The sequence below is a fragment of the Diceros bicornis genome, chromosome 17, assembly GCF_020826845.1.
Source record: "Diceros bicornis minor isolate mBicDic1 chromosome 17, mDicBic1.mat.cur, whole genome shotgun sequence".
NCBI classification, from domain to species: domain Eukaryota; kingdom Metazoa; phylum Chordata; class Mammalia; order Perissodactyla; family Rhinocerotidae; genus Diceros; species Diceros bicornis.
In genome coordinates, this window is record NC_080756.1 from 12,118,752 (window position 1) to 12,179,699 (window position 60,948).

The 60,948-nt window shown below is 41.2% G+C and overlaps 3 protein-coding genes and 1 pseudogene across 4 annotated transcripts; 3 read left to right on the forward strand and 1 right to left on the reverse strand.

Annotated features, from left to right (window-relative positions):
• Positions 1–15,768: 15,768 nt before the first annotated feature.
• PRIM1 (DNA primase subunit 1) lies at positions 15,769–34,727 on the forward strand. The gene is made up of 13 exons (XM_058557878.1): positions 15,769–15,917; positions 16,573–16,730; positions 20,906–21,012; positions 21,084–21,157; positions 21,925–22,061; positions 22,731–22,789; positions 23,508–23,617; positions 24,397–24,488; positions 24,659–24,800; positions 26,382–26,451; positions 26,887–26,978; positions 31,974–32,072; positions 33,592–34,727. Exons 1-13 carry the CDS (start codon positions 15,815–15,817, stop codon positions 33,609–33,611), a joined length of 1,263 nt encoding a protein of 420 aa, XP_058413861.1. The 5' UTR covers positions 15,769–15,814; the 3' UTR covers positions 33,612–34,727.
• Positions 34,728–36,540: 1,813 nt separating this feature from the next.
• NACA (nascent polypeptide associated complex subunit alpha) lies at positions 36,541–48,347 on the forward strand. Of its 2 annotated transcripts, XM_058557881.1 has the most exons (8): positions 36,542–36,644; positions 37,500–37,571; positions 46,185–46,270; positions 46,454–46,531; positions 47,026–47,172; positions 47,560–47,688; positions 47,906–48,028; positions 48,221–48,347. In XM_058557881.1, the coding sequence occupies exons 2-8, from the start codon at positions 37,502–37,504 to the stop codon at positions 48,233–48,235; spliced, it is 648 nt and encodes a 215-aa protein (XP_058413864.1). In that variant the 5' UTR covers positions 36,542–36,644; positions 37,500–37,501; the 3' UTR covers positions 48,236–48,347. The 2 variants fall into 2 exon arrangements, with proteins under 2 accessions (XP_058413863.1, XP_058413864.1); XM_058557880.1 differs by lacking the exon at positions 48,221–48,347 and having other exon boundaries at positions 36,541–36,644; positions 47,906–48,070.
• LOC131415800 (nascent polypeptide-associated complex subunit alpha, muscle-specific form-like) lies at positions 37,578–45,103 on the forward strand. Its single transcript, XM_058557613.1, has one exon. The coding sequence runs from the start codon at positions 40,133–40,135 to the stop codon at positions 45,101–45,103; it is 4,971 nt and encodes a 1,656-aa protein (XP_058413596.1). The 5' UTR covers positions 37,578–40,132.
• Positions 48,348–59,395: 11,048 nt separating the features above from the next.
• Positions 59,396–60,648, reverse strand: LOC131415634 (cytohesin-2-like; annotated as a pseudogene).
• Positions 60,649–60,948: the final 300 nt, after the last annotated feature.

The following is a 60,948-nucleotide window of genomic DNA, read 5'->3' on the forward strand; positions in this document are numbered from 1 at the left end:
CTTAACCTGTGGAATCTGATGCTATCTCCAGGTAGATAGTGTCAGAATTGAGTTGAATTGTAGGACATCCAGCTGGTGTCTGAAGAACTGGTTTGGATGTGTGGGGGAAACACTGGAATTGGTATCAGAATCCTTCAGCACCCTTTCACAACTCTCTCTTTTGGCTCCTATGAATATAAAATCACTCTCTCCTAGCTCTCCTTCTGCTTCTATTCCCAGTCTTCTCATTGTCCTTTGCTGGTGTAGGGGAAGAGGGAGAATCTCCCTCTGCCCTTTCCCTTAAGGTTCTTCTGGCTGGCCAAATAATCAACAAGACAGGTTAGCAGGAGAAAATAATACCAAGTTTAATAACATGTATACATGGGAGAAGCTCAGAAATGAGCAACTCCTCCCTCTGTCTAAGCTGCTTGCTTAAGTATTGCAGCTAAAGGCGAAGGAACGTGTTGGGGGTGGGTAGTGGCCTGGGACTTCAGAGGGCAGAAGGACAATTCTTTTCAGGGTCATCTATTGATCCTTTGGTCAGGGAGAGATAGAGTTTTTTTGATAAAAGGGGCTTGGTGCCCCTCCCATTGTAACATCTATTTTACATTATCTTTATAGCCATCATGATAGAAGATCTGTTCCAGGAATGAGCCACCATGTCAGATTCTTTAGGCAGTTAGTGGGGGAGGTCAAATGTCCTTATTGTCTTCAGCTCGAAATAATCTGCAAACCAGAGTGGTGCTTCCTGGGGCAGCTTGCCCTGAGCACCATCAGTTCCCTCCTCTGAAACTTCCCTAGAAGTTTCACATATTAAAAGCTGAGCTGGTGACTGTGGAGAGAGAAATCGTGTTAGTATCCGAGTGATAAGAAGTTGGCAAAGAGAGAAAAGAACATAGATTAGAATGAGGATGAACAGGCAGAAAAGAACAAATCGGAGCACATTTCCCCACACTCCATTAAACCGGTCCCCCAATCCTGGAAATAAGTCAATCCAATAAAATGTGTGAGCTTCGTTTATCTGATGAAAAATGTCAATCTTCTCTTTTAATAGATTTAAGCTAGATATTACTTGACCTGTTTGATTCACATAAAAGCAACATTTTTCTCCAATGATTGCATATGCTCCTCCTTGCTGGGCAGTGAGCACATCCAGAGCACGTCGATTTTGGAGCACCACAGATGCTAGGCTGTTAATCTCTGACTGGAGTATGTTCAAGGTTTGCATGGTGGTGTTGAACTCTTGCTCCATTACCATAGAGAGATTTAATATTGCCTTTTCCAACTCATAATCTCCAAAGCTGGGGAATAGGACTCTCAAGGCTGAAAAGAACTTGGAGTTGTGATACACAAATGGATTTTCCACGATTTCTCGACTGGCACGTTTATGTGGCACAATCTTATGAACAAACGAACCCAAGTTTGTAATTTGGCTAGCATTTAAGGTGGAGTGTTTGGTGACAGAAGGAGCCAGGTATCCAAGTCCGCATCATCCTGACCAATTAGGTGGGAATCCTTTATAGACTTTGTTGCCGCATAAAATGAAAAGACCAGTGTAGTTTAAAGACAAGGTTAGAATTGAGTCTGTAGTTCCCAGGATCTGGACTATTTCATGATCTGTGCCACATGCACTGTTACTACCTAAACATCTCCATTTCCCATGAGCTCCTGTCAGTCTGCGAGAACAGAATAGATTGCGGAATAGCTGGTACAGGAGGCCTGCAGTCTGATTTTGGCAACTATAAAGCCTGGTCTTGTCACCTGACCAGGTGAGTCCAGATTTTTGATCCACCCATATATAGTCTGTGGCGTTGGGCAGCCTAACCATGCGGATAGCTGCGATACCCCAAGTTGCACACGGGTGGCTCGTAGGCCATCCAGAGCACTTGGTGATTTGGCAAATGTTTGTGCCAGAGGGAGTAGTGATAGAGTCACTTACAATTCCCTTGAGAGTTCTGAAGATGCCACCTGCGGAATCAAACCACAGAGTTTGACTGCAATATTGTCTCGGTATGTCACCCAGGAAAGGTCCAGCGCCATGTTTACTTTCAATGCAGAGGGAAAAACTTTCACCTATTGCTTGTACTTGGGCAAGGGACAGTCCTTGACCTTCTAAGTAGTCTTTCTGGGGCCCAAGTGACTCACCAGGAGAAGAAGCAGAGTGAAGTTTCCCTTGTTGCGGATACCATACTCTGTTATTCATCCATTTTCCGTACTTAGTCTACCAGGTGTTCATATCAGCAGGAACAAAGACTAGTTCAGGTTCTTTTGCACTATCTAGCTGTTGACATAACCAACAGTCAGATTGATTAGTTAGCGTGGCTAGGGCTTGGTAAACTGGCATAAGGGGGTGTTTGGTCTGTGCCCGACCTGTTGAAAAGGAGAGGGTTAGTAAAAGCAAGACACAGATCGGAAAAGAGCCCATAGCGGAGACTTAGAGAGGGGAAGAGGGACAGATAGAGACCAGCACTCTCCAGTCAGCTTTCTAATAAATGATTAAAAATATATATACATATATATCCACTAATAGTTTGTGTGTGTGAGTGTGTATATATATAGGTAGTTTTGAAGCAATGGGGAGGAAATGGGTCAAAGTAGGTTTTCTCGATCCGTGATCTTGGGAAAAGCTGTCTACTTCGTGATGTCGGCTGCTTCTGGGGCCTGGGTTTTGGCCCTCGAAATCCTTAGTTTAAGGTCACCTGTGGGGATTATCTCCCAGTTGTCTTGAGAGCGATGTTCTGGGTCTATTTTGGCGTGGCTCGCATGGATCCAGGAAGATTTTTCCTTTATTTTGATGGCAGTGCAGGTCGTCAGTAAGACTTCATAAGGTCCTTCCCAGCGAGGTGACAGTGCGTGTTTTCTTCTAAAGACCTTGATGTACACCCGGTCTCCTGGTTGAAAGGGATGACAAGGCTTGTCAGAAGGTGGTGGCCATGCCTCTTTTACCTGTTGACGATATGCTTCAAGTATACTAGTTAATTTTTGTATATAACAAGTCATAGCATCAAATTGTTCACTTAAGTTCCCATAATATTCATTTAATCCAGGAATTGAAGGTTTAGAGACACCAGTAGGCATCGGACGTCCAAAAACTATTTCAAAAGGAGTCAGTCCATGCCTTCTATTTGGAGTATTTTGAATCTTCATAAGGGCCAAGGGCAGAGCCTCTGGCCATTTAAGTCCAGTTTCTTGACAGACTTTTCCTAGAGTTCTTTTTATATCTAGATTTTTACGTTCCACTTGCCCTAATGACTGAGGGTGATATGGGGTATGAAATTTTAATGAATATCCCAGAGTTTTTGCAAGCAAGTGGTTTATCTCTGCTGTAAAATGAGTTCCTTGGTCTGATTCAATCCATAAAGGAATGCCAAAGCGAGGAATAACTTCAGTTATTAATTTCTTTACCACTGTTGTGGCATCTGCATGTCTGGTCGGATAGCATGCAGTCCATCCACTAAACATGCAGACAATAACCAAACAGTGAGAGTAACCTAAAGCTGAAGGCAAGTCTATAAAATCCATTTGGAGTGCCGCAAAAGGCAGCGTGGGCCTGGGAGGACTTCCTGGATCACACTGATTTCTCCCAGAGACTTGGTAAGATTTGCAAGTTGTGCACTGGGAGGTGATTTGGTCAGAAATTTTATGGGTGCCAGGGCAAAACCAATTGTCTTTTAGTTCCTTAACTATCCCCCGTTTGCACATATGTCCCATTTGGTGGGAGATAAGTGCAAGCCAAAAAGTCAAAAGAAAAGGAGCTACTGGAAGTCCATTTGGTCCAATGCATAATCCATCTGATAATTGTTTGGCACCCTTTTGTATCCAATTGTCTTTTTCAGATTGTGGGGCATTTGCCTGATAGTTAATAACATCAGTCAGGGATAAAGGCAGGTTTAAGAATTGGGTGGAAAACGGATAAGGGGGTCCATAGTGAGCTGCATGTTTAGCAGCTCTGTCAGCCCTGTCATTCCCTAAAGATATGACATCAGTCTCCTTAGTATGGGCTGAACAATGAACAATGGCAATTTTTTTTTTTTTTTTTTTTTGTGAGGAGATCAGCCCTGAGCTAACATCCGCCAATCCTCCTCTTTCTTTGCTGAGGAAGACGGCCCTGGGCTAACATCGGTGCCTATCTTCCTCCACTTTATATGGGACGCCGCCACAGCATGGCTTACCAAGCAGTGCGTCGGTGCGCGCCCGGGATCCGAACCAGCGAACCCCGGGCCGCCGCAGCGGAGCGCGCGCACTTAACCGCTTGCGCCACCGGGCCGGCCCCATCAATGGCAATTTTTGAAGGAAGGTGAATAGCTTGTAATAAGGCTGCAATTAAGTGTCCATTAGCAATAGGAGTTCCTGCAGAAGAATCCACGGGATTTCCAAATTGTGCCAACAGCATGGCAGACTCCAAAAGCATATTTGTGTAAACGAAAGAAAAACAAGGTTAATGGTTAGAGCAAATTGTAAACCAGTTTTTGAGTTCAGAGGACAGCCAGTGAAGAAGAATTTTAGATGTCAGCGTCAAAGTATCTTTTGCAGTTTAAAATGTCTCTGATGGTGTCGTCAGGTCATCTCTTAAGTTTATATCAAGTCCATCAGCTTCAGTTTGTAAGTCTTCAGGAAAAAGGGCAGGTTTAGTTTTCCGTGATTTCAAATGAAAATGATGGAAAAAAATCAAAAACGTTAGCTTGGGTATCTGTAGCCAGATGTTTCAGGAGACTAGAAGAAATCAGGATCCAGTCTAGTCAACAGATATAAAACAAAAACCTCAAAAAACAATTAACAAAACTAGGATCTAATATCCGCAAATGTATACTATAGTTTTTACTGAAATATAATTTTTCTCTCTAAAATCACCCTCATTTTTATTAAGATAGCAAAATTAAAACTAGTTTGCAAAATAAGTCTAGTTCCAATAGAGTTGGCTCAATTATTTACATAAGTACAGCAAGAATAGCAGTTGATCACATAGGCTCTTTTAAATCTGCTTTGCTGGAACTTTTTATAAGGAATCTCAGATTGAACTTCAAAGGCCTCTCGAGGCCAGGAAAGCCAAGCCAAGGATTTTGTCATCAGACTTTGCCTGTAATACCTACAGATTTGGGTGAATTCCTCTCTTCCGAGGTTCCCCAAAATATTTCGAGGTTCCTTGTACCTGCCAGATAAGTGACATTCTTTACTTATCCTGGTAAGTGCTGCTTGGAACATAAGGTACCAGGTCAATATTTCCACGTGGCTTTATTCCATAAAGTCCAATCTTCATTCCTCAAAAGCTGTATGGTTATATCGCAAATATGATGTTCCAGTCACAACCTTGGTAATATAACCAGTGTTTCCAATTGTGTCCTGTTATAAGGAGAACAGATTCTTACCGAACTTATGCAAATAACTATATTGCCATGAAAACAACAATACTCACTTACTAAGAGTTTCTAAATTCAAGGGATCAGGTAGAGAGAAAAAGATAAATATTTCAATTTTACTTACAACAGTATCATTTACCAAATTGCTATAAGTCATAGCTAGCTCAGGAGAAAAGAGAAAAAGTTTTCCTTGAATCTGAAAAAACAAAACATTAAAAATTCAGCAGTACTTCAAATGAAAAATCATAAAAATTATAATCATCCTTATCAGTTCATTCAGTCCTGTGTAATCCATTCTCGATCCCAGTCTTTTTGTTAGCAGCTTCATGAAGTCAGTTTCTCCATCAGATTTCTGTAATTTCTTACCAAGTTCAGTTTTATGATCAGAAAGTTTATCAGAAGCCTGTACTTCAGTGTAAATGTCAGAGTCCTTTCTATGAATTTTTCTGAAGATGAAACATTTTGTAAAAGCATTAGAGCAAAGAAATGTCTGTAAACAACAAGACCTCAAAATGGCAATTGACAGAGAAATTTGGTTAATTTTGTGACAAACAACACTTTAAAATAATAATAACCAGAATTATGACTGATAACCAGGACAGATCAGAATTTCAGTAATGTTATACAATTTAAAAACACCTATATCAATAACATTTGCCCACATAATAGCACCTAAGCAGGCTTATCATCACTGGTCTGACAATGCTTTCCATGTAATTGAACATATTGAATAAGCCTAATAAGTTTAGTATCTTTCCCCTTATAGGAAGAGAGCAAATTTCTTTGAGAAGTTCCAGGGCCCTTTGAGAATTCTCAAAGAAATAAAAGTTAAAAAAAAGACTTTAAGATATGAATTTTGGGGGATCTTGTCAAAAATATAAACAGTCAAAGCAAACATAGCATTAACAGTCCAAAAAGCCTTAATAGAGAGACCTCAGTCTTTTGAACGTAGGAAATTATTTTAACAGGTTTTTTTTTTTTTTTTCTGTCTTTTAGGTAGACTTATTCAAAGGTAAAGAAAAATCTTTTGTAACCTCTTTATCAAGTTCAAGCAAATTATCCTTTTAAGAGACAGAAGACCAAATTTTAATTTTGCACCAGCTTATTTCTGCTATTAAAACTCATTTACTTAATTAAATTCATTTCAATCTTAGCCAACTTGACCATGCAGAAAACTCCTTTTCCAGAATTCCTCTTCCACAAACCTTCTATAACTTTTCTTTTTACATTCAGAATTTGTCCCATGCCTTTCTTTTCCCTCCTAGTACTTGAGGACAAATTTATCTTTCTTAACCAAACAAAATATTTCCGTTCTTTGTACCTTTATACATCTTACTTTCCTTGTACACAGACATATTTTTCTTAATTTTTTTAGTAGCTTCAATCACATATATTAATTAGAAATTTTAACCCTTAGAAACCTTAATTTGTAAGTAAAAACTAAGTAAACAATTATAAACTTTCTTTTACATTAGTATCTTGTGGCTTGGAAAATTTATAAACACTTCATAACTTCTAGAAACACATTACTTTATAGTACAATCTTTTAATAAAACACATGTTTACCAATAGACCCAAAACACCTTTTAGTTTTCCTGTAATGAAAAGCCAAAAGTAGACAAATGTACATTTAGCAATCAATGTCTAATATCTTATCTTATTTGGAAATGATGATACTCAGAGAATTTTTATCACAAAACTTAGCAAAACTCTCAAGTTTTAAGTCACCAAAAAGAGTTTGGAAGCTGTAACCACCATAACACATAATTATTGTTTAAAGTTCATCCAACATTCATCTTTTTCACAACTATTTAGTTATTTATTCCCAATAATTATTTAGATTGCCTACAAGACTTCATAAGACTTGAGATAAAATTAGCCATCATTTAAATTACTATTTTTGTTAACCAGTTCTGTAATAGAAATAACATCAGTTTTTTTCCTACAAAATTTCATGTAAATTTCGTCACCTCTTATACCTTTAAACATAATTATCATTAAGATTTTTATCAATAGGTCTTGGTCTTCTAATTTTGGACAAGAGAAGCATTCCCAGTCAGACATTTTAAAACATACTCAGGCAAAGTTGATGTAACCTCTTTGTATAAAATTAGCTCAAACATTCCAACCTTTATAATCTTATCAACACTTACACTTTTACATGTTCTCAATTCAACTGTAACCTGAGTCAAGGTCTTAAGACTAGTCAAATTTTTCCCTTCCTTTTTCTGGCCTTAATTCTTAGGTACCAATTAAGCAATTACGTGAGAGCTCTCAAAACATTTTTTTTTCCCCAATTTAGAAGTTTTTCCAATTCAAAGGATCCGTCGTCTGGCCATTGACGAGTAGGATCTTCATTTGTATATTTATTCCAATAGTGACTCGAACCAATAAGCCTTTTTAAGGAAAGACCCGGAGGTAACTTTCCACGCTTAGAATAAATCTTCACCATGGACTCAAGAGGCGTCCCTGGTGAGGGCGCAGATGATGTAGCCCCCATGATCCACAGAATTCACTCCCAAAGATATTCAGAGAAAGTAAAGACCTTCGTTGCACAGGCGGTAAGGATGGTGTAGTGAAAACGGTGTCTCCGGTCTCCCACAATAGTGTGGGATGCCTCCAGTCACAGACCCGCTAATCTGTGACAGGCAGGCGATACTGGAATGGGATTTTTCCAGCACTAACAAGCAACGAAGGTAAAGACGACAAAAGCCCTTATGGACTGGGTCTTTTATGACAAACTCCCCTGAGAGCTTGGCACAGCCGGACAAAGAGACAGTTTGGAAGCCCAGTCTACTCGACTGGCCACCAAGGTGCACCCCGGTAAATGCACCTTCCGTATGGTGGAGACCAAGGAGAATATTCTCACTGGTCACAAAGCCAAGTTTTCTCAGGACACAGAACAAGACAGAAGGAAAAACCTCATCCGGTTTTTTTGTTTTGTTTTTTTTTTTTCTGTGCACAATGACAGATTTAGCCACGCCTTAGGTCTCTTGGAGCCAGAATAATACCTGGGGGGGAGGTGCCGCAGGGTTGGGGACTGTGTGCTTTTACAGAGTACCTCGTCGTTGCACGGACATTTTCTTGCAGTTGGCGGGGGACCTGTGTCATCTACCCCGTTCCGTGACCCAACCTATCCTGTCACGGGAGTCTTCTGAAAGTGGCAAGCGCCCTAATGGCTCTTAACTGCTCAACCCGCGCCCACTTAAATTTGCGGCCTTTTTGGCTTCCAAGATGCCCTTGGCAATGACCTTCACTTCATGTGCATAATAACCCACAGCAAAGTTTGTAGACGCCGGTCTGGTGAGACCCGCAAACTCACCAGTCTGTGGGGCCGGCCCGGACAGCAGGCTTATAGGGCCTATGCCTGCGTCCTACCCTATGGTATTTCCTTCTTATGACAAAAGACAGACAAAAGAGAAAAACAGAGACTATCTCTGGGAGGAAAAGGGATCAAGATCAAAAACCAAGAGTACTCTACCAAATTTAAATCAAGAGTCACTAAAAGCCCAAGAAACTAGTTTCCCAAATATTTTCTCCTGCCAATCTAAATTTAGAAAGAGAAAAAATTCTCACCACTTCCTTCCACCGGACTCCGCAGATAGAGATTCCGGGAGGCTGATGTGGTAAGAAGTCTTACCTTTTGCCGGCTTTCGTCAGGCATTCCCGTATCTCATCATCTGCAGTAGTCCAGGGAGAAGGCAGGTCTTCCAGCCAGAAAAGGCAACTTGCCAGCCAGTGTGGCTCCTGGCGACTACGCCAAAACTGTAGGGGAAGAGGAAGAATCTCCCTCTGCCCTTTCCCTTAAGGTTCTTCTGGCTGGCCAAATAATCAACAAGACAGGTTAGCAGGAGAAAATAATACCAAGTTTAATAACATGTATACATGGGAGAAGCTCAGAAATGAGCAACTCCTCCCTCTGTCTAAGCTGCTTGCTTAAGTATTGCAGCTAAAGGCGAAGGAACGTGTTGGGGGTGGGTAGTGGCCTGGGACTTCAGAGGGCAGAAGGACAATTCTTTTCAGGGTCATCTATTGATCATTTGGTCAGGGAGAGATAGAGTTTTTTTGATAAAAGGGGCTTGGTGCCCCTCCCATTGTAACATCTATTTTACATTATCTTTATAGCCATCATGATAGAAGATCTGTTCCAGAAATGAGCCACCATGTCAGATTCTTTAGGCAGTTAGTGGGGGAGGTCAAATGTCCTTATTGTCTTCAGCTCGAAATAATCTGCAAACCAGAGTGGTGCTTCCTGGGGCAGCTTGCCCTGAGCACCATCACTGGCTTCTCTTCCTCTACCCAATTTTTAGTCAATATGCTTAAGAGTTCTACCCTGGTCCTTCTCTTCTCACTGTACACACCTTTCTTGTTTGGCGACTTCAGTAATCACCAGCTTCAACCCTGATCCAAGTGCTAACGACTTGCAAACCTCGGCCTTCAGGTCCAAATCTCTCCTGAGATCTAGCTTCTCGTATCCAACCGCCTGCTGGACGTCTTCCACCTGAGTTCAACCATTCATTCCATAAACATAGAGTCCCTACTATGTGCCAGGTCCTATACTAGTCACTGGAGATAGGAGAGGTGAGTACAGTAAAGCAGACATGATATTTGAAATCTCAGAACTTACAGTCTTAGTAGGGAAAATAGATATTACATACATATTCTCAGAAATAAATATATAATCACACACTGTGATGAGGGCTATGAAAGAAAAGCATAGGGTACTTAGGGGGTATCACAGCAGTAATTCAAACTCAACTTTTCAAAACTGAAATAAGGATGATTCACTGCAATCTAATCCTCCTCCTTATTTTCATGCTATTTCCCATCCTTACATGTATTCAACAAATCCTCAACAAATTTAATGAGTGTCTGTAACAGTGAGCCAGCCAGGAGCAGTTCAACTGACCCCATCTCTTATCAACAGAGTGATTAAGAACTGCCTTTCAGAAAATCTGCAGTCACAAAGCCAGGGCATGCGCAAAAGAAGAAATCACAACCTGAAACAACCTCGGAACCCAAGATCCTTCCCGTGGAACTCAAGGACCAGGACACGACCAGAACTTGAAAGTCAGACTCTTATCAGAAGCAAGGGGTCCCTCATTCAGGAAGATCTGGTGTTAAAATTCCTTCCCTGCCCCATCAAAAATGTTTAGAACCCCATCATAAATGTTACAAATGTCATAAACGTTTAAAACCTTACCATAAATGCTTGAAGCCCACCAATCAAAACCTGTTCCACCAGCGTTTCCACGTGCCAGCCTGTTCTCCCTAACCTCTTAAATTTTGCCCCAACACTTGAATCAGGGAGACAGATCTGAAGGCACATGCCCTCTGTCTGCCTGAGATCAATCTTACAGAATAAAAGCTGATTTCTCCCCCAAAGGCTAATGCCATAATTAACTGGCTTGTTTATGTGCATTGGGCAGAGAACTCCAATTTTGTGCGGTAATACGTCCACTAGGTGCCCGATAAGCCCCTTCCATCCAGTTGCCCAAGCTTGATACCTGGGACATCATCCTAGACCACTTCCTCATCCCTCATATCCAATCAATATTAACTCTACCTCCTTAAGTCAGTGATGGCCACCCAAACCCCTCCATCTCCACTTGACGGCCTTAGTTCAGGCTACCAGTATTTGTCACCTGGATTTCAGCAAGTTTCCTGGGATTGCTCTGCCTCTGGTTGCTCTCTCCCCTCCTATTTGTCCTCCACAGGGCTCCAAAGTTTATTTCTAAAACACAACTTTATGTTTCTCCCTGCTTAAAAGCTTTCCAAGGCTCTCCATTGTCTTCAGACAAATCCAAATTCCTGTGGAGGAACAAGGTTTGATGTTGTGATTTGACTTGATCTGCCATCTTTTATTTCAAGCAGTCTACAAGGAGAAAGCTAGATCCAAAGAGTATGTAGTTTTATGACCAACAAGAGAACGTATACAATATGTATATTGGTAGGTTACTTATCAAAAATCTGGTGGGTTAACTTACAGCTTAAGTGAAAAAATTCAATTTCACATATTAAATCCATTATATAAATTAAAGAACAAACACAATGTCCTATAACACGTTTTATCTGCTTTGTGGTTATCATTTGCTTTGTAGTTAAAAAAAAATTCCTGTGAGATTAAATTAAAACTTTGGCATTAAACAAATATGAGGGTGCTCTTTATTACTTTACAGTAGTTTATGATAACAGGAGACAGAATTACACAATTTAAATTAAACTTAAATATGACCTTGGCCCCACCTAGGTAGTCTCCCTTTATTTATTGCTCTTGTGTCAACAAAAAATATATATTTTCTAATATTCTCTTTCTTATCTTATTGAGGAGGAAAATAACTAGCACAGGAGTACTTCAAATTTGCAACTTACTTGTTTCAATAAGATTATTTACTCCCAAGGCTTCTCATCAAATACTGATATGATCAGTATTTTAACCAAAGCCGAATAAAAATGGAAGATAAATAATTTTTATGTGCATACTCTTTAGCTTGGCATGCAATGCTCTGGCCATGGCTTGCCTCTTAGCCCCATCTCTCACTATGCCTTCCCTTTGTTACCACCCATGGGGGAATTGTCTGCCTGCTGCAAGACATGCCAATAGTCAAGAGGCAAGGAGGCAGGAGAGAAAGGACTTTTTATTACCGCTTGCTAGCAAAGGGGAAGATGGCCAACTAATCTCCAAAAGAACCATCTTAAGGGGGCACAAAATCTTACAGCAGTTATATAGGCCAGTGGGTTATAGGGGAGGGGCTTAGGAATGTTGACCCTCTGGTGTTACAGACTGGGAGTCGCCACACCAGATCTTTCAGTTTTCATTGATGATGGCTATCAGCACAGACTCTGCCCAGAGGGTCATCACATTCCTAAGGAACAAAAAAGAACAAAGTTATCAACTTATAGCACCAGTAGGGGCCGTAAAATCTACAGAGCATGTCTGGGTTAGCTAATCAGAGGTCATTCAAAGTTACAATAGGGTTTCTTTTCTACAACGGCTTCCCTCATGTCAACCGTCTGTTGAGCCGGTATCACCTTGAAGTCTGACCTCTGTCCATAGGGAACTATTGGCAGTTTCCTGCAAGTGCCGTGCCGTTCACACTTTGTGCTTGTCTCCCTGTACCAATCTTATCATTAATTTTTATGCCTGTCATTAATTTTTTCTCCCCAGAGCCTAGCTAAATGCCCAACACAAATGTTCACTAGCTATTTGTGGAATAAATGAATGAGTTAAAGAATTACCAAATGAACCACATCTTCACCAAATATATCATCCTTTTACATGCTAAAAACACCCAGAATAACAGTAGGAAGGGAAGGGAAGTCCACGAGGTAGGTGTCCAAGCCTGCAAAGATCTTGGGGAGAGAGACCTAAGCTGACTGATAAGATTATCCAAAGAGAATGACAGTAGACATAAATACTAAATGTAAAGAGGCTGGTAGATAGTGTAAGGCTTGAAGGACACAGGGGTTTTGCACCTCTGTGGATGAAATCACGAGGGAAAACCAACTGAAAGGCAATACTGCCTCCCAATGGCACCTGGGATAAAAGCCGCTAACTAGAGCACTTTTACAGAATTATAGCTTCCCCAGAATGAGTGTTCCTGGGCTATGAACTGTGCCAGGCACCTCTTACTCTATCTCATTTAACCCTCACAACAACCCACTGTACAGACATAGCATGTAGCATAGGGGTTAAATGCACAGACTCGAGCCAGGCTGTCTGGCTCTCCCATGTACTAGCTGTGTGACCTTGGACCAATTACTTAAATTCCCTGCATATTTCCTCACCTGTAAAATAGGGATAATATTAGTACCTACCACAAAGAGCTCTTGATGAGGAATAAATTCTTAAAATGGTACTTGACAGCATAGCTAATGCTATATAAATATTAGCTATTATTATTCCCTTTTTCCTGATAAGAAACTAACGTTAAATAAATCGAGCATACATTAGGAACTCAATAAATACAATTTCCTTTGCTTTCTTTCCTTATGTCTTAGCTCTGTAAGGTGTTGCCCTCCTTAGTGGTCCTGAAATTTAAATAGGGGACTCCTGAATAGCCCAAAAAAGTCAGTTCTTAAAGACAGCAATGAGGAAGCTGAGAAACCTCCATTAAAAAGTTCAGGGGGATGTGGTTCCAGAAAACAGCACTCTACAGGGAACTCTTGTTACCATTATTAGAGTGAAGACCTTCCTAGCAATGAAATTCACCCTGCCCAAAACCGGATGCATAGGGATTGGGAAAATCAACTAAGATTTGTGCAGGAAGCCAGATCTAGGAATATTCAAATAAATATGATCTGTCCAAAGCCCATTTTTGACCACTTTGCCCATAGGCTGAGGGACCATGATCATTTTCAAGATTAGGCTAATAATAACTTACTAGAGACTCTATTCCCTCCTTGCTCTCTTACTATTATTGTAAAAATAAAACTCATGAAAATGATCATTTTCAAGTGGCACATATGATACTGATGTGATTATCAGAGTGCCCACCCCAGTCCCCATTTGCAATGAGATGATCGGCAGACCTGCATATCAATAGGAAACACACTCCTTTCATACTTGCAAAGCTCGCCATGATTCTACAAGCTTCCTCCAATTCAGATTTTAGTATTCCTGGGTGTTCTATTTGAGAGACTGAATATACAAACAATGGCCAGACCATATATGAAAACAGAACTCTGACCCACAATCTGCAGAAGCCCACCCGGGAAACTGTGACTGAACACAAACAGGTTTGTTCACCTGCTGCACAAGAGGGCCAACAACTGGAACACCAGGCTTGCGTCAAGGAAAGAAGTTTACTATGGAAAGGCAGCCAGACAAGGAGATGGGAGTTAGAACTCAGATCCACCTCCTTGAAGGGAAAAAGGTAGAGGTTTTTATCACAGTTTTAGGGGGAGGAGGAGCATGTGCTGGGGTTTTGGGGCGGGGGGGGGGGAGGGGGGAGCATGCGGCCCTGCTGATTGGCACCTTCCCACCAGCCTGCATTTGGCCTTGAAGACTGAATTTCTTTTCCCTTGACTGACCGGACTTTTCTGGTTAGTTTTCATCTTCAGCCTGTGTTTGGTCTTGTGAGGCTGAATCTTGATGTCTGGACCTTAAATTTCTGGAAAAGACAGCTGACTCATATACTAAGGAGGGACAGAAAGACCCGGTTAAACAACAGTTGATTATGCTGAGTATGCACAGCTGCAGTTAGCAAAGCTTATCTCAAAGGTTTTGCTCTAAGATTTTAACTTCTTCGTTCTCAGTTTCAAAACCAACCCCCTTAGCTATAATAAACAGCCCAGGAAGCCAGCCTGCTGTAAGTCAGACTTGTAGGAAGTCAGACTGCTGTCTCTAGTGATAGTCCATGAAGCCAAACAATAACCCCTGTAACAATAGGCCCAAAATGGCCAGAACTGGATTAACAACTGACAGCTTCCCTAATTTTTGTCCCCACTTGCAACTTAGAACCAACTAGAGAAAGCCAAATATGCTTTCTAACCAACCACATAGGATGCCCGGCTCCTAGTTAGCCCCCCTGCAGCTTCCCCACGTAAACAGCCTTGAATCAGGGCACACCTGAAACCTTCTCTTGTTTCCGCTATAAAGCTTTCCCACTCCTCTGCTTGCCCTTGAGTCTCTGCCAAAACGCAGGTGACAGTGGCTGACTCCCTTGCTATACAGCAAGCCCTGAACAAATAGCCTTTGCTTTTCTCATTTGTTTGGTCTTCGTTTATTTCCACATATGAGACCTAATAATTTTATGAAAAACTAATTTCCAAACCCTCTTGAAAAGATACTGGTTTACATATTTTAAATGTGTTATTTCTAAAACATCCATAGGGGCCAGCCCAGTAGCGCAGCGGTTAAGTTCACGCACTGGGCTTCCTCGGCCTTGGGTTCACAGGTTCGGATCCCGGGTGTGGACCTACTCACTGCTCATCAAGCCATGCTCGCTCCGGCAGCGTCCCATGTAGAAGAGCTACAACTCTACAACTATGATACACAACTACATACTGGGGCCTTGGGGGGAAAAAATTAAAAAAAAAAAAAAAGGGAAGATTGGCAACAGATGTTAGCACAGGGCCAAGCTTCCTCAAAAAAATAAAATAAAAAATAAAACATTCATAAAGTAAAAATAAAACATTCATAAAGTTAGCAGAAAACGTCTTTTTTACTTCACCTTAATAACCTAAGTCAATACGCTCAAGGACTCACCTTTCCGCAGAATATCTTCTTCTTGCAGTGGCTGAAGCCTCCTTCTGCCCACCTGAGCAGTGGACCTAGCACTATCTGAGCAGGTGGGCGGAGACCCGCGGCACCGCCTCCAGCGCCCGGGCCAACCTCCAAGTGGGAACTACAATTCCCAGCTGCCTCTGCAGACGCGGGTCGCGGCCACGACGCGCCTGCGCAGTGGCGGAGGCTCAGGCTATACGGTTCCCGCCAATTCTTGCTGTAATCTTGCCTGGGTTGAGTTCCGCGCTCCATGGAGACGTTTGACCCCGCCGAGCTGCCCGAGCTGCTTAAGCTTTATTACCGGAGGCTCTTTCCCTACGCCCAGTACTATCGCTGGCTCAACTATGGCGGAGGTGATGGAGGCGGGGAGCGGGGTGGGTAGAGGGTCGGGAGGAGAGGGGGAGGAGGTTCCGGACCGGTACCTGGGAATGACAATATGAAGTGCCTGCTGTGCGCCAGGCAGTGTGCCGGGTACCTTCGGGAGTTATCTCGAGCCCTCCCTACCACCTCTGAGGTGTGAATAGGCCGAGAGAGGCTGTGATGACCAGCTTACGGCCACACAGTGAAAAGCACAGCCGCTGCTCCTCCCACTACGTGGTCGGACTCACGTTCGGCGCCCCATTTACCTGCCGCGGGCCTGAGCCGGGGGGTCAGTGGGGCGTGAGCGTGATGATCTGCATCAGGGACTGGGGCATCTCCCGGGAGAGGAGAGGTACTTAACTCTTCGCAGTTGAATTTATTAGTGCCCACCGAGGAGAGAGAGGTGGCATTACATATTTAAAATATTTCTGCATCTTTTTCCTCATTTTTACTTCTCCCTATCAGATGCGGGATGGTAAGCCCCTTCAAATTAGGGACTAGGTCTTGTCTTTTTTTTTTTTTTTGCATGTTTAGCGCAGTGCTGGGCACAGGGAGCTCATTAAAAATATCTTCTCATTGGTTAATGTTATAATGCTCTGAGCTGAATAAAGTACCAAATTAACTTTAAAATATACATTTATTTTGCAGTGGTAAAGAATTACTTTCAACACCGTGAATTTTCATTCACATTGAAAGATGATATTTACATTCGCTACCAGTCCTTCAACAACCAGAGTGATCTGGAAAAGGAGATGCAGAAAATGAATCCATACAAGATTGATATAGGCGCAGTATATTCCCACAGAGTAAGAAATCGGTTTTTTATATATCTTGTTTTGTTTTTTAAACCAAGAATGGATTGGTGCCCCCAGCGTTTTGAGATAAAATTTTTAGAGTTTATTCTAGTTGAAGAGCTACGCTTTATTTAACTGTTTTTGCAAGTGGATTGTAATATTTTTTGTTCTGTGATAATCTACATTACTGACTGGAAATCATTTGGAAGTGAATTGGTTGTATTCTCACTAGGACAAAAAAATTGAGTATCTGGCAAAAGACTAAATGAGGAAGTCAGCATGGTTTAAGGGAGGGAATTAAAAGAGAATTACATTCTCTCCCAGCATTGGAGTTACACTTGATTCCTCTCTTTCTCTCACACTCCTGTATCTGTTCCATTAGAAAATCTCTTTCGCTCTACCATAATAATATCTAGAATCCTACCAGTGCTACTACTATCATCTCTCATCTGAATTACTCTAAAAACTTCCTAACAATTTGCTCCTGTAAACTTGAGAGTCTATTCTCAACACAGCAGCCAGAGTGATCCTTTTAAAACAGGTCAGATTCTGTAATTTCCTCTGCTCAAGACCATTCTCCGAAGTGGCTCCCCTTTTCACTCAGAGTAAAAGCCCCTCTCTCTCCCTCACTCATTCCACCTCTGCCACACTGGCCCTTGCTCAAGCAGTTTCCATTGCCTAGAATCCATTTCCCCAGATATCTTCTTGGTTCATTCCCTCACCTCCTTCAAGTCCTTACTCACTGAGGCCCGCTGCAACCTGCCACCCCTCCTACCCGCTGCCACTGATATATTCTGAGTGCCTAGAATAGTGCCTGGGAGAGTACACTGTAAATATTTGTTGAATGAAGGAACATACCAAAGTTGTCCTTCTTCCTTTCCTTAAAAATACACATGTCGGGGGGAAATATACACATGGGATAATAGCTTTTGTATGGGGCTTTTTCATACGTTGTATATCTTGTTTTTCATATCAATCCTTACTATTCTTTTTACAAAGGAGAAAACAAGCCTGGAGAACTTAAATAATTTGCCCTAGGTCACACAATTTCTAAATGATACAGCTGGGACCTGAACCCAGGTTTTCTAACTCTAAATCCTAGAGGAAGAGGAGAAGCGATAAGAAAAGGCAGGCAGGAAAAATATTTTGAAGAAGTTTACTCTTCTTTACAGGTGGAGATTAAAACTGAAGTCTCTATAGAAGGGTCAGGGTGTCTGTCACTCTATTCCATCTCCCTAACACTGAAGGAGGAAAAGTATTTTTTTATTGGGCCGAGACAGGCATCTGTAGACCTTTTTTTTTTTTTTTTAAAAACAGATGTCTCCTACTACTCCTCCTATTTTCTGCTCCCCAGAGGCAACCACTTTCTTTTAGCTGAATAAAGTATTCACCTCCTTGTTTCTAAATAACATGTTTATATTTCTTCCGTTTTTCCATTTCAAGCATTATCTGTTGACTTTCCACTCTGGCAGATAAGGATTTAGCTTTCTTTCACCTCACTTGCTACCCTCACCACACATACAACCTTCTCGTTCCCACGTGCTCCTATATGTTTGTTAGATTAAAAATTAGGGTCAGGGGCCGGCCCAGTGGTGCAAGCGGTTAAGTGCACGCACTCTGCTGCAGCGACCCAGGATTTGCCAGTTCGGATCCCGGGCATGCACTGATGCACTGCTTGTTGAGCCATGCTGTGGCAGCTTCCCATATAAAGTGGAGGAAGATGGGCAGGGATGTTAGCCCAGGGCCAGTCTTCCTCAGCAAAAAAGAGGAGGATTGGTGACAGATGTTAGCTCAGGGCTGGTCCTCCTCACAAAAAAAAAAAAAAATTAGGGTTAGATCACTAATTCAACTCCAAACTCTTTGCAAATTGTTTAAAACTCCCAATGTATTCAGACCTATCAGGTAGTTTGTCAATTTCATCCTAAAGAAATTTCTCCTGCAGCCTTCTGACCTCTAACCTATATTGATTGCTCTCTAAGCCTGATGGATAAATATCATCTTGTAATCACTCTGGTTTCCTTTCACCTCTCTCCTATGTTGGATCCCCTGTTGTCCAGATCCTATCTTCTCTTTTTGGTTTACTCCCTTGTTTTGGTGGAGCACATCCTCCAGGAGCTTCCTGAGGAAAGGTGACTGGAAGACAATCCTTGACTTCTGTATCTGGAAAATGTCTTCATTCTACCTTTATGCTTAACTAATGGTTGAGTTTGTAAATCAATTTCCCTCAGAATTTTGAAGACATTGCTACATTATCTTCTAGTTTCCAATGTTGCTGTTAAGAAGATTAATGCCATTCTGATTCTTGTTCCACTGTATTGGACCTGGAAGCTCTTCAGATTTTCTGTCTTTCCCCTCTGTCCCTAATGTTTTAAAATTTCACAATGATGTGCATTAGTGTGTATCTTTTTTCATATGTTGTGCTAGATATGGGTCCTTATGAGCATGAATTTGTATCCTTCAATTCTGGGAAATTTTTTTTTTTTTTAATATAATTTTTCCTACCTATTTTCTCTGGTCTCTAGAAATCCTAAAATCAGATGTTATACATCTTGGACTGGCCCTCTAATTCTATTTTTTTTCCCTCTTATTTTCTATTCCTTTGTCCTTTTGCTCTACTTTCTGGGGAATTTCCTTAGAGATTTTCATTTCTGGTGTTATATTTTAATTTCCGAGAACTCTTTTTAGAGTCCCTGTGCTTTTTTCATTGATATGTCTTATATCTGAGGATATCAGTGATAGGTTTTTAAGTTTTCTTTTGTTGCACAGTCTGTTTTCTCTAATTTTTTTTTTCCTGTTTTTTCCCCTCTCTTTCATATTAGAGGCTTTCCTCATATGTCTGGTAATCTCTTGCTTGTTGCTTATATTTAGGAATAGAGTATTAAAAAGCTGATTGGAAGCTCTGTACACATGACTGAGATTTCTTTACTACAGGGTGATCTGGCTGGGCTGTTTTATTGAGGAGAAGCTCTGATGTCAGTTTCTCTGGATCTTTGCTAGAATGAAAACTCCACTAGCATAGAGATCTTTGTTTTGTTCACTGGTCTATTCCTAGAGCGTGTAACAGTGTCTGACACAGCTGGTCAGATTCTTCAGAGAGGAGTCTTCTGGTCTCCTGCCTGGGGTGGCAGTGGAAAGGTACAGAAGTTGGGGGAGAGGTCTGGGTCTCAACATTCCCCATGTAAACGTCTATAATCCCCTGAATATCAGTACAATACAACCTTCTTCAACTGTGCCTGTTGCCCCCACCCCCAGCCCAGACACCCTCTGTTTTATGTTCTCCAGACAATAATTCAGGTGTCTTTGCCAGGGAAATGGAAGTGCAGTCACCTAGCTCTGCAGAGTAAGTGTAGGAATCTGGGGAACTAACTACTTCATAAATAGATTTTTAACCACTCCTCCAGTTTTTAATCTCAGCTTACCGTCACACACACTCACTCTCTCCAGAGATACCCATTGTCACCTATTCCTGGGCCTTTTGGGGTTTTTGAGGTGTAAATTGGGTTGTTTCTTATCTTTCCTTACTGAAAGCTCAAGATTCAGCTTTTATGGGTCTCCTTATAAAAACCGTGGTGGTAGTGTCTCCTCGCTGGTTCTTTTTTAAAAGGCTTACGCCTTTCTTGAAAAAAAAAAAAAAACCTTTACTAGCATTTTTGTGCAGGTTTGGAAGGAGCAAAATAAGTATCTGTATTCAGTCCACCTTCTTTACCTGGTAGTCCATAGCCTCAAAGGAGGCTACAGGCTCAGTTCAAATTAATTGGGGAGACTTTTTTGAATTATTGAAAAATTTAAAATATATTTTCGTTACTCACATGTCCAGTAACAATTAAAGGTCCTTAAAACACCTTGCAATAGGGCATTAATTATTTGTATGTACTTTTCCTTATCAGAAACTGAAAAAAGCTTTATTATGATTTCTATTGACCAACAAATATTTAATTATACAATGTTGTATGTCAGTTATGACTCAGTAGAACTGGAAAAAAATATTTATGGTAATATGTATTTATCAAACCCTGTTTTAAGTAGATGAAAGTTACATCAATTCTGGTGGATATATAGGATCCAAATTAATGAACTTTAACTTGAATTATTTGGTTTCTTCACTTCTCTTTGGCCACTTTTTCCATGTGGGTAGAAAATAGCATATAGGGAAACTCTTATAGAAACTGATGTTTTGTACTTTGTAGCCCAATCAACACAATACAGTGAAGCTGGGAGCTTTCCAGGCTCAGGAAAAAGAACTGGTGTTTGACATTGACATGACAGACTACGACGATGTGAGGAGATGTTGTAGGTGAGCACCACATGCCTGGCTGGTAGGGTGGGTGATAGTACTGACAGTGAGTAATGATGATTCTGCTCCAGTTCTGCAGACATATGTTCTAAGTGCTGGACCCTCATGACCATGGCCATACGCATCATCGACCGAGCATTAAAGGGCAAGTATTGGCAGTGTCTGAGTGGGGTCAAATGCAAGAATCTGTTTTCCTGTGAATATTAGTCCATCAATACCATTTTATAATCAAATCTCATAAATGTCCAACATGATTCCATGCAGCATATGATAGGAAAATAAAAGATTAGAATAAAGTTGTAATTGAAACTCTAATAAAGCTGTTGATCAAACCAGTGAGCTTTTTCCCAGTGCAGTCATCTATTGAGCAACTCTGTGTGTGGGTACTATCCTAGATGAGAGAAATATGAAAGATAACAATTCTTACTTCAAGTAGGTTATGCAGTCTAAGGAGACAAATAAGATTGAAGATTACATTTGTGTTATGCACAGGGTGCTATGGGGATATAGAACAGCAGGGTGTATACAGGAATAGGAAGAGATTGGATCAGAAAAGGCTTCCTAGAAGAGATCATGATAAGGATGAAAATGATAATAATAATAGCTAACTCTTACACAGGGGGCTTATTATGTGCCAGGCACTATTCTACACACTACATTTATTGACTCTTTAAATATCCCTAGACTGGTTCTTTAAGGATAAATGGCAGTTGGTCAGGGAGAGAAATGGAAATGCTGGGGCATGAAGAAATTCTTGGCGGAGAGATCAGGATAGGTACAGGAAACTACAAATAATTTAATATAGTTAAGGTGCTACCTGTGGATAAGAGGTAAAAAATGAAGCTGAGGAAGTAAGCAAGCACCAGGATTTTATAGATTTGTTTTAAAACCTATTATTTCTCCCCTCCTCAGAGGACTTTGGATTTAAGCATCGACTCTGGGTATATTCTGGAAGGAGAGGTGTTCATTGTTGGGTCTGTGATGAATCAGTTAGAAAATTATCCTCCGCAGTACGTTCTGGGATAGTTGAGTATTTGAGTCTTGTAAAGGTAAGATCTTCTTAATGATAATTTACATCTCTTTGTTTGCTAGATATTACCAAGCCTGGTATGTTTAGTAACAAAATTAAACTATCTTTTATAGCATCCACATTCCAGAGTAGATGATCTTACCAGTAGATCAATTAAAATCATAGTAGCTAAATTTTTTAACATATTTCATATTTTGCTGTAAGTATCCTCCTTTTGTAGCAAAAGGAAGATTAGTTTACTTTCTCGTTCAATTATGTCAGGTAAAGTTAACCCAGAAAGTTACAGGTATTGAGACTATATAAAATAGCATCCAAGCTTCTATACTTTGACAGAATCAGTAACTTTAGAATGCGTTAAAGAAGTTTTTTTTTTTTTTTTTTGTGAGGAGATCAGCCCTGTGCTAACATCTGCCAATCCTCCTCTTTTTTTGCTGAGGAAGACTGGCCCTGGGCTAGCATCCGCGCCCATCTTCCTCCACTTTATATGGGACGCCGCCACAGCATGGCTTGCCAAGCGGTGCGTCGGTGCACGCCGGGGATCCAAACCGGCGACCCCCGGGCCGCTGCAGTGGAGCACGCTCACTTAACCACTTGCGCCACCTGGCAGGCCCCTAAAGAAATTTTTAAATTATTTCCATTTATGTTCCATAACATACATGAAATTCTTTTTTGATGGTTTATTTTTCAGGGTGGTCAAGATGTTAAAAAGAAAGTTCACCTAAGTGAAAATGTTCATCCTTTTGTCAGGTCTGTTGGAAAAGACTCCACGCAGTTTAAGTTGTGTCTGATTTACCTTTACATGCTTTCAGAATTACCTTGTTATCAATTTTCTCTGCTGGGGTAGCATTTTACAAAAATAATAGCTAGAGTTAATTGAGTGTCTATTTTATGCTGCAGTATTCATAATAGGTACTTTACAAATGTTCTCATTGGTCTTCACAACAACTAAATGAGAACCATGCTGGTATCTCCACTTACAGATGAGGAAAGTGAGATTTGGAGAGATCTCTCCAAATGGCAAAGATTGAATGAAACAGTAGATGTGAAGTCTCTTTGCAAATTGCTAAGCACTATATAATTGTTGAGATAGTAAAGCGAGCAATTCAGAGTAGAATCTGTAGGCTGCATCCCTTATTCTACTGATGCATTATTACGTTGTCCTGCTTTGGTTGCTTTCTACCCTTGTTACATATTTATGATGATATTAACCTTCTAAGTTGTGGAGTTTAAGAAGTAAACATTTCTTGAATGTCTGTTCTAAGCCAGGTACTATGTTAGGTTCTTTCCCCTTAGAGTGTCTCATTTAACTCTCATAATGCTGTGAAGGGGTATTATTCCCATTTTACCTAGTTAAGTTCTAGAAATTCAGTGAAAATAAGCTCTAGCCTCCCAAATGGCAACAAAAGCTATGTGACATATGTGTTGCTAATACTGTTGGGACTTATTGTTATTGTTATTCCTACAGGAAATCTATAAACATAATAAAAAAATACTTCGAAGGATATGCCTTGGTGGGTCAAGATATTCTTGAAAATAAAGAAAACTGGGATAAGATTTTAGCCCTTGTTCCTGAAAATATCCTTTCTGAAGACCATTTCTATGTGAACTACTTATATTGATCTATGATATTATAAGTGTGTTCTGCTTGCATATTCTCATATACTTATTCTTATAAGTTTAATGTTTTTTATGTAAAACATCTCCTGTATTTCTGCATTTTTGTATTTCCAGTCTGGAATACAATAAGAAATGAGGCCATTTCATAAATAAATTTCCACATTTTGGAAGTTGATCCTCCTAGAATTAATGGCTATTTAAAGAATGATAAATCATTTCATCAAAATATGTGCAGACCAGGGAAAGGTTTTACATTAAAGTGTATAGTTATTTTGGCATTCTTTCTGTCATATCACTACTATATTTTTACAGGGGAATTTTTTAAGGATATGTATTTAAATTTAATATTTGCATTTTAGAAAACAATAATTACTTTCTATATAAACTTTAGATATCCTTGTGGTAATACATACTGAAAATAAGTTGTTCACTGATGTGCCCTAAATGAGCGTGTTCCTGGGGCCAGCCCTGTGGCATAGTGGTCAAGTTCATGCATTCTGCTTCAGCAGCCCAGGGTTCACCGGTTCGGATCCCGGGCGCAGACCTACTCACTGCTCAGCAAGCCATGCTGAGGCGGCGTTCCACATAGAAGAGTTCCAACTCTACAACTATGATATACAACTATGTACTGGGGTTTTGGGGAGGAAAAGAAAAAGGGGAAGATTGGCAAGAGATGTCAGAGCAGGGCCAATCTCCCTCGAAAAAAAAAAAGAGCATGTTCCTTAATGGCCCATCACCAATTCATGGTGAACTTCAACAAAGCTTCCAAAAGCATCACAATTCACTTCAGCGTTGGGAGGAATTGAAGAAAGCCAGCAGCAGATGTCAGGTATATTCCATTGAAATCTGTATTACACATATAATGATGCAATTCTTAACTAAATTCTATTTGTTTTGCTGAGTAAGTTAAAGATGGTTGAAGATCATTTTTTAAATACTTTTAAAGAAATCCTCAAAAGTTCCTACTGATCCTCATGCTGAACTTGCATCTGCTTTTAGAATAACATCAAAAATGACAAATGTGGACCCTGGCTTGAGTGGGAGATCATGCTCCAGTACTGTTTTCCACGGCTGGATATCAATGTTAGCAAAGGAATCAATCATTTACTGAAGAGCCCTTTCAGTGTTCATCCAAAAACAGGTACTATGTAAAGACAGGAAGGAAAACTAAAAAATGAAAGTTATTTTTTGTTTTAGCAAGCATGTCACTGGGGTGAATACATATGATGGCTGACATATTAAAGGCTGAAGAATGTTTCTGTCAGCTAATACCTAAATTAACTTATTTTTTAATTGTTGATTAGTAGCTACCGGATGACTTTCCACCATGTAAATAATTCTTGGTTGGGTTTCTGAGGTTCAGTGTTAGAATTAGAGTTGGAGAGAAACTTAGAAATCATAGGACAACAGCTCTCATTGTACAGAAGAGAAAACAGTGGCCTAGGAGGTTAAAGTGACTCGTCCACAGTCTTAAAACAAATTGTGAACAGAGTTCAGTTCTTAAAACTCAAAGTTCTGTGCTTTTCCACTATGCTGCCTCCCTCAGTTCTTTTTCAATAGTTTTAGCTTTCCACTTTCACATTTCTCTTACATAAGATTTGATGGACTGAAACTGACTTTAAAATAAATATAAAAGTGGCTATATTGGCATAAACTTTGCTCCATCCAACCAAGAGACATAATAAAGAAGTATATAGTTGTCCTTTGTAGTGTCAACAGTCCAACTCTGCCACTCATTGTGGGATTTTAAGCAAACTACTCTCTGTGCCTTGGTTTTCTCATCTGTAAAATGGAGATAATAATAATACCTACTTCAATGGGTTATTGTGAAGATCTGAAATGTAAAGTGCTTAGAAAAGTGTCACACATTCAGTTCTTCCAAATTGCGTAGTTTCCTTTAATAATCTACAATGACTCCATAGCCTGTACATTTATATAGCCCCTTTTCAGACCTGTCAACTATGTGTTTTTAGCTTCTTTTGGTAATAAGCTTAATATTTCTTAATATTTATTTTAAGCTTAATTCTAAAGCTTCAGTGGGTATCCTCTTATTCTGATATTCAAGGTTTGAGTAAATAATTATGTTCATTCATAAGTATATACATTTTGATTATTTCCTTTTCCCATTAAGTAGCTGTAGTCTTTTTACTCTGTCTACAAACAGCAACTCCCAGTTCCCTTAATTATTTTACTTATAATCTTTATAGTCATTATCTCATTTTTGAGATGTGATGAATTTTATGTAGTATCCCAGGTGTGGATATTGTAAAAGGGTAGTATGATGTTGTCTATTTTATTTCCAAAATGCTTTCTAAAGATGCACAACATACAGGTGTCTGTTTTGATCTCAGCAAATAAGCCAAGATAATTAAACTATTTCCATCAATTTTATTCCATTTTCAGAACTCACTAAATTTGAGATTGTTCTGTACTTAAATACAGGATGATATTAGGAAGATGGGGATAGAAATAAAAGTAAAGAGCAACTAGATAATAGTTCAAGTCTTTCACGCCTATTTTTTGATTTTTTTTAAGAGAAATAAAAGGCACAGCTAATGTGAAAGTATTTTTAATTTATATTTCTAAATATTGTTTTTAACAGATAAGTATAACCCTTTTTCTAAGCCTTAGATTAAAATTTTAGCCAAAAATAACTTGTAGGAGACAGCCTATAATGATTTATATTCCACAATCATCAGTTTATAGCTTTTGGTTCTTGCAGGTCGCATTTCTGTGCCTATTGATTTACGGAAAGTGGATCAGTTTGATCCATTTGCTGTTCCAACCATAAGGTATGTTCCAGATCACTGATCACTCCTTTTTAGTTTGTGATTGTTGTTCTGAATTAGAAGTAGATGGGATTAGATCCCTTCCAGCTGTTCTGAGGCTATATGATGATGCCCTGGGAGAGCAGCATTTCCTAGTGAGTTCCACAGAACACAAGTTTTTCAGCTGTTGTTATGAAAGAAAAAGATTTTAAGTTCAAATAAGTTTGGGAAATGCTGACTTAAACAGATTAAAAGTTCTTTACTGCAAGATTCCCCGGTCTTTAATATGCTAATGTGTGTGGAAAACTCCAAGAAGAGATTATGGTTTTTAGAATATCCCAAATTTAGTTGGCCACATAATTTTTTCACAGAAAATCTTGTAGGATTCACATGCTATCATACACTGGGTAATGTTGACCAAGAACCAGCTTTAAAATTCTCTTATTCTATTATTTGTAGCTCTATCTGCCATGAATTGGATGCCATTTCCACTAATGAAGAGGAAAAAGAGGAGAACGAAGCTGAATCTGATATCAAACATAGAACCAGAGGTAGGTTAATATATTGAAATGTCACTTTAACAGAAGCTTTTTATATAGACATCCTTCTGTCACACCAGTAATTAATTCTCCTTGGATTCAGCCCAGAATGTATCGATGTTTATCCTGAAGCCAGCTCAGTAACAAATAATGTTATAGCATCATTTCTGTCCTTTCTTCATCAATTTCCCAAATGGTGCTGATGAATCTAATTTGAGTCAACAAATATTTACTAAGCAACATCTATATGCCAGGATCTCTATTGTAAGATTAAGTGGTCAATGGGTGTTGATAGTTGTTTGAATCTCGCAGTCCTAGATTCAACAGCTATTTATTTAACAATCACTAAGTATGCAGTACTTTTGTTCTTTGTTTTTGATGTATCCAGATGAGTGTTATGGTAAATATATGTCTAACCTAGAATTGAACTGTATATTCAAGAATTTGAAGGAGCTGGGGAATTTATAAATCTTCCTGCTAATGGAAGTCAAATCTTATACTGATACCCAAGATACGCTCAATAGCAATAGAGTCCAATAGCACTTTCTGTGAAGATGGAAATGTTATGCATTGCCCAATATACAGTCATTAGCCACATGTGGCTTTTAAGCACTTGAAATGTGAGAGACTAGATTTTTAATTTCATTTAATTTTAATTTAAATAGCCACATGTGGCTAGTGACTACTGTAGTGGACAGTGCAGACCAGTGATGTCTGATTGACCTTTTTAGGTCAAATGTTGCTAGCCTCCTTTCAAAACCCAAGCTCAAATATCACTTCATCTATTCCAGCTCTAACGTAATACCTAAACATAGTACATTCCACTATTAATGTTTGTAGAGTGATTACAAGTATTCTGTTTAAAATATCTGAAAAAGTCTCCAACATGAAAAATCAGAATAAACTGGAAAAAAGAACTCACGGAAAAGAGACAATGCAAGGAACAAAGAAAATCTTTTTTAAAAAAACTAATATCCTCAGAGAATAAAAGAAGATAGTGCATTCATGAAGCAAGATCATAATGCTATGAAAAAGAAACACTCAGAGAACAAGAAAGAGGTCTTAAAAATCAAAAACATAATCATTAGAAGAAAACATTCAATGGAGGGGCCAGCTCCGTGGCCTAGTGGTTAAGTTTGGCACGCTCCGCTTTGGCAGCCCAGGTTTGGTTCCCAAGCGCAGACCTCCACCACTCATCAGTGGCCATGCTGTGGCAGTGACCCACATACAAAATCCACAGAGGAAGGCTGACAACAGATATTAGCTCAGGGGGAGTCTTCCTCAAGCAAAAAAAAAGGAAGGTTGGTGACAGATGTTAGCTCAGGGCAAATTTTCCTCAGGAAAAAAAAAAAAAGTTCAGTGGAAGGGTTGGAAAAGAAAAGTTGAGATTTCCCAGAAAGTAGTACAAAAAAGACAAGTTTGTTGTTGTGGTTGTTTTAAGGAGGAAAAAGATAAAGACAATTAGGGGACTGTTTCAGGAGGTCTAATATCTGACGATGGGAGTTTCAGAAAAAGAACAAATAAAACAGGGAGGAAAAAATTGTCAAAATTATATAGGAAAATATCCCAGAAATGAGCCCTTGATTGAAAGGACTCAGCATAATATGAAAACAGACCTACACCAAGGCACATCATTTTGAAATTTCAGAACACTGAGAATTAAGAAAAGATCTGAAGAGCTTTCAGACCCCTTCCTACTATCCCTCCCCCCAAAAAAGCCACAGACCTAGGAAGAATGGCCTCAGGTTTCTAAATAACAGTGGAAGTGTTCATTTGTTAGAAGTGGGTACTAGAAAAGAAAAAAGTTGTTGCCATTCAAGAGGATGGAGAGGTCAGAATTAGGGCAGGGGGCTACTCTTTTTTCCATTCGTTATAAACCTGTTAGTACCATTTTACTCTTTTTAACAAAGTGCTGGGGCTGGCGCACTGGTGCAGCGGTTAAGTGTGTGCACTCCACTTCGGCAGCCTGGGGTTCGCAGGTTCGCATCCCAGGCTTACACCAATGCACTGCTTGTCAAGCCATGGTGTGGCGGCGTCCCATGTAGAGTGGAGGAAGATGGGCACGGATGTTAGCCCAAGGCCAGTCTTCCTCAGCAAAAAGAGGGGGATTGGCATCAGATGTTAGGTCAGGGCCCATCTTCCTCATAAATAAATAAATAAAGTCTTTAAAAAAAAAAAAAAAACTGGGCCGGCCCCGTGGCGTAGTGGTTAAGTGCGTGCGCTCTGCTGCTGGCAGCCCTGGTTCAGATCCCAGGTATGCACCAACACACCGCTTGTCAGGCCACGCTGTGGCAGCATCCCACATAAAGTGGCGGAAGATCGGCTTGGATGTTAGCTCAGGGCCAGTCTTCCTCAGCAAAAAGAGGAGGAATGGCAGATGTCAGCTCAGGGCTGATCTTCCTCACAAAAAAACAAAAAAAAAACCAAAGTGCTTATATTACTTTAATACAGTTTTTTAGATTTAATGTCTCTTTATGGACATCTTTTTCTTTTGTTCAGACATGTTAAGGAAGCAAGTTTTGGCTCCTTATAAGGAGAAATTTTCTAGTAAATATAACTGTTCCAAAATAAACTGAACTGCCTATCATTTCAAGTAATCATAAATAGGCTAATAGCCATCAATCAGTCAGGGATGCTTTAAAGGCGGTGGGAAGTTGAAATAGGAGAGATATAAGTTCCTTATTATCTCTTTCGTTTCTGCAATTTTAAGCCTTTGTCCTTTTTCACATTAGTACCATTTGCTCCTTCCCTTCTACTTCCCAAATCCTGGAATGTTCTCCACTCTCCTCTCTGACTATCTAGTTATATCTTTTTTCTAAGACCCAGTTCATAGTCACCTCAACATTGATTGGTCAATTCTTTGGACTCATAACTATCCATATGCCTTCTGTCCTTTAATTATATATTGTTTTCTATAACGTATAGGATTTGTGTTTCCAACTCATTTAAAAACTTGAGACCAAGTAGTATGGCTTATACTTTTTTAGAATTTAGCATAGTACTTAATGTATAATAGGCAGTTAGTAAATATTTGTTTAAATAATTATCAAGTGCCTATTATATATTCCACAGTGGTGAAACAAACATAGACCTACATCCAAGGAGCTTATAATCTTGTACTCAAGGTTCAAAGTACTATGTGGTTGATCCCAAACTAAACTTTTTTTGGTTTTTTTTATTTATAATTATATTATAATTATATATATATTATAATTATAAATAAATAATTTATAATATTATTTATATAATGTTTTATTATTATATAATATATACATTTATAATTTATAATTATAAATATATTTATAATATATTTATTATATATAATATATAATATTGTTATATTTATATTGTTTATAAATTATTTATTAATAATTTATTATAATATTTAATAAATTATTATATAAATAATATATTATAAGAAAATTCATATAGGGCCAGCCCCAGTGACCTAGTGGTTAAGTTCAGCGTGCTCTGCTTCAGCAGCCCAGGTTCGATTCCTGGACGCAGACCTACACCACTCACCTGTCAGTGGTCATGGTGTGGCAGCAGCTCACATAGGAAAGAGGAAGATTGGTGGTGGATGTTAGCTCAGGGCACATCTTCCTCAGCAAAAAATAAATAAATAAGAAAATTCATATATAAAAATATAGGACAAAATTATAATGTACTTTCATAACTTCCACAGTTCAGATATTCTTCGTTAATACCTTCATTGAGATTCTTTTTCTAGTCCCAAGTAAGTCAGATAACATTTACTAAAACTTTTTAAAGTATAGTTTCTTTTTTCACTCTCTTCAATGAACTATGAGGACTCTTATTCCAACAGACATAGCAAACTCCCAAAATTCAAATCTCATCTTGTTCTCAATCAGATTTTCTTCCCCTATTGGCTATTAATTATAGACTATGTAATTAAATGAATGATTAAGATTCTGCATTCAAAATTTTATGTACATTTTTAGACTATTTTATAAATGAAAGAATACCTGTTCTTAATACACTGTGACTATAAACTTCTAATCGTCTTTAGAAGGCATGGCCCTGACTTCACATTTTTAATGTTTTGCTCTGTTGGTAAAACTATTTTTTACTGAAGCCACAATTTTTAAAGAAAAGAATGTTGGAGGAGACTTAACACATAGCAGTAGATTATATTAGTCTAGTACTAGAAAGCCTGACTACTAGAGTAGATATGTACATGCGCTTTGGCTGTTTTAGAGCAGCACTGTCTAACACAGTAGCCACATATGGCTATTAAGCACTTGAAATGTGGCTAGTATAACTAAGAAACTGATTTTTTTAATTTAATTTTAATTAATTTAAATTTAAAAACTGACACTCAATTCAATCATTGGAAAACTTTTAAGTATATTTGGAAAACTTGGATATATGAGCCTACTTTTTCAACTGTATATTTTATAATTTAAATGTAAATATACATGTGGTATTTCTGATGATAATCTAGTATCTAAATGGAGACATACTGGGCCGGCCCCATGGCTTAGCGGGTAAGTGCGTGCGATCCGCTGCTGGCGGCCTGGGTTCGGATCCCGGGCGCGCACCGATACACTGCTTCTCCGGCCATGCTGAGGCCGCGTCCCACATACAGCAACTAGAAGGATGTGCAACTATGACATACAACTATCTAGTGGGGCTTTGGGGAAAAAGAAATAAATAAATAAAAATTAAAAAATAAATAAATAAATAAATGGAAACATACTTTAAGTACAAAATACTAGATTTCAAAGTATGAAAGAATGTAAAATATTTCAATTTTTATTATATGTTGAAATGATAATTTAGATATACTGGGTGAAATAAAATATATTATTAAAATTAATTTCACCTTTTTAATGTGGCTACTAGAGTGTTTAAAATTATACATTTCTCATTATATTTCTATTTGACAGTACTGTTCTAGAGAATTCTTACAAGAAACTTAAAGTTATACTTTCATGTTATTCTTGCTCCAAAACACTAATTATAATGCATGTCTTCATAATTTAGATTATAAGAAGACCAGTCTAGCTCCTTATGTAAAAGTTTTTGAACAGTTTCTTGAAAACCTGGATAAATCCCGAAAAGGAGAACTTCTCAAGAAGAGTGGTAAGACTATACACTTTTCCCTTTTAGCTGTTTAGATTTTAGTATGGGTAGTTTAAAGCATCCAGCAAGTGAGCAATTCTAAAGCTCTAGTCTTTGCCCTCCCAAAAAAAGTTATTGATTTATATTACTATCCTTAGTGTTTTTGAAAATTGAGCTTCCTTAATTCAATTCAACACATATTCATTAAACTCCTTCTATTATGTCAGGTACTATGAGGGAAACAAAGATGAATTCCATACCCTGCCTCCCTGCCTTTAGGAAGTACTATCTAGTACAAAATAAAGATGCTAAGAAAATGCTAAGAAAGCGATCTCATCTGATTGAGAGAACCTGAGATTTCATATGAAAGGAGTGGTATTGGAACTCTTTTCAGTGAGCTGCTAAACGAATTCTAATCCCCAGTGCCAATATACCATGCCTTGAGGTATGAGTAGGATTTCTACAAGCAGAGACTTGATGAGATAGGAGTACAAAAGTGGAAAAAGAAGACAGATGGTTCATTCTTGAAGGAACAGCAGGAGCAAAGGCATAGAGGCAGGAAAGCATCAGGTCACTCTGGAGGCCATCAAGTAGTACAACTAATCTGGAAAAATGTGTGTCAGGATAGAAATATGAAGAAGCAGACTGAAGCCAGAGTATAGGCGGCCTTGAATTCCAGTCTTGGGAGTTTGGGCTTAATTCATTAGAGACAGGGAAGCTATTAAAGCTTTTTGAGGAAGAGAGTGCCATGATTTGTAGTTTCATCTAGAAAGGTAAATCTAGCAAAAATATATCTGGGGATAGAATAGAGCCCAAGAGACCAAGTGGGCTATTACCATTAGGACAGTAGTATTGGAGATCTCCATAAAGTGCATATCCTGGAGCCATCCTTGAGACTTGGTAATGATTTGGAAGTGGAGAGATGAAAGATAGAAGTAAAAGAGTCACAGAAGCCAGGGGAAAGGAAAGTTTCAGGAGATTATTAAGGGTCAGATGCAGTAGGAAACTGATAAAATCCTCTTGGATATAGGAACTAGAAGGAGGTGCTAAGAGGATAAGTAGTGTCAAAGGAAGAGTTCTTTAAATAGGAGAGACCTGAGCATATGTGTAAGCCAAAAGAAAAAAATCAGCAGTGGATAGTATTCAAGAGATTGATAGATACCACAGAAAACTGGCAATGTTATAGACATACAAACTCCCTTTCCACTTCATTTTTGAAAAAAATGTGTGATGGTTAAAGAGTAGTGCCTAAGATAATGCTCTACTCATAGCAGACACTCAAATATGTGCTTACTGAATGAACAATGATGACTCTGAACTTGGAAAGCCTAGTTGAAGCTGCCATTCCAACTGGCGATATTAAGTCCTTTGTATTCTTGTTCTATACTAGCTCAGCCTATAATGTGGGCTTCAGCAAATGTGAAAGCCAATCTTTATGCATGATGTGAATTTAATGGAAGCATTAAGCAAATCAGAATGTGAAAATAAATGGGCTTTGTTTTGCTTTATTGTCCTTTGATAAAAATCTATTTTATTTCAGATTTACAAAAAGACTTCTGAAGATAACTCCCCTCAAACTAATGTGGATATCTTCTACTTTCAACCAAGAATCAAATACTTCAAGAGTCATTTAATAAATATGGCAGAACCATGTACGCATCTTCATGCTCAAAGCAAAATTTCCTTTTCTCCAGAAATAATTATGTTGAAAAGATTCCTGAGACCACCAAAGCAGAGTGTCCAGGTTCCTGGAAGGAGCAATAATGGGAGGAATAAGTGGATTGCAGATAAATTTGTAAAATTTAATATTATACAAAGATAATTCTAAGATTTCTGATATAAATACTCACTTCTACCAGTTGCCCTATATAGAGGTAAGTGAACAATAATATGCCCAAGACTAGATATAGCCTGCATATTTCTGGAGTGAGTAGTCTAGGTGAAGGAGAGCTTTGTCCTTAAGTCGTAGACACTTAAGTTAATTATATCTGGAGTGTGTATTCAGTCACTTCCTAATTTTGCTTACTAGTATTTTTATTGGTCAGGCCACACCTCACTGCCCATCTTTTAAAAATCATTTTAAACTGGGCATCTAAACCTACCAAAACATCAATTCAAAAGATATGAGTTACCAGATTACAATATTAGGACCTAGTTGAGTATTTTTTACAACTGTTGCAATTGTAGCTCCTAACTTCTTCCCTCAGAGAACAATTAGATTAGTCTACACTGTAAAGAAGCAGCTTAGAAAAAATAACCAACTTCACCAACATAAAACCTGTTGTACTTGTCAAAACACTTGGACTTTGTGCATATCCAGATATTTTAATTTTAAAGGTTTCATTTTTTCCATATTTGATTTTGTGTGGTAGATTCGGAAGTGTCAGATTTCTTTGCCTGGTTTTACAACCAGTCTAAACAAAACAGTTATTCTGGTGTTTACATTCTGTCTTCTGAGAAGCAGGCTATCAGATTGGTGATTCTGTGATTTATGAAAATTTTCCTTCCTTCGCATTTCCTTTAACATCCTTTTCTCTATAGCCACAGCCTTTTTCTTTTATCTTTTGGTTTATATAAAACAGACTGTCATGCAGTCAACATACTGAAATGCCTTGCATTTCTTTCTCTTTTCTAATTTTTTAAGAAAAAATATTAAAGACTATTGTGTGAAATTCCTCTTTATTTGAGCTTCTGTTTATTATGTATTATTCAGTCTTCAGGTTCAGAAAACAGTGGGTCAATTAAAACTCCTGAATACAAAATTACTAAAGACTCCTTAGTCCATCTTAAGAACTCAAAACAAGAGTGGAATGACTGGTATTATGCTTTCAACAAGAGATGTTTTAAGCTTCCAATATGTCTAGCATTAAACTATTTTAATGCTTTAATATTAAAGCCGTTGGATAAAAGCTGGTATACTAGCCCATAAAATTAATTATAGAGCATATTGTGCTCGGGTAAAAGAGTAAATGTTTGGTTCCTGAAGATAGCAGAAACATGCTCAAAGACCATCAACTTCCCTGTTCTCTGACTTGCCAACTCATCCATGTATAAGAATTGTAGAAACAAAGGGCACAGAACTGGTTTCCATCTCCAAACTTGCCTAGTTAATAAAGAAACCCAAAGAAAGAAAATACCTCCTTCCTTAGCTAGACATTAACAACAGAGAGTTAGAAGAGTCAGTGGGGCTTGCTGGAAAAGAAAAGGGAATGGTCAAAATGTAGTTTTATTTGTCTAAGGAGATGATTGGTTATTGCTGGCCCTTTCTTCTGAAGGTAAATGGACTGCACTGACAAATCTTCCAGATCACTTATTTACTTAAGTATACATTCTATCTACAATGTTAATAGTAACAATAGGCACTTTTTAAGTAATGCACATGTATTATCTAATTTACTCTTCCTAACAATCATATGAGGTAGCTATTATCCCCACTTTATAGATGGGGAAACTGAGGCAAAAATAGGTTAATTAAATTGCCTGAGTCACTATTAGGTGACCAAGCTAAGATTCAAAGGAGTAGGGCTTCCCAGTCCATGTTCTTAATCACTCCATGATATTGCCTCTCCTATCTGAAGACAGTTGCAGAGTTTCTCATTCCTGGTAAACTCTACTATCTCATTTAATCCTAATTCACTAATCCTAATCCTCACTTCACTATGGTAAAGCTCTCAGAAATTTTAAAGTAGCTTTCAGAGCATCTTAAATGTTCACTGCTTCTCTTAAAAGGCAGCCACAATTGTCTAAAAGCCATTAGCTCAAATAGCGTCAGCTGGTTTAGCTGATCTATTTGTAGAGTCCTTTTGTAGGGCTGAGAGAAGGTATGGGAGTTAGGATCCAAAGCCTTTTCATTAACAAAGCACTCATTTTACATTCCACGTTTCAAGAATCCTGCCGTATAAAGCATGAGTTCTTAATGTGGGGTCCTAGACCCCTAGAATGGATGAGTTTTAGGATATCTAAGAAGTGCCCAAAATAGCAGGCAAAGAGAATTGTATATGTGCCTATGTTCTTATTCCCGGGGAGAGGAATCTATACCTTTATAATAATTTCAACATGGGTCTAAACTGTGTATTCCAAAAACAAAATATTTGAGGTTTAACCTAGGTCACTGCTACCTTTCAATGGTGTGAATACAACTTCTGTGGTATTCGATATTGATACCTCATATTTTCCTGCATTATTTGAGAAAGGGAAGTCATGAAGTCGCAATAATACCGCTGTGGCCACTTTGCTGACCGGTGGGCAGAGGTTGCTTCTCTCATCACAGTCTCCCTTCTGGTATCAAAAAAGCTTCGACTTGGACAGGAAGGGGGCAGCTATCTAAGGACTGCGTGGCTCCCAGCAGAGAGTCCCTGCCAGGCCAGCGCATCCTGTTCTGAATTCTTACCCTTATTTAGACCTCGTCCCCACCCCCGTTTGGGAACAGCCGGACGAGTCGCTCGTTAAAGGAAGTGACTACCGGCAGCTCCTGACCCGGAATCGGATCCTGGCCCCGCCCCCCCTCCGCCAGGCTTCTGTCTGCAACAGGCGTGGGTCACGCTCTCGCTCGCTCTCTTTCTGCCGCCATCTTGGTTCCGCGTTCCCCGTACAGTAAGTGCCGTCTTCGCCGCTAGTTTCTATCCGCAGCCATCCGCCTTTCTTGCGGGCTAAGCCGCCCCAGGGACTGAGAGCTAAGGAGAGTTGGAGGCTTTATGGGGCCACCGGCTTCCTACTTGGCTCTGGGAAGTGTGGCCTTGGGGCCTCCGGACAAAATGGGGTCTGCGGTTGATGTCCTGGCAAAAGCAAGGCAGAAGGGCCGTGGGCCGGGCGCGGGGTCCAGGGCTGGGGAGATGGGAGCTGTTGAGGTGTTAGGGGCGGAAGCGGAGTGCGTCTGCTGTTGCGAATGGCTTCACGAGAACCCAGAGGAGGTTAAGGGGTCACAGCCTTGGAACCCCCCCACACACCGTTCTTATTGTGAGAAGCGAGTGTTGGGACTTGTCATCCTCTTTGCCCCCCTGGTTCCCGAAACTCGGCACACGGGGTTCCTGCAGGCCCCAGCCCAGGCAGCGTGGATGTAGCGGGGGAGGTGGTTCACGGTAGCGTCTGAACTCTCCCACGGTCGGGAGCCATACCGGGATCCTCTCCCTTGGGCTGAGAACGTTGCGGTGAGTGCTGCCCTTGTGGGATTTGGAGTGTGGGGCAAAACCGACCCCTGGGCACTAGGGAGACCGCTTTGCGGAGTGAAGAGGAGCGGTGGAAGAAGGGGATTCGCTTGATCAGAGATCTGAGGGTCACGTCATGTTCCTCATCTGTTCCCAGCTGCTTTGGGGAGGGTTGTCCCCAGTCACCTCTATGATGTTTTTTCTTAACAGTCTTCCGCAGAGTTTTTAAGAATACTTTACTCTGGGTTGGGCAGCAGAACGGATCTCAGTCAATTCAGGCCTCCTTTTTATTCCCTTCCCTCAGAAATGCCCGGTGAAGCCACAGAAACCGTCCCTGCTACAGAGCAGGAGTTGCCACAGCCCCAGGCTGAGACAGGTAGGTTCCCCTAGCCCCCTGGCCCTTAATTAGATTGTGAGGTTGATCCTAAGACCATTTGATGGATAAAGTGACAATGGGAATACACTTCCGTCTTTCAGAGTTAACTCTCATTAAAGAAAATCAGGCTGTAGCTTCACCAGGGAGGAGAGTCCATAATATTAACTGCTGTCCTGGAGGGACTTCATTAGGGAGTGGAATAAAAACAGTATGTTTAAAATGAAAAGCTCTCTGGCCTGCTTTGTAGGTTATGGCAACTGCCTCAAAGGGAGCCCTGCTGTGGAACCCTCACCTCACATAGGAATACTGAGCGGGGAAGGGGCTCAGTGATTCTTAGCTATTGGAACTGGATGACACACTGGCAGGCCAGGGAGACCTGAGCTTTTGTGAAGTTGCAGCCAGCAAGTTGCATCAAGGTTTTAGATGGCAGAGCTTGGCGTTGTGCCAACATCACATGTCAGAATGAGATGTGTGCTGGTGGTAAATGTGTCCTGCTGGGCCCCAGGGCCTTCCTAGGTTGGTTAACTTGTTTTATGTAGTGGCACTGAGATGTATCTAGTGTTCTGGAATAGTGCCTGCATCAACAGCTTGTCTGGAACCCGGGATTGAAATAAAGCCTTCCTTTGACTGCTCTTCAGCTTTGAAATTAATGGATGTAGAACGTAGAGGAAAGCCAAGTTTTGAATTCTGGTTAAAAGACACCTCTATAAAACTTGATAGGGGGTAATGAAAAAAATTTTTGAATGATAATCTTGCTGAGTCAGTTGTACAGAACCAAATGAAGGAAATCTTCAGGCTGTAACCTCCGTCCTCACTTTTTTTTTTCTTATGGTAAATTTATTAATTTTTTAAAACTCGACTTGTCACTTAATGGTAATATCTGTCTCCTTCTGGAATTAAAATAGAGTTGTTTATAGTTGAAAGCATTAAGGTTGTCCTTCCCCACCTGTCTGATTTTAACAGCTGAAGGGATTAATACAGCTGCTAGAAGAGAAAAGGGGAGGGGGCCTCTGAGCTGGGGAATGAGCTATATGAAATCCTTGAACTACAAGAGACTTAAAGGAAGGGAAAAAATAAGATCGGTCTCTAAAGATCGTGTAATTTCAGTGCTAAACAAAACCTTAGAAATTCTCATTGAACAACTTGATTTTACAAATGTGGACACTGAAATTCAGATGAATTTAAAATAATCTGGTTTCAGGCTTCAAAATTAACGCCAGTTGCTTCTGAAACAGTCCTTACACAGTGCTGTTAAACTTATTCCTGAATAGTTGGACATTGCGCAGTAGGTTTAATAATAATATTAAGGGCATACCAGTGATAAACACTTGGAATTTTTTCTATAACTATAATTAAATAATTACTAGAATGAATGAGAAAAGTAGCTCAGGGAACTGGTTTGGGGCCTTATTACATCTTGAGGTCCAGTCAGAGGAAAACATTCTAAGTTTCAAATTCTGATTAATATGCTTGAGAGCATTTGCTCTGTAATCATAAGACTGACCTACCAACTCTCCAGGAAAAACTGGTTGAGCCACCTGTTTTGTCTACAGTAGGATACTCTAAGAACTTCAGAATTACTGGTTGAGTAAATTGTGAATTTGGGTGCCGTGGTTTTTTGTTTTTGTGTTTTGCTTTTTATAATACTCCTTTCTAGGTGTTGAGCATTTGTTGGTCTAATCCTGTGTTATCCCTTGAAGAGCAGGCATGGATTTTTCCATCATTCAGAAAAGCTTTTGCTTAGCTTTTCTCCAGTGCCAGATATTGGTCTATTTTGGCAGAATGACATACTTGTCCAGGTTGAGGGGTGGGGATCCAATGTATTGTCTCCACTCCAATTCCCTACTTCCAAAATAGAACCACAGTCTGGTTTTACAAGTTGGGTTACAGTTTCATAATACAGTCCCTACCCCTGTGACTAAGCTCTCTCCCTGGCAGTCTAATTCATCTTAGGTTGTTGTCTGAAGAACTAACATTACCTAGGAAGGTCTGTAGAGATTATGGAGTCCAACCCATTTATGGTTGGTTTTTTGTTTGTTTTGGGTGAGTAGGTAAACTTGAGGCATAGGGAGGCTAAGGACTTAGTATTTAATATTTAGTATTAAATTCTGAAGAGTTTCAACTTTAGGAAGAATTGAACTGTGCCAGACATCCCTTCCTAAAACTTTGTTCTAAGAGTTGGATTTTTCCTGGCCATAGTGGAAGCCTGAGTATATAAAGACCTGTTTTTTCTTATCCAGCTCTGATTGCCCATTGTTATCACCACTCACTACCTTCCTTGTTCCAGTTTTCAGTATCTGTTACAGTCAGTTTATGATCCTTGGGTGGACAGGATAGAACAGCTGTTTTTCTAGTGATTCTATGGCCTGTGAGAAAGACTTGGGGTTCATTTGAGGAGGGAAGGGGAAGGCACAACTGGGAAAGGGTGGAAAGCATGCTATTCCCAACCCACTCCTGGGCCTGTGCTCCCCATTTAGAGACTAATAGGCTGCTCTTAGACTAAAACTTTTAGGGTTATCTCAGCCCTAAAATAGTTTGCTTATTTTGATAGAACTTGGGAAATGTGGGAGATGAGGAGAAGGATGTATTCTTACTTGACCACTGAAGTATGTTTGGGGAAGGTTGCTGTTGCCTGTCACCTTTGTCTAATCCTGTGTGGTGACTTTCATTCTCAGATTAAAAATTCCAGTGTTTCCTGTGAGGCATGTTGTACCAAGTTGGGCTGCATAACTCACGTTTGTTTTTTTCCTTCCTTTTCCTTTTTTATCCCCTTTTGCTTTTCTCCTCCAGCTGTGCTTCCTGTGTCTTCAGCTTTGAGTGTCACTGCTGCCTCAGGGCAGCCTGACCCTACCCTTCCCCCTTCTTGCTCCCTGGCCCCCCAACAATGCCCTCTGGCAACCCCTAACCAGCTTTCCTCATTCCTTTCTCCCTCTACTATTGCCTCAACTCCTTTTAAAGCTCCTTTTCCCCAGTCATCCTCTGGGATAGCCCTGCCTTTGGGATCTGCCCCTTCCCCCCCTGACACCCCAGTTTTCCTGCCAAACATAATAGGGCCTCCCATCTCCCCAGCTGCCTTAGCTCTGGCCTCTCCCATGATAACTCCAACTCTGAAAGGTGCCCATTCCTGTTCAGCTCCCTTGGCTCTGGTGGCCTTGGCTCCCCACTCAGTTCAGAAGAGTTATCCACCTAACCCTCTTAGTTCACCTCCTTCAGTTGCTGTGGCGGAGTCAGGGTCAGTGACATCTCCGCCAGCTCCCACTGCATCCTCAGAACCAAAGACCTCTCCTATTCAAGCTCCCTCTGAAGTAGTCCTTAATCCAAAGGGTACTCCTATCCCTCCAGGTATAGTCAGTGCTGTTCCTTCGCATCTTATAACTCCCTTGGCCTCTGTTCAATCTGGAGTAGCCTCATGTCCTCAAACACCACCTGCCACTCCCCTAGCCATCACTTCCTCTCAGGCCAAAGGCATCCCTGTTTCCTCAGCTCTGACTTCTCCACAGAACCCTGTAAGCCTCAGCCTAAAGGGACCACTTAGTCCACCTGCTGCCTTATCTCTTCCAACCGAGACTATTCCTATGACTCCCAACGTCCCCCCAGCTTTCCTCCCTTCTCTGGGCTCTCATCTTGCACCTTTACATCAGAGTTCTGTTGGTTCTCCTGTCCAACTTTTAAGTCAAACAGGCCCTAATGTTCTGTCAGATCCTACAGTGGATACCATTTCTGGAGATGATTCTTCCATAGGGGCCTCTTACCCTTCTCAGAAGTCTATAATTCATCCCCTTCCTTCCAGAAATGAGGTGGTTCCTGCTGCTGTGGGTGCTTTTCCAGTGGAGGCTCCCACTCCCCCTCTGGCTCTGTCTGTTGACAAAGCCCCCTCTACCATCACTAGCATAGCCTCCTACAGCCCCTCTGGCTCCTCAAATGTAGCTACCTCTTCTCCATTATCTTCTGCAGCCTCTCTCATTCTCAAAGGGTCTCCTAATGCCACTCATCATCAGCCTTTGGTGGCCCAGATTCCTGCTGCTTCTCCAGGGAGTGCAGGCTTGAAAGAAGCTCCTGTTTCCTCTGTTGGAACCACCCCGCTTATGAGTAATCCCTGTACAATTTCTGCAACACCTACTACCTTTGAGGTAGCTACTTGTGTCTCTCCTCCACTTTCATCAGGTTTTATAAGTAGTACAGACTCAGCTTCCCTTACTATGGCTCCCAAAGAGCTTCCTGCTCCTCAAGTAACAACCACTCTGGGGATACCAGTCTCTCCTTTGCCAGGCCCTGAGGACCCCAGAAGTCTCCCTGCTTCAGTACTGGTAAAGTTCCCAACACAAAAAGATCTCCAAACTGTACCTGCTTCTCCTGTAGGAGCCCCTGTTTCACCAGCCCAGGCAGCACTCCCTACCAAGAAAGACCCTACTATACTACCAGTGGCCCTGGCAGCCCCTAAAAATACCCCTTCTCCCCAAAGTACATCACCTTCTCTGGAGATATCTCTTTCTCCTGAAGCCACTTTGGCAAAGAAAAGCCTTGTAGAACCTCTCCCCGTAGTTAAGCCAGCCAGTACTACTCCTTCTCCTCTGGGTGTTAACTCCCCAACCTCTATAATCAAGACAGATCCTTATGCAAGCCCAGACCCCACTAGTCTGCTTCTCAAAAGTTCTCTCACTACCCCGACCATAGCTACATTTCCTTTGGAAAGTGCTTCCACCGCTGGGGTGGCTCCTACAACTGCCAAAGGTACCTCCACTCCTGCAACTACAGACAGCCCTTTTCTAGAAGGAGCTGTCTCTTTAGCTCCTAAAAGCCACCCAGCCGAGAAGAGTACTTCCCCTCTTACTGCTTTACCTTTGGTTCCTCCAGCCTCTGACAATTGCCTTGTGGCTCCAGCTATGACTTTATCCCTCCAGAATGATTCTGTTTCTCCAGCTACCATGTCACTGGCGCCTGAAATTCCCAAGTCTGAGCCTTGTCCCTCTCTTCCCCCGGCTGGTACTCCTCCTCAAGGTGCAGAGAAAGTTCATGGTATCTCTCATACCTCAGCATTGGCACCTGTGGCTTCCTCTCCTGAAGGGTGCCCAACTGAGGACTCTGGTGCTTCTGTTACTGCATCTTCCAAAGGAACTTCCTTAGCTGACTCCCCACCTCTTTTAGGGACTAGTGTGTCTCCTCAGACTAAAAGACCTCCAACCAAGAAAGGTTCAGCTACTTCTACTACTCCCTTAACTCTTGCTCCTTCTGTTTCTAAAAGTGTACCTACTATCCCTGATACTCCTGCTGAAAATTTCTCATCCTCTGTTTCTCCAACTGAAGATTCCTTTCTTCCAGAGGCGAGTCTTTGTTTTCAAGTACCTAAAGAATCACTAGCCAAGAAGCATTCCCCTACTCCTCCTTCCCCCAAAGCGAGGCCAGCAACCCCCTCCCTTACAGAGACCTCCGCTCCCCTAGCTCCTCCCTCCCCCAAAGGAGCCCCAGCAACTCCATCCTCCAAAGAGTCTCCAGCTGCCCCACCTCCCAGAGGGGCCCCCACTGCCCCAGCTGTGGCTCCTCCCTCCCCTAAAGAGTCCCCAGCAACTCCAACTCCCAAAAGAGCCCCAGCCACCCCATCACCCAAAGGACCCTCCACTTGCCCAGCTGTGCCTCCTCCCTCGCCCCAAGGGGGCCCAGCTACCCCACCTCCCAGAGAGGCCCCTACTCCCTCAGCTGTGATTCCTTTCTCCCCGAAAGGGGCCTCAGCAATTCCATCTCTCAGAGAGACCCCTACTCCCCCAACTATGACTACTTCCTCCCGCAAAGAGTCCCCAGCTACCCCACCCCCAAAAGAGGCCTCCACTTCCTCGGCTGCAACTCCTTCCTCTCCCAGAGGAGCCCCAGCAACCCCATCCCCCAGAGACTCCCCAGCTACTCCACCTCACAAAGGGGCCCCAGCAACTCCAGCCCCCAAAGAGCCCTCAGCTACCCCACCTCCCAAAGGGGCCCCAGCAACTCCAGCCCCCAAGGGGGCATCAGCTACCCCACCTCCCAAAGGGAACCCAGCAACTCCCACCCCTAAAGAGCCCTCAGCTACCCCACCTCCCAAAGGGGCCCCAGCAACTCCAGCCCCCAAGGGGGCATCAGCTACCCCACCTCCCAAAGGGAACCCAGCAACTCCAGCCCCCAAAGGGGCATCAGCTACCCCACCTCCCAAAGGGGCCCCAGCAACTCCAGCCCCCAAAGGGGCATCAGCTACCCCACCTCCCAAAGGGGCCCCAGCAGCTCCAGCCCCCAAAGAGCCCTCAGCTACCCCACCTCCCAAAGGGACCCCAGCAATTCCAGCCCCCAAAGAGCCCTCAGCTACCCCACCTCCCAAAGGGGCCCCAGCAACTCCAGTCCCCAAAGAGCCCTCAGCTACCCTACCTCCCCAAGGGGCCCCAGCAACTCCATCCCACAAAGAGCCCTCAGCTACCCCACCTCCCAAAGGGACCCCAGCAGCTCCAGCCCCCAAAGAGCCCTCAGCTACCCCACCTCCCAAAGGGGCCCCAGCAACTCCAGCTCCCAAAAGAGCCCCAGAAACTCCATCTTCCAAAGGGGCCCCTACTCCCTCAGCTGTAGTTCCTCCCTCCCCCAAAGAGTCCCCAGTCCCCAAAGGAACCTCAGCAATTTCATCCTCCAAAAGAGCCCCAGCTACCCCTTCCTCCAAAGAGACTCCCACTTCCCCAGTTTCAGTCACATGTCCCTTGGAGTCCATTGCCCCTCAGGCATCTAAAGGGTCCTCGATAAAGAAAGGCCTCACAACTCTCCAAGCAGCTGTTGCCCCAGCTCCAGAAAGTATACCAGTCATCCCAGCTCCCACTCAGAAAGGTCCACTGGCCAAGAAAAGTTCTGCTACTTTACCTCCTGTGTGCCTAGATCCCTCAGCTAAGAATGGTACTAGAGGACCCCTCCCTACAGTGGCTCCAGCCCCTCTACTGACGGTCTCCTCTCAGAAAGGCTCTTCTCCAAAAACTCCAAAAGCCCTCCCTATTTCTCCTGTAAAGGACAAAGAGTCTCTCCATTCCCCAAAGGGCTCCTTGGCTCCTCCTGAGTCTGAGACATCTATCCCTGTAGCAGCAGCTGCCTCTGAGAAGGTCCTTCCTAAAGCTGGATCAGCATCTGTCTCTCTAGCACCCACCCCATCAGTCCCTCTGCCTCTTGCTCCCTCCCCAGTTCCCCCTCTGCTTCCTAAACAGCCATTTCTGCCCTCCTCACCTGGGCTGGTGCTGGAATCACCCTGTAAGCCCTCAGCCCCTGCTGATGAGGATGAGCTGCCGCCTCTGATTCCCCCGGAACCAATCTCGGGGGGAATGCCTTTCCAGTCGGTCCTCGTCAACATGCCCACCCCCAAACCTGCTGGGATCCCTGCCCCAACCCCCTCTGCCAAGCAGCCTGTTCTGAAGAACAACAAGGGTATTTGCCTTGGTTTGCCGTGTGCATGGTGTGTTGCCCACACCCCTCCTGGGGGCTACCCACCAATACTAACCCTAGGATGTGCCGCTTCCTCCAGTATATCTGCTTGTGTTTGAACATAGAACACAGAATGATCATTTTAAATGCAAAAGCTTTGGGAATGTGAAACAGAATCTTGGTTTTCATCACCTCAGATAGTCCATTGTGTATCATCTTGTGTAATGTGGTCCAGACTAACCCTGGGTCTGCCATCTTTTTTACCTAACTTATCTGACATTGAAAACCAAGACCTAGTAGACCTTTAGTTTGCTCTAATCTCTACCACATCACTAACCTTGTCCCTGGGCCTGGGATTTGCTAAAATACTGGGAAATCTGGAACTATTTGAATATCTTTCACTTCTTAGACTTAGTAATGACCAGCACCCAGGGACTCCCTTTTCTTAAAAGACCTATTTTTCCTAGCCTGAGAATGGTGCAGGTATACGCTTTTTTCCCTCAGTAGTCTTTACTGATGCTTGGCCTTCCAATTGAGGGAAACTTAAAATATGTGAATTATGTTTGGAAGAAATGGGAGAGGCCACACGACAGTATCCAGTAGAAGTGACTGTTAGAACTGTAGGTTGGCATCATTGAGAATCTTCAAGCCATGTTGATTAGATCAAAGTGCTGGGGTAAGTGGTTTGAAAATAAGGCTAAATGTGTGTACACAACTGCTTCTGGCCTCCCCCAACCCAGTTTAAAGGATGCGGGATAAGACCCTCCCTGGTCTGCCTCTACAATGTGATCTTATTGTTTTTTCTCTTAAGTGTATCTGGAGACACCTTGTCTACCAGAACTTTTCTGGGGTGGTTGGGCTGTTGGATAGAATTTGGAGTTACATAGGTCATTGATGTTTGCCTGTGCCAAGAAGTGAAGACCTTGAGGGAAAGGAAGTGGTTATAGTATATAAACTGCTTGGCTGTATCTAGTCATTACCTTTAATTTCCGGGGCTAGTTCTTTAATGGATGTGTACACACTAGTTTGTGACTAAATTGGGGGCTGTCAAGCTGGCTTCACACAAATCAGTTGCTTTACATTAACTTTGTGAGGTCTAGCATAAGTCAGTGAGTGACCTCTAGTCCAGGCAGGCCATGGTGAGGTGCCTCCTGTTTATAATCTCTACTATAAAATAGTAAAAGTTATTTGTCATCTTAGGGTCTGGAACAGAATCTGACAGTGATGAATCAGTACCAGAGCTCGAGGAACAGGATTCCACACAGGCAACCACACAACAGGCCCAGGTGAGTATTGTCTTATTCATTGGGAGAAGTACTGGAGTCAAGGAAACATGGTAGAACCAGAGTTGGTAGAGAAGCTGACTTATGTGTTTGGAGCTATGAACCTTCGTAAAGGGAAAACCACATGTGGATTGCGGTATCCAGGTCTTAGGTTCCAGTTTACTCATAGCTGTTTTATCTTCTTAGCTGGCAGCAGCAGCTGAAATTGATGAAGAGCCAGTCAGTAAAGCAAAACAGAGCCGGAGTGAAAAGAAGGCACGGAAGGTAAAATTTTAAGTTAGAAACAAGGATTAAAGTTTCTGATGAAGCAACTTTAGAGAAGGAGGACTGTAGTGGGGCTCTTGGTAATGGTAGAATCATGTTTAGTTAAAGTAACAGAAGTTACTATGGCAGAAAACCCAGGAGTCCTGGAAACCAGTTCTGTGTTCTTTTCGTGTGTGTGAGGAAGATTGGCCCTAAGCCAGCATCCATTGCCAATTTTCCTGTATTTTTTGTATGTGGGACACCGCCACAGCATGGCTTGACAAGTGGTATGTACGTCCATGCCCAAGATCCAAACCCTCGAACCCCAGGCCACCAAAGCAGACCGCGCAAACTTAACCGCTATGCCACCAGGCCAGCCCCAATTCTGTATTCTTATATAAAATTTTCTTAGCCCGGGAAAAGGCTTTGCTTTGGATATAGTATTGTTATGTGCCTTACTTCCTAAAGCTGCTTCTACTAAAGTTGAAAACCTGATGTTCTTTTCTGTTCCTTAGGCTATGTCCAAACTGGGTCTTCGACAGGTTACAGGGGTTACTAGAGTCACTATCCGGAAATCTAAGAATATCCTCTTTGTCATCACAAAACCAGATGTCTACAAGAGTCCAGCTTCAGATACCTACATAGTTTTTGGGGAAGCCAAGGTAAGGAAAGTTGCTCTACCAGGCTTTCTCAACCTCAGCACTATTGACATTTTGGGTTAGGTAATTCTTTATTGTGGAAGGGCTGTCCTGTGCATTGTAAATGTTTAGCAGCATCACATCCAGTTGTGATAACCAAAAAAATCTCCAGACATTTGACAGATATCCCCTGGGGGACAAAATCACCCCCCAGTTGAGAACCACTGCTTTAGGCTTAAGCTACTTGTCTTTCTACAGTGTTACATAATCTGAGTGAGGACAGACTATTTAAAGATATGTAGTAGGTTAACCTGAAGTGGGTTTAGAGTGTAAGTTTGGAAAAGATATGATTTCTTTCATTTACTGCATACTGATCTACTCACATGAATCTCTGTATTTTCTGCCCTGTAGATCGAAGATTTATCTCAGCAAGCACAGCTAGCAGCTGCTGAGAAATTCAAAGTTCAAGGTGAGGCTGTCTCAAACATTCAAGAAAACACACAGACTCCAACTGTACAAGAGGAGAGTGAAGAGGAAGAGGTATACAAGGAAATCTTTTATGTTTTTAATCCCCTCCAGATAGTATTATGTTTGTATTGATGGGTGGATTTTGTATTGTTTTAGGCTCTTGAACCCCATTGAGTTAAGTACTTTTTGAGTTATATTAAGAACTAGATTCAAGAAACTCCTGGCTCCAAAGAACTGCTGAAGTTGTTCTTGCCTGTAGTTGATTAAGTGTTTTTCCTCTCTCTGTTAGGTTGATGAAACAGGTGTGGAAGTTAAGGACATAGAATTGGTCATGTCACAAGCAAATGTGTCGAGAGCAAAGGCAGTCCGAGCCCTGAAGAACAACAGTAATGATATTGTAAATGCTATTATGGTAAGTGTCCAGGCCTTTATTCCTTGACTCCCTCTGCCTTGACCAATTAGGGATGACTTTCTTTTCTGTGTTTACTATCAGCCAATTAGGAAGCCTCATTCTAAAGCCTATTCTGAGTTGCATCAGGTTTTAGTGACCTGAATGCTCTCAGTTTTGTCTGTGACTACCTCTGATGATCTCTTTCTCTTACAGGAATTAACAATGTAACCATCTGAAAACGAGGACTTTTTTTGGTGTTTCAAGAGTATCTGCAGCTTGGTTTGAAATTTGTACTGTTTCTATCATTAATAAAGTTATGGCTTCTTGTTGGATGAACTCATTGGGTGCTTGGTCTCTTCCCCCAAAAAAACATGAAGGCTGTAGAAGTGAGAACACATTTATTAATTACTCTTAAGACCTCAGCTTCAGTTGAAAAGGTTTAGTGCCACAGAGTCCCCACTTAAAATCTCTGCCTTTTCACCTCTTGTCAGAAGGTATTGTACTAGGCTGTTAGGACCTTCTTGTCTTCAGAGAATATAACTTAATTGTAAAGTTTCTTGTTTCCAGTTTCTTTCCCAGATGTTAACCGCTAGCAAATCCTGATTCTTCTTTATTTAATAATAGCCCCTTCTCTGACCTACAATCTTTCTGAATATATCTGGCCCCTGTGAGAAGCAGTTCACATTGGTTACATCTTGACATGTAAGAGCTTGGTTGGTACAGGGTTGGAGAGGGTGCCTAATGGATGTGGGTGAAAGGACTGTACTTTGTAGAAAATGGAAAGGTATCTCATGAAGGAGAGGATTTTGACTATTGTATACAGTGCAAACGCTCTGCACTTTCATATACACTAGACAGACATATTTTAATCTACAAAGTAAATTATGTTAGGGTAGCTGTAATTATGCTAGTGGAAACCAGAACTGTACCAGGCAAACTGATAACATGATTAGCCAGTTTATGATATTGAGACCTCTATTAGACATCCTAAGAAGAATAAAATTTCTGAGTTTGGGTTGTTAGAAAATGTTTTGGGGGAAAGCAGAGGACTAAAATTTAGAAATAGGAAGGCTACAAGTAAACGTAAAGCGCAGGGCCTTTTCGTTGCGGTAGACTATTCTGGAGAAGCGCAAGTTGACATCTGGCTGAGAATAATGATGTACTTCCATTTAACTGGGGTAGAACAGGTCAGATCATTTGATGAGCAAAAGTCTCAGGAGGCTAAAGAAAGGCCCCTTGGCTGCCAAATCTGAGTCAGGCCAGTAATTCTCTTTTCAGAAAGGAATTTAGTGATGTTGACTCCTAATTTCTTCCCCCTTCTCAACAGTTAACAAACTGCCAATTCTTGGTTACTTTTTAGAGAAGTATCTTGTTCATGGCTGTTCCTATCACCAGTGCTGTAGTGTTGTTTCTTCCCACCTCAAGGACCTTGCTATTGCTACCTCTTCTTTTCTTCTACCATTCATTAATGCCTTTCCCTCAACTGTTTTTTTTTCCACCACACTTGACATACTTACTTTCTGTCACAGAATGATTACATATTTGTTTCTCAAATTAGGGAGTGTATAGTTTGAAAAAACCTTTTGAAGAGGAATTACTCCTGGTTCTCAAAACTGATTAAATGCCTGTGTTCAAATACTCAATAGACCATTTAACAATATATCTTAAGGAACCTGTGATTTCATCTGTAAAAATAGACCTAATACTCCAAAGCACATACAGGATTGTTAGAAGCATTTGCTAAGACTGAAATTGGCACAGGTTATTTACTAAATGATGGTTGTGATTTCTGAAGAAGAAAAACCTTCTAGTGGGTCAATTTAGCTAGCTATACTCTTGAATATGCAGATAAAAGGCTATGTGTAGCTATCAGCCAGCTGTTTTGTTTTTAAGAAATTAAACAGATACAGTTGGGGACCCCTGTATACCCTTCTTCAGTCTTATTTCCCTCCCTCAAAGGTACCACCATCATGAACTGGTATTTTATAATTGCTGTACATGAGTCGATGCTCCTAATACATATTTACGTACCCAAAGAAGGTAGTGTTCTGAAAGTTCTAAAACTTGAAATAAAATTATGTTGTACATTACATATCTTCATACAAAATGATTTCCACTTCAACTTTGTTTCCAAGATTTATCTATGGTAAAGATGTAGTTCTATTCATTCCCTTTCCAGTCCACTGTAGTCTGGCTTTCACCTCTACCTCTCCATCAAATGGCTCTCATCAAGGCCACCTAGTTGGTAATTCTAATGGACACTCTTAATGCATGGCTGCATTTGTCTTTCCGTCTTCAGATTAGTTTCCTTAACATCATTCCCTTGGTTTCTCTTAAATCTGGTTCATCTTTAGTTTCAAGATACCCAAAATTAATTCCATTACCTACTCTATGTCAAAATTTTCCCAGATGTATTTCTTGCTAACACAGCTATCCATTTAGTCCTATAAAAAAGAAACTTGATCTTTACAACTAATGGTTTTGGGGAAACTGGATTTCCACATGCAAAAGAATGAAATTGGACCCTTATACCGCCTACAAAAATGAACTACAAATGGATCAAAAGACTTAAAGGTAAGACTTAAAACCATAAAACTTAAAAGAAAACAGGAAGAAAGCTTAGTATCATTGGATTTGGCAATTATTTCTCTTATATGACACCAAAAGAAGAAAGAAATAGGTAAATTGGATTTCAAAAAAATTTTAAATTTTCCTGCATCAAAGGACACAAATCAGTGGAGGAAAAAGGCAACTCGTGGATTAGGAGAAAATATTTGCGAATGACATCTGATAATGGGCTAATATCCAGAATAGGTAAAGAAACACAACCAAGAAAACAAGCAGATTAAAAAATGGGCAAAGGACTTGAATAGACCTTTCTCCAAACAAGTTATACAAATGGCAAATAAGCACATGAAAAGATGCTCAACATTACTAATCATTAGGGAAATGCAAGTCAAAACTATGATGAGATAGGACACACTTCAGATGGCTACTATCAAAAAAATAAGTGTTGGTGAGAATGTGAAGAAATTAGAACCCCTATGCACTGTTGATGAGAATGTAAAATGGTGCAGCTGCTATGGAAAACGGTATGGCAGTTCTCAAAAAACCAAAAATAGGCCAGCCCCGTGGCTTGGTGGTTAAGTGCGCACGCTCCGCTGCTGGTGGCCGGGGTTCGGATCCCAGGCGCACACTGACGCGCCGCTTCTCCGGCCACGCTGGGGCTGGAGGGATGTGCAACTGTGGCATGCAGCTATCTGCTGGGGCTTGGGGGGAAGAAAAGGAGGAGGATTGGCAATGGATGTTAGCTCAGAGCCGGTCTTCTCAGCAAAAAGACGCGGATTAACATGGATGTCAGCTCAGGGCTGATCTTTCTCACACAAAAAAAAATATGTATATATATATTAAAAATAGAATTACCTTGTGATCTAGCAATTCCACTTCTAGGTATATACTCCAAATGAAATCAGGGCCTCAGAGACATTTATATACCCAGGCAACATTATTCACAATAGCCAAAATGTGGAAGCAACCTAAGCGTCCCTCACAGATGAATGAATAAACAAAATGCGGTATATACATACAATGGAGTATTATTCAGCCTTAAAAGGAAAGAAATTCTGGCACATGCTACAACATGAATGAACTTTGAGGACATTAAGCCAGTCACAAAAAGACAAATATTGTATGATTCCACTTATATGGAATCATCCACTTATATGGAGGTACCTAGATTAGTCAAATTCATAAAGACAGAAAATAGAACTGTGGTTGCTGGGGGAGAAGAGGAGGGAGAATTATTGTTGGGGTTTTTTTGTTTTTCTTGTTTGTTTTTTTAGTGAGGAAGATTAGCCCTGAGCTAACATCCATTGCCAATCCTCCTCCTTTTGCTGAGGAAGGTTGGCCCTGGGCTAACATCTGTGCCCATCTTCCTGCACTTTATATGGGACCCTGACCACTTGATAAGCGGTCAGTAGTTCCGCGCCTGGGATCTGAACCTGTGAACCCCGGGCCACTGAAGTGGAGCACGTGAACTTAAGCTACACCACCGGGCCAGCCCCTTTGAGCTAATTTTTGTACGCAGTATAAGGTAGAGGTCCAAATTCATTCTTTTGCATTGTGGATATCCAGTTGTGCTAGCATTATTCGTTGAAAAGACTGTTCTTTCCCCCATTGAATTGTCTTGACACCCTTGTCAAAGATCAATTGACCATAAATGAAAGGGTTTATTTCTGGACTCTCAATTCTATTCCATTGATCTAAATATCTATCCTTATGCCCGTACCACACTGTCTTGGTTACTGTAACTTTGTAGTAAGTTTTAAAACCTGGAAGGATGAGTCTTTCTTTCTTTTTCTTTCTTTCTTTCTTTCTTTCTTTTCTTTTCTTTTCTTTTCTTTTCTTTTCTTTTCTTTTCTTTTCTTTTCTTTTCTTTCGATTGGCACTGAGCTAACATCTGCTGCCAATCTTCCTCTTTTTGCTGAGGAATACTGGCTCTGAGCTAACATCTGTGCCCATCTTCCTCTATTTAGTATGTGGGATGCCACCACAGCATGGCTTGATGAGCAGTGCATCTGTCTGTGCTCTCGATTCGAACCTGTGAACCCTGGGGCTGCCGTAGTGGAGAATACAAACTTAACCACTATGCCACCAGGCCAGCCCCTGAGTCTTTCAAACTTGTTCTTCTTTTTCAAGATTATTTTTTGTCTATGCTGGGTGCTTTGCATTTTCATATGAATTTTAGGATCAGCTCAGCAATTTCTGCAAGAGAGCCAGCTGAGGTTTTGATAGCTATTGCATTGAATCTATAGATCAATTTTGGGAGTATTGCCATCTTAACAATATTAAGTCATTGGCTCTATAAATGTAAAATGCCTTTTATTTATTTTTTCTTGCCTGATCTTAGGGAAAGCATTAAGTCTTTCACCATTAGTATAATGTTAGCTGTATGTTTTTCTTAGACGACCTTTAGCAGGTTGAAGTTTTCTCCTATTTCTGGTTTGAGTGATTTTATCCTGAAAGTGTTGAATTTTCTCAAATGATTTTTCTGCATCTATTAAGACGATCATGTGATATTTGTCCTTTATTCTATTGATGTGGTAAAAATATATTACACTGAATTTTGGATGTTAAACCAAAATTGCATTCTTGGGATAAATTTCACTTGTAATGGGTATAATCCTTTCTCTGGTCATCCACAGAGACACATTACAATCAAACTGTCAAAAGACAAAGAGAAAATTTTGAAAGTAGCAAGAGAGAAGCAACTTGTCACGTACAAGATCAGGTACAAGACAAGGATGTCTGCTTTTGTCACTCCTATTCAACATTGTACTGGAGGTACTAGCCAGGACAATTAGGCAAATAAATAAATTTAAAAAAATAAATCAATGGCAACCAGATTGAAAAGAAAGAAGTAAAACTATTTCTTTTCATAGCTGACATGATCTGTCTTTAACCTATTTGCGTCTATTTAAAGCGGGTTTCTTGTGAACTGTATTCAGCATATAGTTGAATCTTGCTTTTTTATTAATCTGACAATCTCTACCTTTAAACTGGGATGTTAAGACCATCCTATTTTGTGTGATTGTTCAGTTGGCTGGACTTAAATCTACCATTTTCTATATGTCCCATCTGTTCTTTGTTGCCTTTTTCCTTTTTTCTGTCTTCTTTTAGATTAATTTAATATATTTTATGATCCCATCTTATCTCATTTCTTGGCTTAATGGCTTAAACTCTGTTATTTTAGTGAATGTTTCAGGTTTTGCATTTCATGTCTTCATCTTCTCATAGTCCACCTTCAAATGATATTATGCCACTTCATGTATAGCATAAGAACCTCGCAACAATATATTTTCCATTACTCCCTTCTTGGTTTTTGAGCTATTTTGCCATACATGTCACTTGTATATATGATTTAACCCTATAATTCACTGTTAATGCTTTGCTTAAACAGCCAATCATCTTTTTTTCCAATTTTTATTGTAGTAAAATATACATAACACAAAGTTTACCACCCTAACCATTTTTAAATATACAGTTCAATGGTATTAAATACACTCATAATGTTGTGCAACCATTACCACCATTGATCTCTAGAACTCTTTTCATCTTGCAAAACTGAAACTCAATAACCATTGAACAATGACTCCTCATTCCTCCCCACCCCCAGCCCCTGGCAACTACCATTCTACTTTTCTGTCTCTATGATTTTGACTGCTCTAAGTACCTCATATAAGTGGAGTCATACAGTATTTGTCTTTTTATGACTGGCATATTTTACTTAGCATAATGTTCTCAAGGTTCATCTATGCTGTAGCATAAGTCAGAATTTCCTTTCTTTTAAGGCTGAGTAATATTCCATGGTATATATACACCACATTTTGCTTATCCATTCAGCTGTTGATGGACACTTGGGTTGCTTCCATGTTTTAGCTATTGTGAATAATGTTGCTATGGACATGAGTGTACAAATATCTCTTCAAGATTCTGCTTTCAATTCTTTTGGGTATACACTTAGAAGTAGAATTGCTGGACCATATGGTATTTCTATTTTTTTATTTATTTATTTTGTGTGCATGTGAGGAAGATTAGCCCTGAGCTAACATCCATTGCCAATCCTCCTCTTTTTGCTGAGGAAGATTGGCCCTGGGCTAACATCCATGGCCATCTTCCTCCACTCTATATGTGGGGTGCCTGCCACAGCATGGCTTGATAAGCGCGGTGCACCGGTCTACACCCGGGATCAGAACCTGTAAACCCCACGCTGCCAAAGCGGAGCACGTGAACTTAACCACTACACCACTAGGCAGGCCCCTATTTTTAATATTTTGAGGAACCGCCATACAGTTTTCCACAGCAGCTGTACCGTTTTACATTCCAACCAACAGTGCACAAAGGTTACAATTTCTCCACATCCTCACTAACACTTACTATTTTCTGGGTTTTTTTGTTCTTGTTTTTTGTGAGGAAGATCAGCCTTGAGCTAACATCCATGCCAATCCTCCTCTTTTTTTGCTGAGGAAGACTGGCCCTGGGCTAACATCTGTGCCCATCCTCCTCCACTTTATATGGGACACCGCCACAGCATGGCCTGACAAGCGGTGCGTCGGTGCATGCCCAGGATCCGAACCCCGGCCACCCGCCAGCAGTGGAGCGTGTGCACTTAACCGCTACGCCACAGGGCCAGCCCCGTATTTTCTGTTTTTTTGATAGTAGACATCCTAATGGGGGTAGGTCGTCTCCTTCACTTTTTGTGTGTGTGTGTGAGGAGGATCAGCCCTGAGCTAACATCTGCCAATCCTCCTCTTTTTTGCTGAGGATGACTGGCCCTGGGTTAATATCCATGCCCAGCTTCCTCCACTTTATATGGGACTCTGCCACAGCATGGCTTGACAAGCAGTGCGTCGGCGTGCACCTGACATCCAAACCCCGGGCCACCACAGCAGAGCATGCACACTTAACCGCTACGCCACCGGGCCAGCCCCTTGAAGGACAGTTTGCTGGATATAGGGTTTTTGGTTGACAGTTTTTTTCTTTTAGCATTTTGAATATATCAGCCTACTGTCTTCTGGCCTACCAATTTCTGATGAGAACTATGCTCACAATCTTATCAAGGGTCCCTTATATGTGACAATTTGCTTCTCTCTTTATGCTTTCAAAACTCTCTGTCTTTAGCTTTTGACAGTTTGATTGTAACATGTCTCTGTATGCATCTCTTTAGGTTCATCCTACTTGGAGTTTGTTGAGCTTCTTAGATGTTTATATTCATTCTTTCATCAAATTTAGGAAGTTTTCAGCCATTATTCTTCAAATATCTACACCCCTTTCTCCCTCTCTTCTCCTTCTGAGACTCCTACAATGTATAAGTTAGTCTGCCTGCGGCTGTCCCACAAGTCCTTTAGGCTCTATTCACTTTTCTTCAATCTTTGTTTTTCTGTTCCTCAGACTCAATAATATCCATTGTCTCATTTTCAAGTTTGCTGATTCTTTCTTCTACCTGTTCAAATCTGCCTTTGAATCCCTCTAGCTAATTCTTCATTTCAATTATTGTACTATTCATCTCCAGAATTTCTTTTTGGTTTCTTTTTAGATTTTCTATCTCTCTATTGATGTTTCCATTTTGTTCATTTTTTTTTTTTTACTATCTCCACATCTTCCTTTAGTTCTTTGAGCATCTTTAAGACAGTTGTTTTAAAGTATTTGTCTAGTATACCTGCCATCAGATCTTTTTCAGGAATAGTTTCTGTTGATTTTTTTTCCTTTGAGTGGGCCATACTTTCCTGTTTCTTTGTATACCTTATGATTTTTGTTTTGTTGAAAACTGGACATTTGAATCTAACAACATGGTAACTCTGGAAATCAGATTCTCCCCCTTCCCAAGATTTTCTATATTTTATTATTGTTTTTGTTTTTTTTGTTGTTGTTGCAGCCTGTCTCTGTGCCATGGATCAGCCTAGGAGTAAACCTAAGGTCATCTTACATCTCTTATGGGCCTATAACTTTCTCTGGGCATGTGCAGTCATTTTCTAGTTTTCCCTATGTATGCAGTTGCTTTTGAATGTCCTTTTCTTTATTGTCTGGTTTCCAAAAGGGAGAAAGAGAACAATGAAGTGGGGGGAAAAAAAGGGTCACCAGCCCTTTAAATGCCCTGGAAGTCACTTCAGCCATAGGGGGAGGGGCTTACTACAACTGGAGAAAGTGCAATAATCATCATCACCCACATCTTTGTCTGCACCTCTGTGATCAGGAGCAACAATCAGAGATCAGAGCACAGATCACCAACATTCGGAGGAGAAGATCCTTTTTGCCCATTCTGCATCCCACAAGCTGCCTGCAAGCTGCTCCTGGAACATGTGCACAGCTGCCTGCCATGGGGCTGGGAGTGGGGGATGGGTAGCTGCTACTGTGTTAAGAGGTAAAATTGATCAAAATTAACTACAATTTGCTCTCCAAGCCTTTCCTTGGAAGTTGCAAGCCTTCAGTAGACTCCAGAGTTTCAAAATAGTTACATCAGACAGATTCTGCCTGTGCAATTGTTGCCTAGGTGGGGAGACAGATCTCTGGTCCTTCCTACTCCACTATCTTCCCAGAATCCTCTCTAGCTTCTTGAACATATGGAGTAAAGTTATAATAAGTGTTTTAATATCTGTGTCTACTAATTCTAACATCTGTATACTTTCTGAATTAGTTTCAGTTGACTGAATTTTCTTCTCATAATGGGTCCTCCTTTCCTACTTCTTTGCATGCATGTTAATTTTCAACTGAGTGCCCAAATGTGTGATTTTTACTTTGTTGGGTTCTAGATATTTTTGTTTTCCTATAAATATTCTTGAGATTTGTTCTGGGGTGCAGTTAAATTACTCGGAAATAGTTTGATCCTTTTGGGTCTTGCTTTTAAGCTTTGTTAGATGGGGCTAGAGCAGAGTTTAGTCTAGGGCTAATTTTTTCCCACTACTCAGGCAAACTCTTCTAAGTATTCTACCCAGTGAATTATGAAGTTTTCTACTCTGGCTGGTGGAAAGAGGTGCTATTCTTGGTCTTATGTGAGATTCAGAGATTGGTCTCTTTAATCACTTCAGGTAGTTCTTTATCCACCTTTCCCCAGTTGAAGTGGTTTCCTCACATACATGCACTAAACAGTACTCAGCGGAAGACTCAAGGGAAAACCTCTCTGGAAATCTCCCAATGTTTAGCTCTCTCCTTTGTGGCACTTTGCCCAGTGCTCTCTAGCCACCTTGGCCTCCATCTGCTTAACTCAGGATGATTGCCAGGCTCCTCCTAGGTTCTTCCTCCCTGTGCCATATCTGGAAATTCTCTCTAGGCAGTAAGCTGGGACAATCATAGGGTACACCTCATTTGTTTCTCATCTTGAAGGAATCACTGTCTTTGTTACCTGATGTCCAATGTCTTGAAAACCATTGCTTAATATATTATGTCCAGTTTTTTTGTTTTTTTTTTCAGTTAGATTAGATCAGATCCCTGTTACTCCATCTTGGCCAGAGCAGTAGTTCTGGCACTTTTCCTGTATAGCTCCTTCCTCATCAGCAGTCTACTCTGCAAATTCTACCTGACTCTGCCTCCACGAAGTCTAGCCTTTGTTTCTCAGCTCAACCAGACTGCAGTGCTCTGCTTGGATCTCACCTCCCTAAGCAGGGGTCCACAAAATGCCTCCGGGCACAAAACCAAGATGATTGTAGTTCTCACCTTGTTTGTTTACAAGCCTGTTGTCCAACATATGAAAACAGTTGCTTGATATATTTTTTTCTAATTTCTAGTCATTTAAAGCAGGAGGGCTATTCTGTGCCAGTTTCTTTTTCATAGCTAGAAGCAGAAGCCTAACTTCACTAATTTTTTAAAGCTTCCTTTCTTTAGGGCACAAGGAAGATGTCCCAGGCTCACCTTGTACCTTTCCTGCCCCGCTTCAGCGGCCCAGTGTTCACCAGTTCGGATCCTGAGCGCAGACCTACTCACCACTCATCAAGCCATGTCTCACATAGGGCAACTAGAAGGATGTACAGCTATGACATACAACTATGTACTGGGGCTTGGGGGGGAAAAAGAAAAAAAAAGCGGAGGATTGGCAGCAGATGTTAGCACAGGATCAATCTTCCTCAAAAAAAAGAAAAAAAAAGAGTTGTCTTTGACAAAGAGGAAATGGAGAGAAAGAGGGCTGGGGATGGTTATTTTTTCATAACATATATTATAGAATTAAATGACAATTTTAAACTATATGCATGTGTAATTTTGATAAAAATTAAAAATTTAAATATAATACATGGTAATGGGGCATCTCTATTAATTTCTGATTTTAACTGAAATGCTCTAGTGTTTTACCATTTAGGATAATATTTGCTATTTGTTTGGATATACAGCCTTTATTATATTTAAGTTGCTTCCTTGAATTTTTTGTTGTTGTTGTTGTTGTTTTTTGCTGAGGAAGATTCACCCTGAGCTACATCTGTGCCAGTCTTCCTCTATTTTGTATGTGGGTCGTTGCCACAGCATGGCTGAGGAGTGGTGTAAGTCAGCACCCGGTATCCGAACCACGAACCCAGGTGGCCAAAGCTGAGTGCACCTTAACCACTATGCCCGGGGGCCAGCCCCTTGAATTCTTATCTATCTAGACTCATTTTTATTATTTATATTGTTATGCATAAATGCTGACTTTTATCAAAAAGTTTTCAGCATTTATTAATAATATAATCCTAATATGATAAATTATAGTGATTGATTTTAATATTAAACCACCCCTGCATTCCAAAAATAATCTTTACTTAGTTGTAGAGTATTATTCTTTTGTACATTGATGGATTTTCTTTACTAACATTTTATTTAGAATAATAGTCCTGCCAAATAGGCATTCTTTTTTTTTTTTTAGTGGGTAAATAATTAATAAGATTATCAACAGCATGTTGATTACAAATAATGAGAGAGATGCTAGAGGTGGTGAATTTTCCAAATGGGGAACCAGGATCTGCAGCCCAAGGGCCCACGGGTCCAGCCACCGTAAATAAATGGAGTTGGGGGCAAAGGGGGCAGGACTGCGCCTGCTTCTTCTTGACAGAAATCTGCTTCTCCCTTGCCACCAGCATCTCACAGACCGGGTCCAGGCTCACCGCTGCCTAGGTGGACTTGATCCTTCTCCTTCCTTCTGGGCGGGGATCCGTACACCACCTGGTTCCCTTCAACCACCCAGCCATCTGCCTCCATTTTGCCAGCTTTGATGAGCTGTCCCTTGTTTGGGGGAATGTAAAGCTCAAAGCATTAGATTTCTGGCAGTCGTCCACCTCTCCGCTGCTCACATTCTCCAGACGGATGATTCCTCCAGCTTCTTGTCCGTTGTGTACTCAAATTAGTAGAGGCAGTTGTCTGTGAGGATAAACCAGCGCGCTTCCAAGTCTTCACCTGGCGCCCTCCTGGTCTGGATTGAAGAAGGCGTGCGTCAGATCATTGCCATCATCCTCAGGATTCTTGAAGGGCTCATTTCAGATTCTGTCCTAGAAGTTCCTGAGCAGCGCCTCAGGCTGGTCCCTCCCTTGTTGATGCCCCAGTTCATGGCCACAAAGTGCTCCAGGCCCGGCTTGTCCTGGATGTTGGGATTGCGATGGCTGGTGTTCAGCATGATCATGAAGGACAGCATGTAGCACATGCTTGTGGATTGAAAAACCCCAGGGTTGCACAGACTATCGGTGGGCGAAGGCTTCTATCATCCAGTCAATCTCCTGGGCCTCTCCAGGGAGGTGCGAAGCTCCATAGAAATTGCCTGAGGGCCTGCACTAGATTGAGGTCAGTGAACTCACCCAGATCCACAAAAGCATAGAGCGTTGCCAGGTTCAGCTCTTCCCTCTCCCTTAGGTAATCCCCACGGCTGTCTTGTTCAGGCCCTTGCCCTTGCACAGGAAACGGCGATCTCGGGTATGTTCTGGAGAAGTTCATTCTCCACCAAGAATTGGATCCCCGTCTTGGGGTCCATGTTGAAGTTCTTCCTGCCCATTGCCGTCTTCTGGTTCCCTTGCCAGTTTCTACCGCCTTCATTGGCCTCCATAGCCTCCACCTCGCTCATGGCTTCGCGGAGTTCCTCCCACAGGTTCTCGAACTCCACCAGCAGCTCTTGCTTCCTCTGACGTACGTTCTCCAGCTTCATCCGCTCCTCCAGAGTCGGGTCTAGGAGTTCATAGACACCATCCTTCACGGTGGCTAGAAAGCCCGAAAGAAGTCCAGGGCGGTCTTGCCGGTTCGGCCCGGATCCGCGTTGGCCTGCGGTCTCAAGTGAACCCGCTCAAACGCCTTGGGTGCCACCGCCGCCTCCTCTGCGCCAGGTCTCAGCGCTGAAAAGAGTCTCACTTCGCCTCCAAACTGCCCTGCCTGTAGGGAGTTTGGCATCTATAAGTGAGATTGGTAGATAGTTGTCTTATAGAAGGAAAACTATATAGCAA

Bases quoted from the DNA above. Each gene is read 5' to 3' on its own strand.
- NACA (XM_058557880.1), top strand. From the start codon at position 37,502: ATGCCCGGTGAAGCCACAGAAACCGTCCCTGCTACAGAGCAGGAGTTG. The intron at 46,271-46,453 runs GTGAGTATTGTC...TTATCTTCTTAG, and splicing joins CAACCACACAACAGGCCCAG to CTGGCAGCAGCAGCTGAAAT. The intron at 46,532-47,025 runs GTAAAATTTTAA...TCTGTTCCTTAG, and splicing joins GTGAAAAGAAGGCACGGAAG to GCTATGTCCAAACTGGGTCT.
- LOC131415800 (XM_058557613.1), top strand. From the start codon at position 40,133: ATGTGGGAGATGAGGAGAAGGATGTATTCTTACTTGACCACTGAAGTA.
- PRIM1 (XM_058557878.1), top strand. From the start codon at position 15,815: ATGGAGACGTTTGACCCCGCCGAGCTGCCCGAGCTGCTTAAGCTTTAT. The intron at 22,790-23,507 runs GTCTGTTGGAAA...TTATTCCTACAG, and splicing joins AATGTTCATCCTTTTGTCAG to GAAATCTATAAACATAATAA. The intron at 24,489-24,658 runs GTATATTCCATT...ATCTGCTTTTAG, and splicing joins AAGCCAGCAGCAGATGTCAG to AATAACATCAAAAATGACAA.